Source organism: Talpa occidentalis, unplaced genomic scaffold (genome assembly GCF_014898055.3).
Source record: "Talpa occidentalis isolate TD23 unplaced genomic scaffold, MPIMG_talOcc4v2.1 talOcc4.3, whole genome shotgun sequence".
NCBI classification, from domain to species: domain Eukaryota; kingdom Metazoa; phylum Chordata; class Mammalia; order Eulipotyphla; family Talpidae; genus Talpa; species Talpa occidentalis.
Window position 1 is genome coordinate 49,631,765 of NW_023603184.1, and position 64,424 is coordinate 49,696,188.

The 64,424-nt window shown below is 41.2% G+C and overlaps 1 protein-coding gene across 2 annotated transcripts; it reads left to right on the forward strand.

Moving 5' to 3' along the window:
* Positions 1-752: 752 nt before the first annotated feature.
* Positions 753-47,850, forward strand: CCDC83 (coiled-coil domain containing 83). Of its 2 annotated transcripts, XM_037523078.2 has the most exons (11): positions 753-843; positions 6,906-7,026; positions 11,218-11,302; positions 19,996-20,161; positions 21,259-21,426; positions 28,961-29,052; positions 30,834-30,902; positions 36,634-36,755; positions 42,133-42,212; positions 42,776-42,951; positions 47,240-47,850. In XM_037523078.2, the coding sequence occupies exons 2-11, from the start codon at positions 6,932-6,934 to the stop codon at positions 47,399-47,401; spliced, it is 1,215 nt and encodes a 404-aa protein (XP_037378975.1). In that variant the 5' UTR covers positions 753-843; positions 6,906-6,931; the 3' UTR covers positions 47,402-47,850. The 2 variants fall into 2 exon arrangements, with proteins under 2 accessions (XP_037378975.1, XP_037378977.1); XM_037523080.2 differs by lacking the exons at positions 753-843; positions 6,906-7,026; positions 11,218-11,302 and adding an exon at positions 13,324-13,403.
* The last annotated feature ends 16,574 nt before the right edge of the window (positions 47,851-64,424 follow it).

Genomic DNA, 64,424 nt, shown 5'->3' on the forward strand with positions numbered 1-64,424 from the left:
CTGCTCCCCTCAGCAGTGTATTTCAGTCAGTCTGCCTGTTCTGTTCCCCGCTCTGTCTCTGGTGGATCCTCTCACCCCCTGCATCTCTGGCCTGTACCCCAGCTCTTGTATGCATAAATAAATCAATCTTAAAAAAATAAGAAAATGCATACATTGTGCAAAAATGAAAAATGATGTAAAAAATAATAAAAAAATTTAAAAAAATATTTAAATCATGGAGAACAGCTGCCTGGAGGAGGGGCGGGGCGGGCAGAGGCGCGGGGACCCCCCACGGCGCCCCATCTCACGCACGACGCTCCATCTCCGAGAGACGCCGAGAGGCCCCCGCGGGCCGGCCAGTCCTGCGCGGCGCGCCCCCCCGCAGCCGCCCCCAGGGGCCAGGTGGGTGCGGGAGGCAGCGCCTGGGGACCGGACTCGGGCTGTTTACCCGCGCGGCCGCCAGGCGGCGCCCGTCCCCCTCGCGCCGACGCGCAGGTCGCCTTGGCAACAGAGGACGCCGCCGCACCGCGCGGGGAGCCGCGGGCGGGAGCGCGAGCCGCAGCCGCCCAGGTGTCCGCTCAGGGCCCCCAGGTCGGCAGGCGCCCCCCGCCCCAGCCCGGTCACTGGGACTGAGCGTCCCCGCCCTCGGCTTAGGCTTGGGGGCCCACGTGGCTGGGGCCGCGCTCTCTGGGGGACACCGCGCGGGGGTCGGGAGGGCCTGCGGGGTCTCCTGGGGCGCTCCTCGCCCAGGGGCGGCGCGGGGGGCGCTCTCTGGCCCCGGCCGACCCGCGTCCTGTCCCCGCAGGAGCCTCGGCGCCGGCTGCCCCGCGGAGGGGACGCCCCGGGCAGCTCCTGTCGATTCAGGTCGGTGACGCCGCGCGCCCCACTGGGGAGAGTTAGAAACGTCCCAGATTGTAAACCTCGTCCGCGCGCTGGACCCAACTCTTGCTTTTGAACCTCCCCCCGGATCCCGGCCGGCGGCCACCCCTGGGGGAGCCCCGCGCCCCCTCCCCGGGGTCAGCCGCGGGGCCCTCCCCGGCGGGCCTGCGGGCTCGGGACAGGGCACGGGCGTCTTTCCTTTAGTAATTTGTTAGATCCGAATCGGCTTATTTGTCTCCTCACTTCCCTTTCACCCCGTCACCAAGCCCCTGCTGCCCGCAGGCTGAAGCGTCCTCCGGGCGGAGAGGCCGCCCCGGGGCAGCCGCCGGGGAGCGGGAGGCCGCGGCCAGGACGGCCCAAGGCTGGGGGGTGCCGCGTGCGCCCCCCGGCGCGGCCGTCCTGGCCGCCGCCCCCAAGACTGGACCCAGGAGACTCTGTGTATGCACCACGCGTGGAGACGAAGCCGTTCTGTCCTCCACTGTCAGAGCATTTCCATTGTCCCCACAATCTCTTGCGTAATCCTGTCTCTAAAATGGAAGAACCTCAGGGGTTGGGAACAACGTAGATCTCATAGCTGGAGAAGTTAGTATAATATGCGGCATTTCCAACTGGCAATTCTGGAGCAGCAGAGAGACCAATTTTTAAGAATCTAACATCGGTTGGAACTGCAGTTCAACAATGATCAAAGGATGTGCCGGTCAAGGAAATACCGCTCCTTAGTTATGCAAGTGAAAATGTCACTCATCTAGCTATTCTTAAAACCTTGATTTGAATATATGGTTAACATGTCTCCAGATTGATTGTATTTTGCACTGGGCTATATATGTATAATTTATACAAAAAAAGGACTGATAGCTTTAAAAATTAACCTGTCGGTGACATCACTATTAAAATACTTTGAACTCAGGGTTCTTTTTAAACATATGCCAGAGACAATTTCTAAAACAACTTACAAATTGCTTTCATTTAAGCTTTGTAGTACAAATGTGTGCAAGCCTAAGTCAGCATTTGTGTTTAAAAGTTATTTTAAAATTCAGGGAGTTTTCCAAATTCAGGGTAGAGACACCATTCTAAGCATTAAATAGGGTGACTGGTAAAGAAAGCATACATTAGCTGCAAGTCAGTCATTAAAATCAGACATTATTGAATATCCAGTTTGTGCCCCAGCCGACACTAGCCTTAGTGCCACATCTATTTTTCAGTTCCCAAAGAGGAGGGTTTATTGATAGTTTATTGAAAATGAGTGCCATGGATGTGTTTCAAATGTTTTGTGCAGTGACTTCTGTGTGAGATAAGCACCATTTCAGTTTAGATTGGTTTTGTTTATTTATTTTTTTAAAGATTTATTTATTTATTTATTTATTTATACAAGCACTGGCTACAGTCAGAAGCGCGGGAGGGTGAGAGAATTCACCAGAGCCAGAGCGGGGAGCAGAACAGGCAGAGGACCAAAGCACACTGCTGAGGGGAGCAGCAGGCATCAGGAGAGGTCTGCGCGCCATGTGGGACCCTTGCAGGCCGGCAGGGGATCAAACTGGCACTGCAGAGACCGCAGGCAGCTTCACAGCCTAGCACTCAACCGCTCTGCCTCCCGGGAGGCCCTAGATTGGTTTTTAACCCAGACTTTTGGAAGTAGTGGTTCATTATGATGCTGTTAGACTTCTAACATTCATATAAAGATCTTTTAACTAAATCATGCTTTCAACCCTGCATGAAACGGTACTGAGAAATATTGTCATTACTAATGCTATTAAGAATCTTCCATTTTAATCTGCATTTGTATAAAACATTAGCTAACAAATATCAGGATCACTTTCAAGTGTCCAGCAAGAGTTTAGGGCAGAACTACCATCCTTCCCAGCCACCACAAAACTGTGAAAGGAATCACTAGGAGACTCTGGATTTTCTTGGTCCACAGAGTCAAGGAAAAAGTCATTGGGAACTTCCTAGATCTTGAACCAAGAGGCTAAGATTAACAGGAAGGCATGTACTCTTTGGAGGTTTTGGAGGGTAATTTTGCAATCAAGTAAGGCATCACCTTTGAAGTTGACTTGGTATGTGTCCATTTTTACTAAAGAGACTTTTACACTGAGAAGAATTCGGGGAATATTTTTTGGAAACATATTCTGACAAAAAGTAATTATAGAGTAAACTCTGGAAAAAATGGGGACCTGAGCTTTTCGAACACAGCCTCCTCACCTGCCCTTACTCTATAGTATGAAATAATGCCAAAACTGACTTGGGAGAGGAGAGACACTGTGATGTGAGCCACGTCTCCACAGAGCTCTTCTGTTGCAGTACTGGCACAATGGTGCTAAAGTCTCTTTAAGTTTCTCCTTATTTTTAAAAACTTCTCTGAGACCATGCTTCTTTCTTCCTACTGGTCTGAATAGAGATCTTACCTCTTCTATATTTTATCACTTAAGTACCAGGTAAAGTGCTGTAATGGGCAGGAAGGGACAGTGCAGGTTTTCTCGGATTCCAGCAGACAGATGAAGGAGGAGAGAGTCCTGGAGCCCTCGCTGGATTTTGCAGGCTTTTATTGGGATTTACCAGGCACATGGCAGGCAGGGATGCTGGGGGGTCGGGAGGCTGGCAGGCCTCCCAGTCCCCAGCGAGTCTTCACTCTGTCTGGGCCTCCGTTGTTCTCTGGTTTGCTCTGCTCTCTGCTCTCTTGGTTCTGTTGGCGTCCCCGTGACACCGCCCTTATAAGCCCAGTCTTAACCCAGGTGAATCCCATCTACCTATGCCCACACCCTACTCCAGGTGCCCGCCATCAGGCATGCATTCAGGGTTCCGTCATCTATCCTAATGGCGGGAGGGCAGAAAAGCCTGATGCTTTTTCACTTACCCCGCAAGTGCCCTGCACAGAGCTGGACCTAAATAGATATTTGCTGTTACTGACAAACAGATTAGGTGTCCATTTGTCAGGAATTACTATTCTAAGTGAAACCTCCTGGAAAATAATTGCATAGATGTAGGGTAAAGAAAATGTCAGGCTTTTCTGCCCTCCCGCCATCAGGACAGATGATGGATCCTTGCGGTCCGGAATGCATGCCTGATGGCGGGCACCTGGAATAGGGTGTGGGCATAGGTAGATGGGATTCAGCTGAGCTAAGACTGTGCTTTTTAAGGGCGGTGTCACGGGGGGACGCCAGCAGCAGCAGCAGCAGCAATAGCAGCAGTAGAAGCCGAAGCAGAAGCCGAAAGAGAAGCCGAGAAGCAGCAGAACAAACGCCAGAGAGCTCAGATAGAGTGAAGACTTGCTTCACTCTAGCACCCAGCCAGCACCCCTGCCTGCCATATGCCTGGTGAAACCCAATAAAAGACCTGCAAAATACCACTGAGGACTCTGACTCCTCCTTTACCCGGTCTGCATGGGATCAGAAAACCTGCTCAGTGGCCATTCCTGACCCTACAATAGGCTTTGTGAACACTGTTCTAGGAGTCTCCCTTTACTGAGATAGAAATTCTCTAGGTGGTTGGCAACTATAAATCCTTATAAGTATTTGTGAAAGTCCCCATTGTTTATAGAACATTAACAAATGCAAAAGTATATTTTGACATACTATCATTAGCTCATCAGAAGCATGTAACTGTTAAGCAGGCAATCCAATTGGCTTACTAATTTTCTCGGAAGTGTGTGAAACAATAAATCTAAATATAGTTTATGCATAAATCATGTGTGCTTAATGGAACCACATATTCACTCATATTTTATTAAAATCCTTTGCCATGAGCCACAGTGAAGTAACTAATTATACAGCAGTGAGAGAGTTGAAAGCATAAGAGCCAGGTAACAGGTAATTAAGTGAGATGAGGTCATTTTCCCTCCAGCACCAGATGGGTACCACAGGTGGGAACCATGGCACTTGATCTCTTCCATATGACTCAGAAAATTAGAGGTGAATGTTGACATTTAACTTTCAAATAAAATATTTTGCAATAAAAATCATTGTAAGAATAGTGAGTTATTGTAAAATGAAACATTGGTCAGCATGCTCTCTTTTTGAGCAAAATCAAATTTCAGAATTCTAATTCTGAAATAGAAAATCATAAAAATTTAACTTTTCACTGAAAACAAAGGAAAGCAACATCCCTAGCTGATAAATTTCTGTAAAACATGAAGGTATAATGACACATTTTAGCATGTAGCTTATGGAATTATTTTTAATATTTTCATATCTGTGATGTTCCTTAAGATAGTAAGCTGCCTTAACATTAAATCCTCACCTGTATGCTTGTCAGTTGGAAAGCATTTTAAAATAGTATATTTGTATTCATATTTACTTGAATCTGTTAGAATGATCGCACTTGACTAGAAAATCCCAGAGACAAAGACCTCACTGGAATTCAACGTGTAAGAACCATGTCTATGAGGTAGACATTTCAGAGTTTTTCCACTGTGAGTCTGAATAATCTAGATTACTACTTCAGTAATCCAAATCAATAATGAAAGCTAACAATAGCAAACCCCATGGATTTCTTTCCCCAGATCATCAAACTTGGCAACAAGCAGATATCCTCTGCTTTACAGTTACCTTGACCCTGAAGCTGCAGTCTGGAGTTATTACTAAGCAGGCATAGTATTTATTAAGTTTTGCCTGTGTATTTAGTCACTGTGCTAGGTTCCTTAAATGTAGCTTATGTAATCCTTACCATACCTCTTAGAAGCAATCTTAGAGTAAGATGACAAAGCTTTACAGATGACAAAACTGAAGTTCAGAAAGATTAAGTAGCTGACTGAAGATCACATAGATAATAGGTGGTGGGTATAGGATTAAAATATGCCCACACAATTTATTCACCCACCCATTCATTTATTCACTGCACAAGGATTTATTGTGTGTCTGCTATGCTAAGTGCACAAGGATTACATCATCCTCACTTTCATGGAGTTTCAGTCATTTCAAACAATTAATTACAAAGGTTCTTTCTGTAACACCCCATTACTAAAACACTGAAGGTTATGGCATTTTTTTTTTAGATCACTGAAAATTGAAGGATAAAAATCTGTTAAGGAAAACTATAATCTCACACGCTTTAGTACCCATACCAAATTTGTGAAGTCTGGCTTATTATATACGTCTGTGAAGAGTGGACCAGACATCCCCTTTGAAAAATATTATTTATGATAATTTTTTTAAGATTTATTTATTTATTTATTATATTTATTTATTTATACAACCACTGGGTACAGTCAGAAGCGTGGGAGGGTGAGAGAATTCACCAGAGCCAGAGCGGGGAGCAGAGCAGGCAGAAGGACCGAAGTACACTGCTGAGGGGAGCAGCGGGCGGCAGGAGAGGTCTGCACGCCATGTGGGACCCTCCTCCGGTGGCCGGGGAGCAGCCAGGGATCGAACCGGCGCTGCAGAGGCTGCGGGCAGCTTCACAACCCAGCGCTCAACCGCTGCGCCACCGGGGAGGCCCGATAATTTTTATAATTAGGTGCAAAAATCAATATCTGGTGAATAATTACTGTCAATACCATGTAATTATCATGAGCATTTGCATTTGTAAACCTCTTCAACTTTTATACTTTAATATGTTCTCTTATTTGCTCTTTATATCAACTCTGGTCAATCTAATTCTTTTGGATTCTAGTTTCTTGGTGTTCACAGAAAGTTGTGGGTTGGTTTTATTTTCAATTACAAAGTAAGACATTGAGCCGCTGCTACATGTGGTACACTCTGTCAAACACTGTGAAGAAATAAAATGATGAAAAAGCCCAGTCCTTGCTCTTCTATACAGAAGCTCACAGAGGCCACAGATACAGATGGATAAAATAAGGGAGTGAGTGTCTCAGGAGGTTTGGCAGGAGGGCGCAATACCTGTGCTGAACCTGACACTCCTATTGAAGAATCTCACTGATCCATAATGCCCCAGCATCTTAGTAGATGTTAGTTGATGTTAGTTCTGGAGTCATAGTGCAGACTGGATGGAAAGGCCAATTTTAAATTAAGTCCCAGAAATTCCTTGTCTTGAGTAAACACAATTACAAAAAAATAGAATTTATTTACATTCCTATGTTTTTTTTTTCTACACAGGTATTTCTTGCTAGATAAGCAACATAATGGAAGGCTCAACAAAAGCAAATAAAAAGGATGTTCAAACTGAACCACCAAAAGAAGTCAAAATGCCTATCAGCGAAGCACTTCTAGACTATCAGTAAGTTTAGATTATGTAAATGTGATCACTAAGACCCATATAATTTCATTTTTTTAATGTAGTATTTTTTTCTTTTTCATTTTTTTATTTTAACATTTATCATTTTTTACATTTTTTAGACATTTGCTTCCCCTCACCCCCTCAGATTGAGTCCCCATAGAATCTCCTTCCCAAGGCACCCGTGCACCATCACCCCAGCCCCCTGTGCTCCTCCCTCCCTCCCTCTAATCCCTCTCCCTCCTCCTCCCCTGCAGTATGGCTCTGGTTTATAATTGTCTGTTTTTGCTTTGTTGTGTTTTGTACTGTTATTATTATTATTTTTTTACACTGATGTCTAATTGGGTTCCCCTATATTCCTGTTATAAGTGACACCATCCGGTATTTTTCTTTTTCCTTCTGGCTTATTTCACTGAGCATAATTCCTTCTAGCTCCATCCATGTTGCTGTGAATGGCATGAGTTTATCTTTTTTGATTGCTGAGTAATATTCCATTGTGTATATGTGCCACATCCTCTTGATCCAGTCATCTATTTTTGGGCATTTGGGTTGTTTCCAGGTTTTACCTATTGTAAATAGTGCTGCAGTAAACATAGGTGTACAGGTGCTCTTTTGAATCACTGTTTTTATGTCCTTTGGATAGATCCTTAGGAGTAAAATTGCCGGATTGTATGGTAGCTCCATTTTTAGTAGACTTAGGAACCTCCAGCCAGCTTTCCACAGTGGTTGGACCAGTTTGCACTCCCACCAGCAGTGCAGGAGAGTTCCTTTTTCTCCACTTCCTCGCCAACATTTGTTGTTGCTTGTTTTTTTGATATGTGCCATTTTTACTGGTGTCAGGTGGTATCTCAATGTGGTTTTGATTTGCATTTCTCTGATGATAAGGGATGTTGAACATTTTTTCATATGCCTGTTGGCCATTTGCATTTCCTCTTTGAAGAAATGTTTTTTTAGTTCTGCCCATTTCTTGACTAAGACTCATGTAATTTCAAATGGAAAAATGATCCACTCAAAAGCTGAGGTGTGAACCTGTCCCCCTAGATCATGTTCTGTATTGTAAACCAATGTTAATTCAAGAACAAAAAACAACCCAGCTACTGAGGGAACAGGATTGGAAGTGCCCTTGTGCCATGTGCATATTTTTGAAAGTTTTTTAAACTCTGACTATAACTTTGTCTAAGTAGTAGCTATGTAACAGCAAAAATTAATACGATTTTGGCTCCCTCCAATGCATTCCTGGTCACTTTTCCTATATGTACAATAGTTTTCTGGTTCACCTCTTTAAAATACAACATAGAGTAGAACAGTTAGTATACAAATGTACTTGCAGCCTAAGCCCACTACTGTGGTCTGAGCTTCAGGGGAAAAGCACAGATCTGCTGAGATCAGAGGCCAGCTGCATTCTGAGGCTTCTGGGAAAGCACTGCCAATGGAATCATCCTTGGGCTGACCTTGATGGTAGATTCCTCCTTCACTTCAGGCAGCTGTAGCACCCAGGGAGGTTCATACCTGTGGTACTATACAGCAGCGACCCCCTCAATCCGTGTCCCATGGACTCTACCCTATAAGCTGGGGTCTTGGGGCACCACCTATGCTGGCTCTTGAACCACAGTCATACTGATTGGTGATGAACCTTCAACCAATACACAATAAAAAGCACAACAACCAAGGCCAACACCCTGGACTAACCTGCAGTTCTAACACTATTACAGCAGGTTTGGGATGGAAGGCAGTCTAGCTTAATTCATAGAAATAACCACAGAGCTCTAAACAGAATGAGGAGGCAGAAGAATTCACCCCAATCAATGGATCAAGACCAAATCCTAAAAAAAAAAAAAAAGATAATACAACAGAAATAAACTACCAGAAGAAGAATGGAATACAACAGTCCTACTGATGCTAACTGAAATTAGAACAATGAATGAACAAACTAAGAACTGTAACAAGAGCAAGAAAATTATGAAAAAGTTCCAAACAGAAATCATAGATAATATAAAAGTTGAAATAAAAAAAATGCAATAAAGGGTCTCAACAGTAAACTCAATGAAGTAGAGGACTGAATCAGTAAGTCAGAAAATAGGAGAGTAGAAATGATCCAAAAATATCAGTTAAATTTTTTTTTGTTAAAAATGAAGATGACATGAGAGACATAGCACAGCATCAGGAGGAATATTTGCATTATAGAGGTTTCAGAAAGAAAGGGGCAGAAACCCTATTTGAAGAAATAATAACTGAGGACGTCTCCAAACTGGGGAAGGAGACAGATATCCAGATGCATGCATCTTAAAAAGTTCCAAACAAAAGAAACCCAAACAGACACAAACTAAGATACTTTATAATTAAAATGGCAAAAGTTAAGACATAGAATCCTGAAAGCAGCTACAAAAAACCAAAGTGTCACATATAAGTGAACCCCCCCCCCCGTAAGACTATCAACAAACTATTACAAAAGAAGCTATCATTAAAACAAAATACACCTACCCAAACGGTCATTGTTTCAGAGAGTTGTCTGTACCATTCAGAAAAAAATCCATCTCCTTTTTGTGAGATTCCAAATGGAGTCACATGTTCTTTTTAGAAGACAGTGACTGGAAATATCAGAACATCCATTAAGTGAGACATCCATGGGAAAGGACTTTTGAAAAGTTCTTTTATCATCTATGTAAGATAATTTTCAGTAATAAGCAGATACCATCTGCATTCATTTCTCACCCTAACCGAAAACCTCCCTCATTTCACCTTGGGAGAGATGAACAAAAAGTGACACAACCTGATCTCTAATTTGCCGCCAAGGTTTGTAGTGATGCCATCCAATGACAAATGTTTCTGTTTTCTGGGTCAACCAGAGGTCAGTCTGCTTCCTATTTAACAGAAGTGTACAAAGAGACAGTGCAAGATATAATTGAACATTCCATGCTTTTGTTCTCTTTCCTTCATTAAAACTAAATAAGTAATCCACTAGAACAGTGGGAGAGCTTAAGCCTGGGCTTAAGCCAAAGGCTGTTACATGTGGCGCCCCCTCGAGGGGGTGCAGGTGAGGACCAATAGCCTCAGGTGAAATGTGGACAGAGTAACGGTGGTGGTGGAAACCTGGATAGGAAATATAAGGGACTGAAGAAGCTGCCCCCCAAGACTCAGCGATTCCAGGGTCTGCCATTCCTGCCCCCACCACACTGATCCTCCATAAGGCTGTTGCCTCCCGAGGATGTGGAGAGGCTTCTACAGGCAACCTCAGAGGACAAAAGTGCAGAGGCTTTGTAGGTAGCCCAGTGGCTGAAACTGTTCCCAGCTCTGCTGTTGTTACAGGCTGGAAGGGTCAGACCTGGAACTGGGCGCCTCACTGAGCTGTGTGAGTGTGGCCATTTGTGGGGTCTCTCGGCTGTGCAGCTGCTGTTTCCAAAGTAGCTTGTCTGGTGCTGTGCTGGCTCATCCCGGCAGCTCCTGTTGTGTCTTCCACTATCTTCTGAATTGGATCCTGGCCTACCGTCTGGCTACCATGTGCTCCAGGACCTCAGTAGCGGGAAGACTCCATCTTTAGAGGCTTTTTGTTTAGGACTTTGGGGTGAGCTAACTGACCGCTGTGGCCTCAATGACTCTTTGTTTTCCTTTGTTTGTTAACTAAATCCCATTATTGTTGTTCCCTGAACCTGAGTGGTGTTGCAATTGTGTGCACAGGTGCAGAACTCAGCATTGACCGGTAAACTATTTGGGCGATGTCCTTGGCCTTATTGCCCGGTGTCAGTAAGATTTGTGAGAGCAATGAAATTGAGAAAAATATACTGTCTCAGGAAAGAAACGTTTATTATTTATAGAAGAGATGGTATGCTAAAAAACTTGAACCCATAGGGATGCCTTAGTATTATATCAAGGTGATGTACTCCTTGATATAAACACTCCTTTTAGCTAAATTATTTATAGATAATGAACAAGTGAAAAGAAAAAATCATGGCTGTGAAATACAAATGGGAAATGCTTTTTTTTCAAACTTGAAGTTATCTTTCCAATATATCCTTCAGGTATATATTTAGATGAGACGATCCATTCAGAAACAAAAAAGTTTCCTACTACCCCTAAATGAGTTTGTGTAATATATTTAATACTTTATTTCAGTTTCAATAATTTAAATTTAAAAATGTTGTCTCACTTATTTTTCCTAAAATTTATAATTGTAACATGCCTTATCTTTGTCATCAGCCGTCAGATAAAGGAAAATGCAGTAGAACGCTTCATGGTCCAAATGAGGAAACTTAGGGAAAAGAATCAAAAGTTTCATGAAAGAGTAAGTGTAAAATTTAGAGCCCGTGTCTAGTCATTATACATTTATACACGTGCTTAAAATAATTGTGAATTATGATGAAATAGACTCCAGGAAATTATCTTATTTAGTGCTTAGACTTGATTAATTTGCAATCAATTTAAATTTTTTTGGTACGTGTGAAGCAAGAAGTTGCTATTAGTCCTATTACAACATAGTATGAAGGGAAGTTTGGAATAAATGTTTTTAGTCATAAGGACAAATACCTATGTTCAAAATTGCTGGATCACTATCTTTTGACTCTTATTTAGTAACTCCAAAACATTTGTTCTCTACTTTTAATTCTCGTATGGACCTTTTAAACATTTCAGAGCAAATGTAAATGTTCTTTTTCTCAAATCTCGCCAACTTGTGTTGCTAATTTTTTTAAAATGTGCCATTCTCACTGGTTGAGAGGTTATCAGTAGCATTATTTGCATTTCCCTGATTGCAAACATTTAACATTTTTCATATGTCTGTTGAGACATATGGATATCCCCTCAGAGAATGTTCTTTTTAGGACCCTGAGACTTCCATAGTTAATTCTTTGTTAATTAGAAAAAAATATTAATCAGCCTGTGCAGATTTAGGAGTTCAAATCCTGACTGTACAATTTACTGCAAAATGTCATCTCCCAAAACCGATATTTCAATTTTCTTTTGTAATTGGGCATCTATGTCTTCTCCAGAAGGCTCTTTATTTATGATGTATCCAGCATGTTTATCTTTAAATTCCATTATCAGACAAGCTCTTAGGGAGTAATATAAGTGTAAACATGCATTGATTGCAATCACGTTTGTTTCTTCCATTTCATTCTATGTAACAATGAAAGTTTCAGGTCTTATGCAGGTTTTAATCCAGAAGAGTTGATTTTGTGCATGGGTGCAGGTAGAGGTCAGCTTCATTCTTTTGCAGAGTAGCGACCAGTTTGAACCAGCACCATATATTGAACAAACTTTCTTTGCTCCAATCATTAGGTCTTTGCCCTTTGCCATAGATTGTTGGACCATAAACTGTGGTTTATTTCTGGATTTTCTATTCGCCCCCAGAGGCTGTAGACAGTTCTTGTTGCCAATCCAGTGCAGTTTTGATGATCTATGGCTTTGTAGAAAGTTTGAAGCTGGAGTTTCATGCCTCCATTTCCTTCTCACTGTCTTAGAGTTTGGCTATTCGGTTTCTGGTGATTCCAGCTGAATTTCCAATAATTGTGGCTACTGCTGTGAGAATGCCATTGTGGGGTCTGTTGGCTGTGCAGAATCTGTCTGCTTGTCTGGTAGTGCTGGCCATTTAATCCTGTTGTGTCTTCCAATCCTGAAGGGATGCTCCATTCTTTGTGTCTTCAGGACTATCTTTTGACTCCATCTTTAGAGGCTTTTTGTTTAGGACTTTTGACCTAACTGACCGCTGTGGCCTCAATCTTTTGTTTTTTTGTTTGTTAACTAAAAGGGGTGTATTGTTGTTCCCTGAACCTCAGTTTGTTGTTTGTGTACAGGTGCAGAACTGAGCCTTGCCGTGTTGAATTTGTATCCTGGCCTTATTGACCGGTGTCATTGAGATTGTGAATTAATGAAATTGAGAAAGAATATACTGTCTCAGGAAAGAAACGTATTATTTATAAAAGAGATAGTATGCTAAAAAACTTGAACCCATTTGGATGCCTTATGTATTATATCAAGGTGATGTACTCCTTGATATAAACACTCCTTTTAGCTAAATTATTTATAGATAATGAACAAGTGAAAAGAAAAAATCATGGCTGTGAAATACAAATGGGAAATGCTTTTTTTTCAAACTTGAAGTTATCTTTCCAATATATCCTTCAGGTATATATTTAGATGAGACGATCCATTCAGAAACAAAAAAGTTTCCTACTACCCCTAAATGAGTTTGTGTAATATATTTAATACTTTATTTCAGTTTCAATAATTTAAATTTAAAAATGTTGTCTCACTTATTTTTCCTAAAATTTATAATTGTAACATGCCTTATCTTTGTCATCAGCCGTCAGATAAAGGAAAATGCAGTAGAACGCTTCATGGTCCAAATGAGGAAACTTAGGGAAAAGAATCAAAAGTTTCATGAAAGAGTAAGTGTAAAATTTAGAGCCCGTGTCTAGTCATTATACATTTATACACGTGCTTAAAATAATTGTGAATTATGATGAAATAGACTCCAGGAAATTATCTTATTTAGTGCTTAGACTTGATTAATTTGCAATCAATTTAAATTTTTTTGGTACGTGTGAAGCAAGAAGTTGCTATTATTCCTATTACATTTGTATTAGTATGAAGGGAAGTCAATATAAAGTGTTATTTAGATCATAAGGACACTTAATCCTATGTTCAAAATTTTAAAGCTCTGAAACTACACTTATCTTTTGACTTCTTATTTAGTGTAACTATAAAACATTTGTTCTCTACTTTTAATTCTCGTATTTTTCCTTTTAAATTTTCAGAGTGCAAATGTAAATGTTCTTTGAAAAGTAAAATCTCAGTTCTTAAAACAGCTAATTTAATGTTTAAGATAATGTTTTTATGAAATCAGATTAAAGGGAAATTCAAAGAGGTGTTATACGTCATTATCAGGGATAGATTAACAGAAATAATGTTTGGAAACATTATAACTAGCATTATAACTATCCTTGAGGAAATATCAAGGATATCCCCTATAGAATGTTTGCTTTTTATGGACCCTGAGACTTCCATAGTTAATTCTTTATTAATTAGAAAAAAATATTAATGGAGCCTGTGGTCAGAGATAGGAGTTTAAATCCTGACTGTACAATTTACTGCCGATGTCATTTTAGCCAAAACCGATATTAACCTCAATTTTCTTTCTGTAAAAATGGGCATCTATGTCTTCTCCGTAAGGCTGGTTTATTTATTTATGTAGATCATATGCATGTTGAGATATTCATTAAATATCCATTGGGCCAGACAAGCTCTTAGGGAGTAATATAAGTGTTAACATGCTGACATTGCCACAGCTCGCAAAGTGCAGTCACTCATACTAGGGACAAACATGAAACTCAGGGCCACGGATGAGAGAGGAAAGAGAAGGTTGGCTGAGGTGCATGGATGCAGGTTTCACATCATAAGCTCCAGAGTATGCAGAAGTGAGCTACCAGCATGAACCAGTGCACATCCCCAGGGGTCAGTTTGGGGACTTTATTTGGTTGTAGAAAGGACAAAAATTCAGGTCTGAGGATTCATTTCCGCATACCCCATCCTTTGGAATGAGAAACAGTTTTTATTTCTGTAAGGTTTAGCTCAGGAACAGGATATGCCTAAATCTGCTCTGGGGTCATTGGTGCCCCCAGCAAGCAGACAGAGGCAAACTCTAACCACAGCTGTATGAACTGATTTATTTCCATTTATGCTACCATGCCCCAGTTTAAACATCCATCATCTCTTATCATCCTTCTGCTGTCCAATACATTTTCCATAGTACAATCAGAATTACCCTTTGTAAACCTTTCGGTGCTCAACACCTAGTTGTGGCTTTTTATTACACAGAAAATCATAGTCCTTACTGAAGCCTGCCAGGCCCTTCCTGCAGAATCTCCTCTTGGCTCAACCTTCCACCTTGTCTGCAGTGACACCGGCCACTGCTTACCACTGCTGCTTTTCAATCCTGGGAAGCCCAGGCTCCTTCTGGTTGTTGTACATAAACCATACACAGGTTGTTTCCTCTGACCCAGAATGCTCTTCTCTTGACCGGTCCCTTTTCATGCCCCAATTTATACCGAAATGTGTAAAAATCTATTTCCATTATAAAATTGAAAGCATGAGTAAGGGAAGAGTAAGGTATTCAATAAATATTTCTTGAGTTGATTCATACCAGCACCAGTTAAAGAAAAACTTTCTGAGGCCACAGGTATCTAAATTGTTAAATGAAACATGATACACTAGCAAGACACACTTTCCTCTCCAGTTCTCCTGCTTTTCTGGCCATTTCTTCTTGGTTTTCACTCATTGCCCTTTCCTGAACCCACCCCAAAATCATGATATTTACCAGGGTTCAGGTCTCAGCCCTTCTCTTTGCTCTAAACTCTCGCTGGCTGATCTCATTTAACAGCATTACTCCAAATGCCAGCTGTAGAGTGATAATTCTCATAGCTCCATGTGACAACGTTTCATAATCCTATACACTAAAAAACACGAACTCATGCAAAAACTGGTGAAATCCAAATAGTCTCTCGTTTAGTTGATAACATTGGACCAATGTCAGCTTGATAATGTGCTATGGTTACATTTGATGAAATCATTGGGGAAAGTTCCATGACTTTTGTTTTTGTTCTTGTGAGTCTTAAACAATTAAAAAGGTAAAGACCATGAGATGGACTTATAACAAAACAATATCAATCTCTTTATTACAGCTTATTTACTGAATCATCTTTTTTCTATTTTATAATGCGATAACTATTCGTACCTTAAATAATAATCCCTGTTTATTTTACTTTGTGGGATAAGTGTCTCCTCTAGCGCATTGCAGGATATACCTAAGTAAAGCCTATTTCAGTGTGTCAACCAACATAACTTTCTAGGTATAATGAACTTTGAACATGTTGTCATACACAAATGCCACACCTTCAAATACCACCGCACTGGGGACAGAGCTTCAACATATAAATGTGGAATCGTTTGTAACAGAGTCATTGTGCTTTCTTACATTCTCTCTGCATCTTCACTAGCATATGGTGACGTCACTGTTTTGTTTTAACCATCCTGGTAGGTAGGTAGTTTTGATTTGCATTTCCTTCATGACTAATGATGTGCTTATTTGCCATCTACATATCCTCTTTGGTAAAATTTAACTTTTTGTCTTTTGCCTATATCTTAATTGAATTTTTATTATTATTAATATTGAGTTTTGATGATTTTAGAGAGATTTTTCTAGATGATAATTCTTTGTTGGATGTTATTAGCAAATATTTCCTCTCAGTCTGTAACTTATCTTTTCATCTTCCCAATAATCCTTTCACAAAGCAGAAGCTTTTGATTTCAATAATATTCTGAGTATCAATTTTTCATTTACTGCTTTTGATGTCAAGTTTGAAAACTCTTTGCCAAGCCCTAGATCTCAAAGACTTTATCCTATGTTTTACTCTGAAATGTTTATGATCTCACCTTTTCCATTTAAATAATGGTCTATTTGAGTTAATTTTTATATAAATGATGAGACTCAGCTCAAGGTTCCTTTTTTCTTCCTGTAATGGTAGATAGTTCTGATGTCTTCCTCTTCTTATAAAAATAATAATTCCATCACAGTGGCCCCACCACCAGAAGCTTATGTAAACCTGATGATGTCCTGAAGGCCACACCTCCAAATACCATCACATTACGGAGGAGAGGTCTTCAACATATGAATTTGGAGAGGGAAGAGTGCATCACATTTAATCCATAGCACGGTACTTCATTCCTTTTTATGACTGAATAATATTCTGCCTGCTTGAATCTGACATTGAGCCCCTCTAAAGAAGTTTTCATTTCAATTATTGTACTTTTTAACTCCAGATTTTCCACTTGACTGTTTTTTAAAAAACAATTTTTCTTTACTGATTTTTCGATTTGATGAGATATCATTTTCGTGTTTTTCCTTAAGTTCTTTACACTTTGGTTCCTTTAACTATGAATATATTTAAGATAGCTGATTTAAAATCTTTGTCTAGAAAGCCCAATGTCGTAAGTACCTCATGGGCTGTTTCTATTGGTTATTTTATTCTGTGCACAATAAAACTCCCAATAGGAGGGTGGGGGGAAAAAAACACCCAATAAAAATGTGTATGAGTTATACTTTCTTGTTTCTTTGTATGCCTCACAAATTTTTGTTGAAACTAGACCTTTTGAATATGATGATGTCACAATCCCAGATATTAGCTTCTCTTCTCTCTCCAAGGTGTGTTGTTGTTGCTGCTTATTGTGGTTGTTATTGTTTGGGTAGTGACTTCTCTGAACTAACTCTGCAAAGTCTGTTGTTTATTCTGTGTCATCTCTGAACTCTGCTTGTGTGGTTTCGGGGTCAACTAATGATTGGGCAGTTTAACCAATAAAACTCCCAGCCTTTGTGTGTTGAGGTTTACCTTTGACACTCAGCTAAGCAATTAACAGCTGCCCCTTTACCTTCACTTCTTGCTTCCACAGTAGCACAAAGATGGTTCAAGGTGCGAGCTTAGGGCCTTCGTAGGTCATTCCTAAGTTCACGCACAGCACCAAGGCTGTACCCAGCACTCTAGTTGCCTGCGGACTTTCATATCCCCAGAAACATGTCATAGCTTTCAAGAGCCCCTATGGGCTTCTTATCCCAGCTTTCATTTAAAGTTGTTCTTGGTCAGCATGTTGTTAATATCAACTGTCATTACTGCCTCAGAGAGTTATAATGTTCAACAATTTTCTCTGATTTTTTTTTTTTTAACAATAATCAACCTGGGAAAGCACTGTTCACAAATTATCCGAGCTTTCAAAGACAACTTTGATCAGTGGGATTTTCTAGGCAACCACCAGGTAAATCAATCAATGACCATTAGTTGGGAACTGGATTTTGGAACAGTTTTGTTCCTTCTCCCCACTTCCTAACCCCCAATACCAGGCTGCTAAGCTGCTGGTTTTCACCATAGTTATGGTGCTGTTGAATTTTTAGGGAAAATTAAAGTGCTGCAAAACTCACTGTCCTTCCCAAGATGGAAACATTTATGTTGAGTAAGTATACTGTCTGGAAGTTATTGTAAGCCTTTAGTTTCCAGAATTCTGAAAAGTTAATTGCCAAAATTTTCTGTTTTTTATATTGCTTCTATGAAAGGGGACTTTTCAAGGTCTTGACTCCACTGTCCCTCTATATGCTAAATGATAGTCAGGCTTTTCTGCCCTCCCACCATCAGAATTGATGATGGATCCCTGCAGTCCTGAATGCATGCCTAATGGCGGGCACCTGGAGTAGGATGTGGGCAGACATAGGGGGGTTCACCTGGGCTGAGACGGGGCATATAAGGGTGGCAGCGTGGAATGAAACTACCAGTGGAGGAACAGCAGAACCAGAAGGAGAACCAGCAGAGAAGCAGAGACCACGAGAGAACGCCTGAGAGCCCAGAGAGAGTGAAGTTTCGCCCGGGGCGGGGGCTGGCACCCCTGCCTGCCATGCACCTGGTAAACTCAATAAAAGCCTGAAAAAGCCACCGAGGGCTCCAGGACTCCTCCTTCACCCGTCTGCTAGGATCATCGAGATCCTGCACTGAGCCCTTCCTGCCACTACAGCCTCCTTATGTCATTCCCAGTAAGAGTGATTAGAAAGAATTCCATTTTCAGGCACATCTATTATGAATCTCTTTGTACTTAAAATTCTTCAGAGACAAAATTAATTGTGATACTTTAGAGTGTTGAAAATAGAAGATCAAAATGGTTAAACTGCTAAATTTTGAATATCTTATTTTTAATCTCTATTTCTATTTTTTGAAAGCCTATCCAGCCCTATTTTTTTTTTTTTTGGCCTATATTTTCAGTACTGAGCAATATAGTTAATTTTCCTTGCTGTGTCCTATGTATCACTTCAATATAGCTTATGAAATAACTTAAAAAGCATGAAAATCCTATCTGGAGTTTATTAAAACACTGTTTTGTGAAATAATTTTAAGAAATCAAAATATTCAACCCTCAGATTTAAAGTTTGTTGGGTTAAGTAATAAAGAACTGAATTTTAGTAGGCTGTAGTACTATCAATAAATAACAAATATTGCTGCTCTAGTGAAGCCTGTGAGCCAGAAGACTTGCAACACCTGGAGCTTGTCAAGGATGCAGATTGCAGGCCTCACACCAAACTTACTGAATCAAAATCTGCATTTTAGCAAGACCTCCCAGTGCTTGGGATATACATTAAAACTGGAGAAATTCTGGCCTAGAGAATCAATTTGGGGAAAGAAAATGCTCATGAACTAAAACATCCAAGTTAGTTAAAAGAATAAAAGCCATGAATAGCAACAATAGAATATAAAGATGAAAATTTATAGTAAAGAAAATGATAAACTAGAAAAATAAGACTTTTTTAAAAAAGATTTATTTATTTATACAAGAACCGGGGTACAGAGGTGCGGGCCAGAGGTGCGGGGGGTGAGAGGACTCACCAGAGACAGAGTGGGGAACAGAACAGGCAGACTGACGAAATACACTGCTGAGGGGAGCAGTGGGCGCGACAGGAGAGGTCTGCCCCACCATGTGGGACCCTCACCAACCAGCTGGGATCTAACCGGCGCTGCAGAGGCTGCAGACAGCTTTGCAGCACTGTGCTCAACCACCTGCGCCACCAGGGGAGACCCAAAAAATAAGTCATTTTTAAAAGGCAATGTTGATGTAACGGCAGGAAGAGCATGGAGCAGGTTTTCTATGATCTGAGCAGGCGGGTAAAGGAGAGTCCTGGAGCCCTCAGTGACTTTTCAGGCTTTTATTGACCTTTTACCAGGCACATGGCAGGCAGGGGTGCCCCGAGCGAGTCTTCACTCTTTTCTGGACTCTTGGGTGTTCTCAGGTGCCGCCATCAGGCATGCACGCAGGACCGCAGGCTCCATCATCAATGCCAATGGAGGGAGAGCAGAAGAGCCTGACAATCACTTACCCTACAGTTGAACTTTTTAGATTATCAATGTAAATATTGCATCTGTTGTTGCTAGTTACTATTGATTTTCATGACAGAATAAACGCTTAAAGGATGAGCAGATTTGGCACATACGGAACCTATTAAAGGAACTCAGTGAAGAAGAGAAGTCGGTGGTATTGCCAGCCATAACAAGAGAGGAAGTTGAAGAAGCAATGAAGGAAAAATGGAAATTTGAGAGAGACAAGGAACAAAACTTGAAAGGTGATTTAGGAACCTAGAAAATTGTCCTAATTCATTGTATCAAGTTAATTCTTGATTATATTAGTGGCTTGTATCTATCAGGTTGGGAATTCCATTCACGTAGTTCAGAAGACATCATTGCCACCACAACCACAGACACGTAAGCTCAATGGGCAGGGGAGGGGAATGACAGAGCGGGCAGAGGCACTGCGGGAGCAGGACAGTGACCAAAATCAAAGACCGATGAAACCACCTGACTCCACACCAGACGACACCCTGTTCTGCACCACCGCGAACTCCTGACAGCAGGGACACATGCTTCCTGTTGGGAAATTTACTTGTTTGGTGCCTTCATTGACTTCAGCCTCAGTTCAAATTTATGAGTGAAGTTTGTCCCCCCAATATCTTCAAAGAAGCTACCCACTCCTCTCGCCTCCCGTTAGATGGAGAAAGAAGAATTCCAGTTGGAAAAGGGCAAGTTTGGAGGTCGAGCTTAGCGATGATGGGAGGTGCGGGAGGACATGTTGTTGTGACTGTCACATACTCTTGTGTCACATGGTGGAAGTCCGAGGAGATGAACTTTAGACGACAGACTCAAACAACTTACAAAAATGGTTACGAGAGGTGGAAGAAGGATATAAACTGAAATTACTTTGCCCATAAATGGCCATAAAAAATTACAGTTTACTGATAATCTATGTGATATAATAAATTGTACAAAAATAAGATTGATATCAAGCTATCGCAGGGGTAATTCAAAGTTATTCCTAGAGTTTGTGTTTAATTGTTAGCATCTCAATCACAGTCCAAAACCACACATCTACTACATAGGTAGAAGTTTAATTTTAATTACATTTTGAATCATTAGGGATAAGTTCGAATAGTTTAATTACCATCAATTATAGATCTAAAGTATCTGGTAACAGAATTTTAATATTAATTTTGGTAACAGAATTTTAATATTAATTAATTTAATATTAATTTAATATTAAAATTAAATTAATTTAATATTAATTTTGGTAACAGAATTTTAATATTAATTTTATCAGTTTCATAAAATCAAATTGCAAGTTGCAATGACAACAGAGTGACATGGGGCCTTGATTTTCTTTCAATAGATATGCGCACGCAGATAATTAATAGTGAAAAGCTATTTCTTGAGAAACTTGGTGAGAAGGAATATTGGGAAGCGTACAAGAATGTAGGGAGTGAACAGCATGCCAAAATCATTACCGCCTTACAAAATGACATCAGCACAGTTAAAGAGAACGCGGAGAAAATGTCAGGTCAGTTGCAACAAGACTAGTGCATGTTCAATAAGAAATCACGCTCCACATTATTTGGTGGAAAAAAGATTGGGTGTTTCCTGACCCGCTGGCAAAGGGGGAGGAAGTAGAGAAACTATCCCGGGACAGCCTATAAGACTGAGAAGGGAAAATAAAGGAGTGGGTGATGCGGGAATGGAGAAGTCCTGCAACCATCTGACCTCAGGGAAGAAGCTTAGTTCTCTGGGGGGGTGTCTGTGCTCCCACCCTGGGTCTGGAGAATTCCGCTAGGGTAAGGGGTCCTGGGAGTGGGTTTATCAGAAGGGGAGCTCACCTGAGGCGAGCTCAGGCAACTTTCCCAGGCTAGATGTCCAGAATCACTGTGGAGACGTGCCCAAGGAAAGGCTAAGCCATGGTCAGAAAAACGCTGGCGAGCAAAGGTGAGCTGGTTGTGGAGAGGGTGTGCATGCGGATGGCGTCAGGTGCGACGGAGCTCACTAGATCCAGGAACCCTGAGACCACCAGTCTGTCGCTGAGGCGAGCACAGTGGCTTAAAAAACACCGGAGAAATAACTCATGCAGTGCTGCAACCCCAAAACAAATAGCCTGATTGAAAAATGGGGAGAGGTTGTTGTAAAGGCAGGAAGACAACAGTGCAGGTTTTCTGATCCCATGCAGCCGGGGTGAAGGAGGGATCAGAGTCCTTAGTGGCTTTTTGCAGGTCTTTTTATTTAGATTACCAGGTACGCAGCAGGCAGGGGCGCTGGGGGTGCCGGGAGGCTGGCAGGCCTCCCAGCCCCCAGCAAGTCTTCACTCTATCTGGGCTCTCCGGCCTTCTCTCTCTCGGCTTCTGCTGCTTCTTTCTTGGCTTCTCTTTTGGCTTCTGCTGGCGTCCCCGTGATGCCTCCCTTAAAAGCCCAGTCTCAGCCCAGGTGAATCCCATCTACCTATGCCCACACCCTACTCCAGGTGCCCGCCATCAGGCATGCATTCAGGACCGCAAGGATCCATCATCTATCCTGATGGCGGGAGGGCAGACAAGCCTGACGTTTTTCCTTACCCTACGGTTGTGAAATAGACATATCTCCAAAGAAGGCACACAGACGCCAATAGGCTCGTGGGAAACTGAGGCATCGTCCCTCAGTTCACTCAGTGTTCTATAACACAATACCAGAGATTTAGTGGCTTATAAAGAACAAGAATTTATTTCTCATACTTCTGGAGGCTGGGACTCTTAGGATCAAGCCAGCCGAGATGGTGTCTGGTTAGAGCCCAGTTTCTGGTTCAACGACAGCCACCTTCTCACTGCCCTCCATGGCAGAGGGGGCGAGGGAAAGCTTTGGGCACCCACTCATCCTACCCATGAGGTCTCCCATCTTCTGTCCTAATCACTTCCGGATGCCATTGCTTTGGGGATTGGGTTTTAACATATGCACCTGGCTGGGGGATGTATTGTAAGAGAAGCTGGTACACTGCGCCCTGAAACAAGGCCCAAGCCCAACTGGGATGGGGAGTTAGGGTGTCCCTACAGGGAGACAGGAGCCTGGGGGTAGGGGGAGGAGGAGGAGATTGAGAGCCAGAGGCAAAAGGAAGAGTTACTTGCTAATCAACCTCCGAAGAGAGCACATTCCCTACGTCAGGGACATGCGAGTGGAGTATTATAAGTAGCCATTGAGAGGGTGGTCCTTCGAAGCCTATGAAAACAGCCCCAGAAGGGAGGAATCAGTTTAAATTCCAGCGAGGACCAGAAAGAGGAACATTAGTTCGGGATTGTCTCAGTCAAGCAGAGCCTCTCCTGTCCCCGTCTGTGCTACGCTTGAACCCTGAGGGATGCACAGAAGCCCCAGTCAGAGGAAAGAGCAAGGTCCACGCTAGTAAAAGAATAGCCATTACCTTGATGAAGTTTAAGGTTTTTATTTTGATGGACAGATGAGTAACTGATTTGAAGGACCTTTAATTATCACAAAGGAAGCAAAAGAATCGTAGAATTTTCCATACATTTTATTCAGAGAGAGATACTAGCCTTAGGGTATGAAGGGAAGAGACAAAAGTAAAGTTGCTCGATCCCTTGATCCCTCCCCGACACCCCTGTGTGATCCGTGTGGGCTGTAACACCCGCAGGAAGGAAGGGCAGCACCAAGGGGGAAAACATGAGCTCCCCTGACCCGGGTGGCTCTGCGGATGGCTCCTTCCAGGGTCACCCCTCATGGTCTCTGACTATTCCTTTCCTGGGGCCCTGGCTTTGTTCTGTGCCTGTTTCCTTTCTCACTTTCCACAGAAAGTCCTGTGATTCCCCCTGACTCTGAGGAAGGATGGTCTGATCACCTGCCTCAGCAAAGATGAAGCAACGCTTCTGTCCATGCTTCCCCGGGGGTCATTGGTTGGCTCCAGCGGCAAACTTTCGTTGGCCAGCTCTCCAATTCTTCCTTTTGCCACCGCCTCCCCTGCGCCTTTGAGGCTGGGGCAGGAAGGACCTAGTGCTGCTTCCCTGAGCTTTAGCTCGAAGGAGGGTCATTGATGTGCGCAGGACAAGACTCAGTGCAAGGAAAGGGAAACTTAGATGAGGTCCAGGAATAAAGTGTGTGGTTATTCACTCAAAGTCACTAGACATTACAGCCCCAGAGCATCCTTACTTTTGTCCTTCCCCAGGGGTCCCCGAATTGCTTGTGCATTGATAGCAACTTAAAGGACTTGGGTTCAAGTTCATTTACAAAAAGAGGACATTGCTTTTTTGAGTAATGGCACGATCCTTTAAAATAGAAGTAACTGTGCCCTGTTTAAAGGTAACAGAGGCCCAGGGAAGTTATGTGTCTTAACCAAACTCACAAACTTAGTTAAAAGTAGTAGAAACGGGACTCAAGAAAAATTTACTCATCTGTGAAATGAGAGTCCCCAGTGACCCCCAAGACAACATTTCTAGCTCCTGCAGTCTTTCTTTTATTTTTCATTGAGATAAAATTTCATTATAGCGTAGAATTTCAGGTGTGCATCATTGAGAATCAACAAGTATAGATACTATATCAAGTCCCCAGTAAGAGCCCAATCCTCTTGTTTGCTATACCATTATCACTTCTGCCCTGATTTACCCACTCTCCTTCCCCTTCCTTCTGGTAACCACTAATTTGTCTTACAGCTTCAATCTTTATTTAGTTTTATTTACTTCATCCATTTGTTTTCTCTATATATGAGTGAAGTCCTATGGCATTTGTCTTTCTCCATCCGACCTATTTCACTAAGCATAATATCCCCCATGTGTTGGTGCAAATGGCAGGATTTAAACTTTATAGCTGAGCAGTATTCCACTGTGTATATATGCTACATCTTCTTTACTCAATCACCAGTCAATGGGCACTGAGGTTGTTTTCAGTTCTTGGCTATTGTAAATAATGCTGCAATAAACATAGGCAGCACCTGCTTGTCTGTCACATACCTCATCTAACTCTCCCATGTCCCTTTGAAATAGAGGGAACCGTGCCCTGCTTAAAGATAACAGAGGCTCAGAGAAGTTCATTGTCTTAACCAAACTCACACTTAGTTAAAAGTAGTCGAAATGGGACTCAAGAAGCAGTAAACGGTATGTGTCGAAGGGAGGCGTCTGACCCAGCCCTGTGACCAGGGAGGAAGGTGGCTCACCAGAGCTGAGGGTGTTGTTGGCTGCACCTGTTCTGTGGTCTCCAGAAAGGGCCTGAAAGGAAGACACCACCACAGGAGCGGATCAGCACATAAAGTGGGTGAAAATTGGATCACCAACTCCAAAAAGTTCTGGAGATGCCAGTGAAGGCCAGACACAACAGGGAGGGCAGAACCGTGCAAAGCAAGCAGCAGCCAGCGTGGATTTGCTGTCAGCTTCTGGGACATGCCCCGTGAGAGTGGGGATCCCAGCAGCCAAGGCATCCTCCCTGTTGCAATGTCTCAAGTCTTTATGAAGAGACTTTCACATCCTCGCAGTTTCTTCAGTTATAGTCGCAAATAAATGGTTAATGGTTGTTATCCAAAGCATGATCTGATCACAATAGGTTTTGCACATCTTCCCTTGTGTTGGTTACTCTAGTTTTAAAAGGAAAAAACAGTGCAGAGAATTTTCTGTGGCATTGGAGGCAGAGTTGCCTGATAGACTGGCTGCTCTGGTGCCGGCAGGGCCGTGTAACTACCACCTTTGGGCATGTTTGCTCATCTACTTTTTATGATTTACAGCAAAAAATTAATATTTAATGTTTTCAAGCTCCAGGTTTTATGTTTCTTTCAAATGCTAAAAATATAAAATCCATTATAGCTTTTAGATTGATGGATGTGTTTTCAGAGATAGCAACTTCAAATAAAGGACCCAGTATCAGTCCAATAGATGAGGTCCTGAATTGAAAAAGAAATTACATCAGAAATTAGATTGTAGAGCCTCCCCGGTGGCACAGGTGGGTGAGCGCAGTGCTGTGAAGCTGTGCGCAGCCTCTGCAGTGCTGGTTTGATCCCGGCCGGCAGGCAAGGGTCCCGCATGGCACCAGACCTCTCCTGTCTTGCCAACTGTTCCCCTCAGCAGTGTATTTCGTCAGTCTGCCTGTTCTGTTCCCCGCTCTGGCTCTGGTGAATCCTCTCACCCCCCACACTTATGGCCTGTACCCTGATTCTTGCATAAATAAATAAATCTTAAAAAAAAAAAGAAAAGAAATTAGATTGTAATGATTAAAATATTCAAGTAATTACTTTGAGTGAGAGTAAGAAAAATGCAGATTCTAGAGATGTGCATATGTAGGTTAGAATAATGAAGAACTCCACTTTTCTTTTTCTCCAGATATTAAAATAGACAAGACCCCAAACCTAGTAAATCCCGCCAGACATCTTGGTGCCAACTCTATCAGAGGCAAGAATAGTCCTCTCCCGACCCCCTTTCTTGTCTCTCCACAATGTGGGAGAGTCCTCTATTTACCCACCCCCCTTCCCTCCCCACTAAAGTTCTCACCAAATGCCATCATTTGCTGCTGCTGTCTTGGTGATGAACATCAGATCATTGGCCTGGGAAAGATTTGCCAGTTGCCAAATTTCATTTCATTTTCAATATATTTTTCAATATCCATTCTGTCCCAGGAATTACAGCAAAAATGGAAGAGACATGTTTACACTCCTTTTTCAGCATTTTCATGAAATGGGGGAAGCACTGGTGCCAGAAAGAAGCTCAGAGAAAGGCTGCATTGCTCCCACCTCCCTTCCAGGCCCGTCACCTCCTTGGCTTGGTTTCTGGTCTATTGCAAGACCAGACCTCGGATCTCCTTGCCAGTAGATGGAGCTCCTTGAGAGCTCTGCTTTGAATGACTTGGTCTGGTGTGACAATTTTCCCTTTGAAACAATATCCTACATGTCATGGCAGTTAGCTTCCACAGTACTAGTGAACAATACTATTTTTCAGTTATAGAATAAGTTATATAGGCCTAGGTAGACCACTCCAGAAATCTAGCAGCTGTAATTATCAACATTCATATAGGAAAATACTTTGACTTCCAAGTAATTATCTTTCAGATGTTTTAAATAAAACACAGCTAATGGGGACAGATAGCAGAGATAAGACCTTAAACACAACTACTGATTATTCTCAGTAGTGAACACGGCTCCTTCCTGTCACACACTGCTGACTACCTTACTTTGGTCTTTGCCCAATTGTCCCATCCACAGGGCCTCTCTGGTGGCACAGGCTCTTTAGTGCAGCGTTGTGAAGCTGTCCGCAGCCTCTGCAGCACAGGTTCAATCCCAGCTGGCCAGGGAGATACCCACATGGTGCAGCAGACCTCTCCTGACTCACCCGCTGCTCTCCTCAGCAGTGTATTTCATCAGACTGCTTGTTCTGTTCCCCAGTCTGTCTCTGGTGAATCCTCTCACCCTCTTGTACATCTGGTCTGTACCCAGCTCTTGTATAAATAAAATAAATCTTTAAAAAAAAATCTTCCTCTGATAAAATAGAAAGACTTAGTTTTTCTTCATCACAACCACCACCGCCTAAAATATTATTTGCTATTTAACTTCTGTATGGTTCTGGAGCCTCACCACCCCACCCCCAGAATATACAGCATCTTCCCCTGGCCTTCAGTGGTGTCACGCACACCAAGAGAGCTTGATGACATCTTGTTGGATAAAAGTATGAAAAAACTGGACTCGTTTACCTAGGTTTATTTCTCTCCACTCTCTAAAGCAGCCTCAATATTACTGCTCTTGGCTTTCTTTAAACAGGGCTGTTGGTTATATGATCTCTAAGCATCATTCAAGGACTAAAGTCAGGCATTTGTGGCATAAGACATTCTGGAGAAGATGTCAGACTATGTACGTCCTCATCTTTCTTGCTCTGAGCCCAATTCAAAACCCAGTCTCCTGACTTTTGCAGCCCCTCTGCTCCTCACTCTCCTCTCAGTCTGCCTTTCCTGCTCAACAATATTGGAAATTTAATTCACTGGTGTCCAATGTACAAGATGCTACTCAAGCAGATTTCAAATCTTTATATTTTTGTGTGGAAGCAGAAGGGTAGGTAGCCACACAAATTTTGAAATGTTAGAAATTCTCCCCTTGGAGAAATAAACCCTTGAAAATATCAATTTTCTTGATGAAAACATCACCTTCAACTACTTCACATTAACATGCTACTAAATAATTGGAGCATTTCTTCTGATTGGAGGGTACTAGATTCTTCAGTAAAAATGTACCCTCAAGGGCCTCCCCTGGGGGCGCAGCAGTTGAGTGCTGGGCGGGGAAGCTGCCTGCAGCCTCTGTAGCACCGGTTCAATCCCCGGCCGCTGGCAAGGGTCCCACATGGCACGCAGACCTCTCCTGCCTTGCCCGCTGCTCCCTCAGCAGTGTACTTAGTCAGTCTGCCTGTTCTGCTCACCACTCTGGCTCTGGTGAATTCTCTCACCCTCCCGCGCCTCCAACTGTACCCAATGCTTGTATAAATAAATAAATCTTTAAAAAAAATGTACCCTCAAAATCCAGGAGGGGGAATTGTGTTGAGGTTTCTCCCACAAGGTCGTGTGACCAAATTTCACCTTTTCTTCCCACCATTTTGCATCCTGTGGAGGCCTGCTGGGAACAGGACTTCGAAAATATGGCTGGAAAGCTCTGGACAAGTTTTGCTACCTAAAAGTAGAATCTCTTGATCCAGAGGGTGCAGATAGATCTCCATAAAATTGAAGGGGATTATGCTAAAGATAGAACTAAATTTTATCTAGGCAAGAGATGTGCTTATGTATACAAAACAAAGACTAACACTGTGACTCCTGGTGGCAAATGAATAAAACTAGATTAATCTGGGAACAATAAGGCGTGCCCATGGAAACGGGCATGGTTGCTACCAAATAGTTAAAAGCAACCTTCTTGCAAAAGCCACTGGACACAGAATCTATGTGATTGTTGTACCCCTCAATAAACTTCCTGAAAAGCAAGTAAATAAAAGTGGATTGTTTTCTTGGCGGGGAAAAATGTATAGAAAGGAAAGGTGAGGATCATGGAAGATAAAATTTACTGACATTATTGTTTTACATAGGATCAGCCTTGTAAAGGTTTTTACTTTTTTTTTTTAAAGAACAGTATAAAATCACTCTCCATGATGCTAGAAAGAAAATAATCAAAGAAACTTTGCTGCAACTGGACCAAAAGAAGGAATGGGCCACGCAGGTATATTTCAATTTTCTTTCATTGAATGTCAGTGAATACACGTTCGTTGATAATTTCCTCCCATTTATTCTTGTGATATTCAGATTAAGAACTTAACTTACTAAGTGTATAAACTGAATTTGTTACTTAACTTTTCTACACTTTGGGTTCCTAATCTATAAAATAGAGACAGTAGCAGCATGTACTTTGAAGACCGATGTGAGGATTGAATTAGATGAATTAAATAGTTTATCACCCCACAAGGAACAAGAGCTCAGTACATTATCATTCAGTTATTTTTAAGCATAATAATAATGGTGTAAGGGCAGGACAGGACACAGTGCAGGTTTTCTGATCCCATGCAGACCGGGTAAAGGAGGAGTCAGAGTCCTCAGTAGTTTTGCAGGTTTTTTATTTGGGGTTCACCAGGCATATGGCAGGCAGGGGTGCTGGCTGGGGGGCTGGGAGGCGGGCAGGCCTCCCAGCCCCCAGCAAGTCTTCACTCTATTTGGGCTCTCTGGCGTTGGTTCTGCTGCTTCTCGGCTTTTCTTTCGGCTTCAGCTTCGGCTTCTACTGCTGCTGCTATTGCTGCTACTGCTGCTTCTACTGCTACTGCTGCTGCTGCTGCTCGCGTCCCCCCATGACGCCACCCTTAAAAAGCACAGTCTTAGCTCAGCTGAATCCCATCTACCTATGCCCACACCCTATTCCAGGTGCCCGCCATCAGGCATGCATTCAGGACAAGGATCCATCATCTATCCTGATGGCGGAAGGGCAGAAAAGCCTGACATTTTCTTTACCCTACAAATGGCAACAAACAATACTATTAAATAAAAATTTGGTATGAATTATAGGAAAAAATACAATTTGTCTAAAAAGTACTTTCTTATGTGTCCAAATCATTGCTGGAGTATTAAAAGCTTGGGATATACAGTGTTTGAGATATAATTTACAATTTTATATGTTTTCTAATATCTTTGTTTTGCACAAAATATCTGAACTTTCTTTTTGTTGTCCTTCCCCTGTTCCCAGACTGTCTCCTAAATCCCTTCTGGATTGTCTCTTCTGGAATAGCCCTTCAGAATCAAAAACATCTGATCTTTCCAAAATTCTTAACTGAGTTTCAGTTGCTATTGTTTGTTGCTTCCCCATTGGTTCAATTTCTTTTTTTTTTTCAGTATTCTTTTCTATTGCATGATTTTTTACTGAGTTGTACAAATACAGAGGATTATGGAGAACTGACCACTGATTTATCTCCCCATGCAATTTGTCCACTCTGTGGCTGAAGATGAGTAAATGGTGAAATCCACAATTAAGTGATCTGACCATAGTTAATGATGGTTAAACTATGAAGATCCATATGCTACAAATGTGTGTGTGTGTGTGTGTGTATTTCATTATAAAGTGAAGATTATGTCATGGCCATAAACTTGAAGAAAGTTTGGTCACTGTAGTTTAACCATCTTAACTGTAGAGCTCATTGAATGACTGATTTCACAATAGTAGTCAGATTTAGTCATAATCAAGGCTAAATTGAATTAACAGCCAGCATCCAATTCTCTAAATTGCCTGTATTAAAGGTGTAAATAAGCAAAAAACAAAAACAAAAAAACAAACAAAAAAACACACAAAAAAACAGTATAATAGAATGGTAAAGAATGACCGAGCCAAAAGTTCTTAGGTATGTTTCCAAGTTGCAAAACTTAATTTTCAATGATCGACAAGTCAATTGTGCATCACCACTGCTACAACTGTGATTTGCTGTGTGGCCACTCTTCCTTAACACAGAATTTTTCTTTTAGAAAGCTTTGAGGTTAATTGACAAAGGCAGCTATCGGGAGATCTGGGAGAATGACTGGCTGAAGAAAGAGGTAAGTGAAACTGTTAGAAAAGGATTTCTTCTTTCTCATTTTTTGAACTACAAATGACTTTTGTTTATGAGCTGAAGTCATTGAAAGAGCCGGAACTCTGACCGACTGAGGTCAAATGAAATTCGAGTGGAATCCCTAATCTTATTAAAGCAGTGTAAGTCAGGAATGGACACAGTGCAGGTTTTCTAGGATCCAGCAGACTGGGTAAAGGAGGAGTCAGAGTCCTTAGTGGCTTTTTGCAGGTCTTTTTATTGGGATTTACCCGGTCCACAGCAGGCAGGGCTGCCGGGAGGCTGGCAGGCCTCCCAGCCCCCAGCAAGTCTTCATTCTATTTGGGCTCTCCGGCCTACTCTCACCTTCTGCTTCTCTTGCTTCTCTCTCAGCTTCTCTTTCAGCTTCTGCTGCTCCTGCTATCTCGACTTCTTGGCTTCTGCTGGCGTCCCCATGAAGCCGCCCTTAAAAGCCCTGTCTCAGCCCAGGTGAATCCCATCTACCTATGCCCACACCCTACTCCAGGTGCCACCATCAGGCATGCATTCAGGACCGCAAGGATCCATCATCTGTTCTGATGGCGGGAGGGCAGAAAAGCCTGACATTTTCTTTACCCTACAAGCAGTTACTCAACATATACTACAAATAATTTCAATTGTACTAAGAAATCATGTTTGGCATGACATAGTATATGCAGTGTATTTAAATGTACAAAATGTCTTTATCTCCTAACTTTTATCTGGCCTTCCCTGCTCCCTTGGGTGACAGGAACAAGGCAAAAGGCTCGATTTAACCTTATTCTCTGCTGTTTTAAGTGGCCTCTTTGAGATCCCACGGTCTCCTTTGGATTAACTGTCTTTTTTGTTTACTCTTCCTACCCCTGCTCTCTCCAAGGGGCATATTACTAAAGAAGGTGCAGAGGTTTCCTTCAGATCATTCCTCCTCCACCTTTCTGTTGTGGGGGAAGGACTCTAATCTGCACCTGGCACAGGGGATTTCTGAAATGGACTAATGTGGACATTATTTTGCAGCCAACTCTGGTTAAGTCATTTATCGAACCCCTGGTTATAGTCACTTGTCAATGACAAATACGTCCTGCACATACCGCCTCTAGATCCCACCCCAGCTTGCCCCCCGGCTCTCTTCTCCCCTCCTCTGGAGAGCACGCAGGAATCCATGCATGCAGAGTGCTGCCTCACTCAGCGGTCTGGTCTCCCTGTATCAGCGCTGCAACAACCGCCCTGGCTGCCTGTGGCCATGTGACGACCTCTACGCCCTTGTTACAAGCTTCTGCCCTGTTGTTCTTACATCCTATACACTGGTTCCTCTGCCCTTACGTAGCTCCTTACTCTCAGCTGCCTGGAAAACTCCAGTGCTTCCGTTTAGGATGGACTTTGAGAATCAATTTCCATGGGAGTCATTTTGTAACTCCTCCAAGAAATCTTTAATATTTCTCCAGTGTGCTCCTGTTTTACTGTAACTCTTGCTTAAAAATATGCTGCAATGTCCATTTGTTGTCTTTTCACTGCACTGACTGTATCTTCTCAAATATATGTACTAATGAAATTTAGTAAGTCGTCTATCCTAACTAAGTGGAAATTGAATGAAACATTATCAATGAATATACATAAATGCACTGGAGGAATGAGTTAAATATGTTGGTCAGATCTCAGGTGAAGGAAGCAGTTATGTTAAAACCTTTGTGAATTGTTTGTGTTGTGGTTGAAGAGAGAAGACTGATCCTATCTGTTATGAAAGGTCACTGAAGTAAAATTACAGTAATACAAAAAGGAGCCCATCAAAAGAGAATAGGAGGAGTTAACCAGCGGAATCTGTTTTCAATTATTTTCTGAAGACAGAAAGTTGACGTTGAGGACATGTTGCTAAACGAAGCAGACAAATCATCTTTGGTCTAGATGTCACAGGAGTGCTGGGCAGGCTCTGCAAGGCTCACTGCTTTGAACTTCCCTTTGCCTCCAGACTAGCAGCTACACGACTTCGGCTTAGATGCCATCTAGGAAAGAAAACTCACTGCGTTTGGAAAGAGTCAATGCCACACAGCTTTTGTGAGCAGATTATTTGTATGTGATTCTCAAATGTACATCGTCAGCACTAATTTGGGTATGTCCTCAGCTCTGAAACTGAATTTTTATTTTCATGTGCGTGTCCGAAAGGCGCTTCAAACTCACAAAACCTAAAGCAGCACTCATTAAATTTCTCCTTCAATTTTTGTTTTGTTCCCTACGGTTCCTTTCTCGCCATCTGCGCGCACCTCTGGGGAAAATGTCAGGGTCTGCTTCTCCTTTTCCCTTTTCTTTGAAACCTATTGGACTGGAGTTGGTGAGTGCAGGAGACAAGGGGTTTAAGACTCAATATGCTTTCTATGCTTTTGACAATTATGTCTAAATTGGCTTTGTAGAGTCGTGGTGAATAGGAGCCCTTACTCCTACTAAAAAACCAATCAAGATGAATCCTCATTTTCTAAAAAAAAGGCACTAATTTTAAAAAATTCGAGGTGAGTTTAATAGTTAAAGGAATATTAGGGAAGAACTTAGTTCTTATGCTTTCATTAAATACAAACAGTATGATCATAATGATTATAATTTAACTATTCAAATCAAATCTTATAAGATGCCACAGATATTTAATTTACAGAAAATGAATGCAAAAATATTTATTTTACTGACAGGAAAGGCTGGTAGGTTGCCATGATCCTTCCTACTAAAGTGAAAAATTACATTCTGTTTTGTCTTATTCTCATAATTTAGTGGAAATAAAAAATGTCAAGTTTAATTGAATCAGGAACAAAAAGAGTTCAGTAATAAAGGTCAAGTAATTTTAAGGTAATGCAATACATTTATTTTCTACTTCAATAAATATTCATTTTAGCATTATTAAATTTATTCACAAATTAATTAAAACCCTTTTTGGTTATAAGTATTATCATAAAAATTGAAAATTGCTTCCAAATTGAACAATATATGTCCATTAATTTATTTGAGGAAGGTTTAGAATGAGTAACAAGGAATATTTAATAATGGAACTCCTAAAAACTTTTTTCCACGTAACTATCTCTCAAGAATAACCAAAAAACTTAGATCTCTGAGAAGTATATGAGACCTCCCATTGCATGACTTTAATGATCTAGTTTTATTTAGCATGTGAATTAGGAAAAGGAAGAAAACTGAAATTCCCAAATAGCTTAGATTAGAGTAAAAAAATGGGAAGCCAGAGAAACGAGAGCAAGGGAGGCAGAGTTTCACAATCAGAGTTTCAAGTGTGAAAGGGCACAAGGTCAACTTGGATCTTGCAGGAGAAAATGTCAAAAGCATACACTCGATTCAGGATCCTAGGTCCTTGTCTTGTAACAGTTTTAACTAAATGTTCTGCCCTTATTTCTTAAGCACATTTCTTTAATATTTTGGCAGAAGAGGAAGGAGGGAGGGAAAGTGGTCTTCTACTTCCTTGCTTTCATTTTCTGGAAATCTAAGGTATTTATCTGGCAATAAATAGGAACTAGTTTTCATTCCCTAACATTTTGAAAAGCTGGGAGTGAGGTAACATTAATGAGAACCTTACTGAATACTCCAAAGGGGTATGTCACAGGATGGCCATAGCTTGAAAAATGGAGCTTAACTCCCTCCAAGGGACCTTATTCTCAGCTTCAGATGGAGACCAAAGACGGTGTGTGCATCTCCCAAGCGCACCAAGTCCTTAGGTCAAACATTCCAAATGTGCTGTCAACTCCTTCTGCTTCTTTCTCATCCTTTGACATTTGAAAAATTATAAACTTTCCAGTAAGGCATTCAGGCTTGTAATCAAGCTGATTATTTCTCAACCTCTGAGATCCTAAAGCACCACCCCCTAGTTTTGTAATCAATATTACAGATTTAATGATTTTTTTCTAAATTGTTTAAGGCACATACCTAATATATGCCCTTTTTGTCCTAATTCCAAACCACCAGAAATATTTTAGCCTTTTCTATGACTCATATTGTTTTATATTCTAATTGCTTGTGTTTTGGTCACTGAATTGTAAACTCTTCTGACGGCAGGAGCTATGCTTTAATCCCCTTTGTATTCTCCTACATCTAGCTAGTACAGAACTCTGCCCTAGTAAGAATTCAAGCATTTAATAAATGATTTATATGCTAGAAATATGCATGTGGTAAAATTCTGAATGCTTCAGGATTAAAAAATACAATAATTAAATTACAAAACAGAAATATTAGTATTCACCTTCCAAATGATCCGTTATATCATATTACCTCAAGAAAATACTCTCTACAGTTTATCTTTCTATTATTCTCACCAACCTACCACTTTCTCTTTTTTATTTTTACTTCTAATTCTTCCATAGTCCTAACCTGTCCCCATAAGTACCTCTTGATCCAGGACTTTTTTAGTTCATGCTGCTCTGGGTGGGCAGAGAGGTGAATTGGTCAACATTTCTTCAGTAAATGTCAACTAAGTCTGCCATGTCTATCAGTGACATTCCATCGCCTACAAGACAAAAATCAGATTCATTAGCTGGTTTGACTCTTCCCAAATTGTCTAGTTCCTCTCCTACTTCTCCCCACTCCCTTTTTATATCTACCCACACCAAAATAATTGTGTCTTTGCACATGTGTTTCCTTCCACCTAGAATAGACCCTCTGTTGTCAGCCTGAGGAATCCCTACATGGTCTTCAAGATCCAAATGAGATGTCACCTCTTCTATTAGTACCTCCCCCTTTTTTTTAAAGATTTATTTATTTATGCATACAAGAACTGGGGGACAGGTCAGAGGTGCAGGGGGTGAGAGCTTCACCAGAGACAGAGTGGGGAGCGGAACAGGCAGATTGACCGAAGTACACTGCTGAGGGTAGCAGCAGGTGAGACAGGAGAGGTCTCTGCGCCCTGTGGGTAGCTCCCTGTTTGGGGATCAAACTCATGCTATAGTGGCTGTTGATTGCTTCATAGGTTGCATCTTAACCCCTTGTGCTTAGTACCCCCTTAACCCCTCATAGCTGGCAGACATAGAATGAACTTTTTTTCCTCCCACAGCACCTGGGCAACTTCTATTATGGTTTTAATCACACTTGTTTCTATTTTCATTATATCTTTCTCACTAGACTAAGAGTTCCTTGAAGGTTATTATATCTTGCTGATCCTTTGTTTCCAAAGTGCATGATGGGTTCTGGTACATAGCAGTCATAGAGTGCAATTGGATGAATGGATGAGCAATATTCCATTTGCTTGATATTTCCTGGAACCACTACAGCACTCAGAGAAAATATATTTGTATTACAGGAGCTATTAGAGCCAGTAGGGCTGTACTTCTGTTTTTTTTAATGCCATAACATAGGTTTTTTTCATTATGAAGTTTCATTATGTTGTTTATAATTAACCTTAGGCAGATTCTTATTCTTATACAATATAGATAAAAATATTTATCCTTCTTCTTATTTTCTTGTTTACCTCTAGCTCAAATATAAGCCCAGTGATATTTTTGAAAGGGTAGGAAAGGACAACTCCTCCCATTCTCTTTATAAGTGCCTAACCATGCACATAGGTTATGCAAATAGTCTAGAAAATAGTCCTACTGTTCCTTCTTTGAAAGGGAGGGCAAGCAAGCCCAATAATAAATAATACAGGATAGATCCAACCCTCTGACAAATATAATTTTAGGAGTTGAATTTCTTATAGATTAAGTAGACTAAGTCAATAATTGCTAACAACCACTCTCTTCTGAGAACAGATTGAAATTCACAGGAAGGAAGTTGAAGATATGGAACATGTTATTCATGAACTGGAAGAAGAAAATTTGATGCTTATTGATCAACTATTCAACTGTAGACTTGTGGATCTCAAAATACCCAGGTATAAGTCATTAACATATCTGGAAAATATTTTTAAAACATGTATATATGAAGAAAAGTTTCTTTCACTTTGTTTTTAAATTTATAAACATTTTTAAAATATGAATAAATCTTCTTTGCACAATGAATGTATTCATTATATGCCACAAATATGATAGTGTGCATAAAATGCCTTAAAATGGTAGAGATCCCAAAACTTGGTTTTTGCCTATTCATTATGTTTTTTTAAAGATTTATTTTATTTATGCATGCATGCAAGAACTGGGGTGTAGGCCAGAGGTGTGGGGGGGGGGTGAGAGGATTCACCAGAGACAGAGTGGGGAACAGAACAGGTGGATCCACTGAAATACACAACTGAGGGGAGCAGCAAGCAAGACAGGAGAGGTCTGATGCACCATGTGGGTAGCTCCCTGGCCGGGGACCAAACTCACGCTGCAGTGGCTGGTGATAGCATGATAGCTCTGAGACTTAACCCCTGCGCCACCAGGGAGGCCCCTATAGTAGCAAACACTTAGCATGAATATCACAGCTGCCAACCTTCCAAAGTTTCTAGGCAAGGAGGGGAAATGGACATACAAATAAATGTATAGCAATATAGTGGAAGTTGAATGAGAAGCCAGAGTTAGAACAAAAGAGCACAATTTTGTGGCTGCTTCCTGAAAGTGTTGTGGGCTTCAGGTTACCTTGTGAACTACAGAATTATTTCCCTTGATAGTTAATGAAAGAGTCAAACTATCTTCTAGCACAGAAAATAGCCTGGTATTCCATGTCACAGTTGCTCCTGCACAAAAGAAATCATGCATGCACTGGTTTTGATGTTAAGTTACTGCTTTTTTTTTAACCTGACAAAAGGATTTTAATATTCCAGTTTTGATGGAAAAAACTATGCCCTGAAGTATAAAATTAAAACTCAAAGTGGCAGTCATAATTTGGGCAAGCAGTCAGAAACAAGAAGTCAAAGAAATCATCTAAATAGCACATTTAGGAGCAGAGGGGCAATGAATCACACAAATGCAGGGATATGCCCAAGATGGGAAAGAGATGTCTCGGCATAAGAATTAAAGCAAAGAAGTTAAAAATGGTAGAAGGGTCAGGAAAAAATTTTCATCCATGTAGTTCCTGTTGTTTGTGTACCGTGGAAAGAAAACTATTTGAGACATGATAAGGTTTTTGTTGCTGTTGTTGTTACTGTTTACTTATAAACTTCTTAATGTGTTTTGAAAAGGGTGAATACAGGTTAGGTCGTGTGGTTTTTGTTTGATGCAAAAGTGCAAAGTGATGGGTGTTAGGATACAAGATTGGAGCCACTGGAAGCTAGTGCTATTAATTACTTTATAGCCTGAAAGCTGGTGGGGAGGTTGGGGTGTGTGCTCCACAGTAGAGAAAGGTCACCTACTACCTCTCTCCCAAAATTTATGGGGGCTGCTCTAGAAAAGCAGGTACGGTACAGATGGTGTCGGCAGGCAGACTGAACCAACTGGCTGGTCCCTGAGCTCCTGTAGTCACAGTCTTGCACTGATGCCCTGGCGGACCCCCCCGGGAGGCGGGCGTCTGGCTGCCCCCCAGGGAGCTGGTGCTCTTTTTTTGCCAGTCCTGCACTCTCTGATCAGTTTTCCAGCTTCAGGCTTCTGTTCCGCCTATAATCCTTGCCATCTGCTCTGCCCGCCACCTTCTTTGTGTTCATGTCTAATCTCCACCTGCTGGTGCTGTGGCGTCCTTTTTTTTTTTTAATAATTAATTGTTTTTATTTTTTTTACATCATTGTTCATTTTCAAACAATATTTGTTCCCCCCACAACCTCAGGTGTAGTCCCCATGGAGTGTCCTTCCCCAAGGCACCCGTGCACCATCACCTCAGTCCCCTGTGCCCCTCCCTCCCTCCCTCTCATCCCTCTCCCTCCTCCTCCCCTGCAGGATGTCTCTGATTCACAATTGTCTGTTTTTGCTTTGTTGTGTTTTGTACTGTTATTATTTTTCACACTGATGTCTTGTTGGGTTCCCCTATATTCCTGCTATAAGTGAAACCATCCGCTATTTTTCTTTCTCCTTCTGGTTTATTTCACTGAGCAGAATTCCTTCCTGCTCCATCCCCGTTGCTGCTCTACCTGCCACTCTCTCCTCCTCTTTTCTGAACCCGCCAGACCTTAGAAATGAGCTACCCCCTGCCCTGCCAACTCCACCTCCCGCTTCAGTCAGTTCAATCTGGTGTAATAATCTGGTGTTGATTTGGATGTGAAGTGCCAATTATAATAAAGAGTAATTCTTTAATCCGCCAGATAAAAGCTGGCAAGGATAGAAAGGGAGATGAGAAACTTTGAATGGGGATCTGCATTATGCTGTCTGCTGTCTCTTACGCAACTTAACCCAGCCCTGAGTCTTCCCACAAAAATCTTCAGTAAAATTCACATCATCCATTGCTTTGTGGCTTCGTTTTCACTCGGGAGAAACATGAGTGCTTAGTCCTGCTTCAGGTTGGGGAGAGATGGAATAAAGAAGCTTCCAGGGGAAAAAACGGCATGAGCAATGCTCACAAACCCTGGGTTGAGTGCGGGTGAGGAGGCCCAGAGCCCCGAGGCCACACTGGTCTGGACAAAGCAGGACAGGCTCCTGCTCCACAGGGGGCTCCCAGATCACGCAGCCGCCAGGAGAACCACCCCACACCTGCCCCACGAGAGGCTCCTGAGTGGCTCTGCCTTGCGACCTGCCTCCAGGTGCACCTGGGGGTCTGAGCAGCCGGGTCTGCCATGGTCCTGGAGGCAGGTTCTTGCCCAGAAAGAGGACGAGGCCTGTGGGCCAGCCACCGATGCAGCCACTGATGCAGCCACTGAGGCAGCCACCGAGGCAGCCACAGATGCAGCCACAGATGCAGCCACAGATGCAGCCACCGAAGCAGTCACCGATGCAGCCACTGAGGCAGCCACCGAGGCAGCCACCGATGCATGTCCTGCAGCACTAAATAAATAAATATATTATTTAAAAAAATATATTTAAAAAAGATAAAAATATATTTAAAAAAGATAAACACTGGGTTAGCTACCCTAGTTTATGCTTCCAGGATTCTCTGCACTTTCCCTTTGTGTTTGCCATGCTCCTGATGATTTATTTAATGTCTGCTTCCTGGCTAGGTTGTTACAGCCTTGAGGCAACTACTTAGGACATTATATAAAGATACATACAGATGACTGGATCAAGAAGATGTGGTGCATATACTACAGTGGAATATTATTCAGCAATCAAAAAAGATAAACACATGCCTTTTGCAGCAACATGGATGGAGCTAGAAGGAATTGTGCTCAGTGAAATAAGCCAGAAGGAAAAAGAAAAATATTGGATGGTTTCACTTATAGCAGGAATATAGGGGGACCAAATAAGACATCGGGGAAAAAAAATAATAACAGTACAAAACACAACAAAGCAAAAACAGCCAATTATAAACCAGAGACATCCTGCAGGGGAGGAGGCGGGAGAGGGATGAGAGGGAGGGAGGGAGGAGCACAGGGGACTGAGGTGATGGTGCACGGGTGCATTGGGGAAGGAAACTTTATGGGGACTACACCTGAGGGGGTGGGGGAAGCAAATATTGTTTAGAAATGAACAATGATGTAAAAAAAATTAAAAAGTTAATATAAAAAATACCAAAACAAATAAAATACTAAAACAAAAAAATAAAGATACACATAAAGAAATAGAGAAATGTGTAAACCCTCAATTATCCATTACACTTCTTACCCAGGGAGTGAATTTGAGTGGATTCAGGAGCTTTCCCTAGACCCATTTTCAAGTCAGAGAAATACAGCACATATTGTATATTTTATGGCAACTGCCCTTTTTTACATCTTTGCTGAGAATTCTAGTAAGATGCTAAAAAGTAGCTATTAACTCTTCCTAAGAGACATACAGAAGTTCTGTTTCCCTATTTAGACCAAAAGTAGGATATTCTTGCTCATAGAATTACTACGAGAGGAATGTTCACTAGGTGGGACCTCCAGGACCACAGGGCTAAGGCTGAGTGGATGAACGCCTATAAATCTAACACTACTGGATACAATAACATTTTTTAAACTATTTTCTATATCATTAAATATCAAGTGTTGCTGCCCTATCAGATATAAAAGTGACAATGACTAAGAGAAAAGTCAGATTTATGAAAGTTATGGCATTTTAGTAAGCTATTAATTATTCAAAATAAACCAGGGAAGAAGAGAATTCTAGGAGCCCAGACATGTCTGTCTGCAGATGAGAGCTACCTGTAAAACTAACCTTTACTAAATCAAATCTTTAGAAGCGTTTATAGATTTAAAAATTGTGTGCTGTTAAATTATTTGTTAGAGTCTTAAGCAGCTCAGATTAACACTTTATTCATGTTCTTTAAAACTGGCAGCCTGGGCCTCCCTGGTGGCTTCAGGGTGAAGTCTCAGCACTACCAGCACGAAGGCCTGAGTTTGATCCCCTGCCAGGGAGCTACCCAGAGGGCGCAGCAGACCTCTCCCCTCTCACCCGCTGCCACCCTCAGCGGTGTGTGTCAGTAGAGCCGCCTGTTCTGCTCTCCACTCTGTCTCTGGTGAATCCCCACCCCCAGCTCTGGCCTATACTCCCCAGTTCTTTTACACAAAAATAAATAAAATCTTTTTAAAAATTAAAATAAAATTGGAAGCCTGTAATCAGGGGATTCACTGTGGTTGCTCAGCTGCTGAGCATGAGGGGTGTTTGCACATCTGTACATCTTCAGACAAACCACAAGGAAGTGCCATAGTAAGCTTTCAAGGCAGCAAATTTTCTTTTAGAAATTTAGCAGGCATCTGAAAAACAGAGCACAGAATGAAACCCAGGTGCAGAGCTGCAGTAGCAGGTGCACAGCTCCCTGGGCTTGGCTGGAACACGGCCCTCTCTGCACACCTACATGCCCCCTGAGGGCTCCCCACTCTGCCTCTCCTTCCTCTCATCACATCCCAGCCAGACTGTCAGCCCTCATCTGGATCGCCGCAGGTGACCAAACTGACTACTCTCACTTCTGGGACTCTTAAGTGTGTTGTTCTCACATCTGGGAGTGACTTTCCCTCATCCCAAGCTCTTCCTTGGCAAACCTACCCCCAGTTCCTCAAGACGCAGCTCAGGTTTCTTCTCATGGAAACGTTCTGTTGTCTCCTACAGCTAAGTCAGGTGCTGCTTCTTTCTTCCCCATAGCATGGTAAAACCCCACCTTGGTAAAACCATCACCCCAAAACCCCATTGGACCGTATGCTGCTCAAAAGTAGGAACCATGTCTTGGTTTTGGGTTTTTTTTTTATGTGTCTCTAGCATGTGGCAGAGAAAGAGACATTGTTTAGCAGGTAGGAATATTTGTTGCCTGACAGGCTGCTTTCTTATTTGTTCTTTTAGGAGACTATATCTTACCCAAGCTGCTGGACAGGAAGTGCCACCTCAACAAATGCCATTGCAGTCACCAGGAACATATTTAGGTATTGCTTCATTACTACGGTGATAGTTTTTTGTTTGTTTTTTCAATTTAGCAAACACACACTGAGCATCTGCTCTGGACAGGCACCGCAGACTCATGAGCTACTTAGGGGGTAGATATGCGTCAGCCTCTATGTTTTGTTTTTTTCTTGCAGTGCTTGTCCTGACCTATCTGCTTTCTCTAGTCTGATTTTCAAATCAGAGTCACCATATTTCACAGTGAAGTAAATAGATACCAGTGGAGAGAGACAGAAAGTCTTTGACACCAGTGTGGTTAGGGTTCCAGTTTAGCCAAACGCAATACTAATATACATATAGGTTCCCAGGTGATCACTGTGATTTGTTAACTAACAGAAGGAAATACAGCTTCGAGTTTCTGAAAATGGGACACATTCTCACTTTAATACGTACCTTCTACATTACTAATTCTCCAGCTCATCTCCTCCAGGAGAGTCTCCAAGGGCTTTCAGATTGAAAAATGGCAAGCTAGGCATTGTATTTTTATTTTTATCTGTCTGAAGCATGGACATAATTAATTTCTTTACATTCATCTCACAACCTGTAGATGTAAAAAGTAAAGACACGGTGAGTTCATTGGCGGAGAGCACTATCCCGCACTTTGGTGAGGAGACCATCACAGATGAACCGCATGAGGGGAATGACAAAGGAGAGAGCATGTGCACAGAGTCTGGGATCTCTAGAATGGAAAACCTACTCTATGAGGATGAGCAGGATTTCAAGGTAAGATTCATGTGAACACAACTTTGATTATTAAGAAAATGCTGTGGGCCTCCCTGGTGCCGCAGCAGGTTGAGTGCAGCGCTGTGAAGCTCTCTGTAGCCTCTGCAATGTGGGTTCAGTTCCTGGCCAGCCAGAGAGCTACCCACATGGCATGGCAGACCTCTCCTGTCTCGCCCGCTGCTCCCCTCAGCAGTGTGTTTCAATCAGTCTGTCTGTTCTGTTCCCCACTCTGTCTCTGGTGAATCCTGTCACCCCTACACCTCTGGCCTGTACCCCAGCTCTTATATAAAAATAAATAAATCTTAAAAAAAAAAAAGAAAGAAAATGCTGTTTTACTAATGGAGAAAATTAACCTAAAATAAGGGGATGGAAAATTCCATTTGCAGTTACTAGTAAAATTTGTCCATCATTCATCTCCCTCATTGGATATTATTTCACTCCTAACCTTGCCCAATTTACTATAAATTCATTTATAGATCTCAGTTATTAGTAATTATTTAAGTTATCTAATGCTGCTTAACAATTGACCTCCAACTCAGTGGCTTATAACAATAATTATCTATTTTCTTTCAGGTTTTCTGTTGACTAGGAATTCAGGCGGGCTCCTCTAGAAAGTTCTCTCTTGGGCTCTTGGGCATTTTGTCGCTTTATCCCTTCCTTTTCCCCACCCTAATCTCAGAAGCTAGTAGTTTTTCTAAGTATCTTGCTTTATTGCTTGGTTTGCTATATCAATGTCCAATACTTGTCTTTGTTATTCTGACTCACTTTACTACACATAATTCCCTTAAACTACTTCCATTTTCTGTGAAAGGCAACATCTCATCTTTCCTTATAGCGGAACACTATTCCGTTGTGTGCACAGACCACATCTTTTTGAGCCACCCTCTATCAGTGGGCTCTTGGGTTGTTTGTCCTATCATAAATAATGCTGTAATAAACACTGCAGAACATGAATTTTTTTGAATTGATAATTTCATATTCTTTGGATAGATGCCCAAGAGTGAATTTGCTATGTCATACAATATTTCCATTATTAATTTTTTGTGGGTTTTTTTTTAAGATTTATTTATTTTATACAAGAACTGGGGTACAGGCCAGAGGTGTGAGAGGTTGAGAGGATTCACCAGAGACAGAGCAGGGAACAGAACAGGTAGACTGATGAAATACACTGCTGAGGGGAGCAGCAGGCGGCAGGAGAGGTCTGCTGCACCATGTGGGTTGCTCCCTGGCCGGCCAGGAATTGAACCTGTGTTGCAGAGGCTGCAGGCAGCTTCACAGTGCTGTGCTCAACCTGCTGCACCACTGGGGAGCCCTCCATTATTAGTTTTTTTACAGTAAATCCAGATCACTTTTCAAAATGGCTATATTAATACTCGGGTTTCTCTTCAGATCATCTAAATCTTTTGCCTTTTACCAAGATGGCTTACCAGTTTACAGTCCCACCAACAGTTTAATGTGGGGCCCCTTTCTCCACATCCTTTCTAGCACTTTTTGGTATTCTTTTTAATACATGCCATTCTCATGGGTGCAAGATGGTATCCCTGTGCAGTTTTCACCTGTGTCACCCTTGCTAAAAGCAATGGACATTTTTTCCCATGTGTCTATTGGCTTTCTGGATATCTTCTTTGGTGAGTTGTCTGTTTAGAACTTATGCTCATTTATTAATTGGGCTCTTTATTTTAGAGATAAATTGAATACTTTTTTTGTAAACCTTGGGTGTTAACCCTTTGTCAGTTGTGTAACATATGAATATTTTCTCCCATTCAGTGAGATCTATTTTTAATCTACTTATATTTTCTTTTGCTGTGTAAAAGCTCTTTAATTAGATGTTTATTTTTGCTTTTATTTCCTTTACCATAAGGGGTCAAATCTCCCAAAACATCTTTTGTCAATAATGTCATGAAATGTATCATCAATGTTTAGCTTTATATACTTTATTGTTGCAGGTCTTACATATGTTTTAATCCATTTCAAATTTATTTTTGTGCATGAAGTTCAGAGAGTGATGCAATGTCATTCGTCTGCATATGAAGTTTTCCCAGCACTATTTGTTAAAGAGACTGCTTTCCCCACTGTTTGTTCATGGCACCTTTATCGCAAATTAAGTATTAATATATACATGGACTTATTTCTGGGATTTTGGTCCTGTTTCATTGACTCACATGTCTATTTTTCTTCTAATACCATACTATATTAATTACATTAGCTTGTATGTTGCTTCTATTGATTTTTGTTTAAAGGTTCTTCTGTGGTTAGTGTATGATGGACTAGTTTTGTGATCTGTTGGATGGTTTGATCACAATTCGTTTTGATGGGCCATGTTTTAACTCTGCTTCTCTCTGTATTATATAATACAGAATAATATAATATTATATTTCTCTATATTTGTTATTTTGCTTCTTAATGATTGTGACTTTAGCTCGGCTTGGTGTTACAATGGTGTTAAAATTTTAGTTATTTCTGTTGAGTGCCTTTCCCTTCCTTCTGTCTTGAATGATAGTATTGTAAGATACAACTCAGTCCTACTACTATCAAGTGATAATTTAAAGACTAAAGTTCTAAATGCTATGACATTCTATCTCTGTGAGTATCTTGGAATCCTGATACCTGACATATCGTGATGACCTCAGGATAATGGATAATTATAACTCCAAAAGTTGCAGACAATTTGGTTTAATGAAAGACCTTCTTCTTTCGTATGGAAGTTTTTGTATGGAAGTAGAAATGGCATTGTATGTGATATGTACTGAATTCTACCGTAGTCCCATCCCTCAAATTCATGTGTTGAAGTCTTAATACCTATTGGTACTACATCTGAAGTTTGGATCCTTAGGAGTTAAGTAAGATTAAATGAATTTATAAAGATGTGACCCAAATCCAGTAAGACTCTGCCCCCAGAAGGAGAGCAGGAGCTTTTTCTCTCTCCTTTCCTCTCTTCTCCCTTCTCTCCCTTCCTCCCTTGTGAAGACACAATGAGAAGGCAGCCAGTCATTTGCAAGTCAGGAAGATAGCTCTCTCCAGAATCCAATCATGCTGGCACCCTGACCTTGAACTTCCAGCCTCTAGAACTGTGAGGAATTTATGTTAGGCCACTCAGTCAATGACATTTTGTTAGGTCAGGTTGAGCAGACTAAATACAGTGCATGACTTCAGAATCCTCCTTCAGATGATTCTGAAATAAATGGTAGCCTTCTACCAATTTTCTTTTCTCCGATTTTACATTTATTTGGCTCATTATTTGTATTTTTTTAAAAATACAATTATATGCATTTTTGAAAAGTAAAACAATGCCTTTTGTTCTTGTTCTTTGAGTCTCCTAAATTCTAATGTGTTTATTGAGAACACCACTACATGCCAAGTACTTTCTAAATACTTAGGAATTTAAAGGGGGAGAACAGGAAGAAATGAAGCCCCCTAGTCACCTGCAGGGCAGGCTTTACCCACAAATTGCTTACATGCTTATCAAAGACAGATACGAAAATAATTCATTACTGTCCTAGACGACTGGACCACTGGTATCAACCTTCCTGACTAGTCTGTGAGCTTAATTGCACCCCAGCACTTGGTATAACACCTGACACATACTGGACATTCAGGGCAGGTTTGCTACAGTTTAAAGGAGATAAATAGACAGAATCATGGCTTGGGGAGGCTTCCGAGAAGAAGGCACATGGGGTGGGACCTGAAATGTTTCAACTCAGTTGAAACTGGCTTTGGGTGCAAGATTTCATATAAATTAGACTTGCTTTTCTTTGTTGATACCTTTAGCTATTGGCAGTCTGGAAGAATGTGGAAACATTGTGTGTGTGTGTGTGTGCACGCATGTGTTTGTATGTATCATATATACATGAATTTTGCTTGCTACTAGAATATTTATAGTCAAAGGAATGTCTGCAGATCTTCCCCTTTGTTCTTGGATGATGTAGAAACTCTGTTGTAGTTATATCCTAGCCAGTGATGGACCATGTATATGCAGCCAACACTTATCTTTCACTAACTAAACTTACACTATCTCCCTAGTCTAGCCGCCCTCCCCTCCAGAATGAGCAAACTTTCTAGCCTGCCTTTTGGGAGATCTTTGCTATATGCCAGAGTGGGTATGTAGGTTACTGAGTGATTTTTTATTTATAGTAGCCTCATACTGCAGGTGTTATATGGTATATAGTCAATTCAGAGGGTAATGAAATCTGTCAGATAAATGTTAACTATAAAAAAAAATTTAAAAATCTTTTGAGAGTATTAACCTGCTAAATCAACTCTCCCATTCTCTTATCTCTATTCATTACAGGATTATGTCAACCTCGGCCCCCTGGCAGTGAAGCTCATGAGTGTGGAAGGCAAGAAAATGTCCATTCATTTTCAAGAGGCGGAAAGTCCACTCAAATTCTATGAAGATGTCAGGAGCCCAGAGAATCGTATTACATATAAAATAGTGAAGTCTTTTCTCTAAGACTGAAAGCTGTAAAGCACAACAACTTTAACTTGGAAACTGACAGTTGCCCATTTTATTTGTACTTTCATGTCTTTTTAAGCCAGTTGTTATTTCTAAAGGTCATAATTACATCTAAAATCAAGTTCCAAGTATTTAGCTATTTATTTAAAATGCATGGCATGAGTAACAAAAATGAAAGTACACTTTATTTTTCCATATTCAAGTATTCAGAAGCATAACAGTGAACTCCGATGGTCTCAGAGCTTCCTTACCACGTAAAATATTTCACTGATTCATCTATAACTCCAATATGGTCTAGTTTAATTAGAAATATTTCTAAGAAAATTTCAAAAGTTCGCAAGACTATAGATCTTTCCCTCTGAGGATGTTGAGTCATAGTCTATAATTCAAGTCTTCTCCTCTCTAACCTAACACAATTTATAATGAATACCAAATACTGTTGAAACAAATAAGTGTAATAGTGTTCATTGGTTGGAGGAAAAATATTCCATCAAAAAATTTCCCATCAGCTATATCAAGTTTAAACTACTAAGTCCTCAAATTACTAAAAATGGATTTACCATATGACCCAGCAATTCCACTCCTAGGAATCTACCAAAGGACACAAAAATGTTAATTCAAAAAGATACTTGACTTGCACTCTTATGTTCATTGCAGCACTGTTTACCATAGCTAAATATCCAGAAACAACCCAAATGCCCAAAAATAGATGACTGGATCAAGAAGATGTGGTGTATATACACAATGGAATAGTACTCAGCAATCAAAAAGATAAACTTAGGCCATTCACGACAACATGGACACAGCTGAAAGGGGCTATGTTCCGTGAAATGAGTCAGACGGGAAAAGAAAAACATTGGATGATTTCACTTATAGGAGGAACACAGGGGAACCATACAAGGGATCAGGGAAAAAAAAAAAAACTAGCAGGCAAACTATAAATTGGAAACCTTCATCAGGGAAGGGGGAGAGAAGGGAACCAAAACAGGAGGGAAGAGCATAAGAGTCTATGGTGATGGTTCAAAGGTGTCATTGTCGTGATAACTTTATGGGCACAAAACCTGAGAGGAGAAATCAAACATTGTACAAAAATGGACAATGATGTAAACATAAATAAATAGAAATAAACTACTGAGTCCATTACCACTTCTCTCCAAGGGCACCACAAGCTAAGGCACTGTGAGAGTACTGTCTTTGAAGTTATTATTCCATTTCAAAATTAACTCTACTTACATAGTTTTTTTTTAATAAGAAATGAATTTTTAAATATAGGAACACAGATAGACTGAAAATATTCCTTGCAAACTTAACCATAAGGAAGGTGATATATATACATAAATGATCAAAATAAATGTATTTTAAAGCTAGAAGTATTAAGAGAAATAAAGAGAAAATGAAGAGAAACATAACAATAAACAATCTATCTGGATGATATGCATAAATATGATCAATCCTTAAAAATAAATAAAAGGAAATTTATTACTATGTATTAAGAAATAATTTTCAATCATCTAAGCTTTAACTATAAGAATTGAGAAAAATAGCAAAAGTAAATTTAAAGAAAGTAGAAAAAGGAAATAAAGAGCAGAAATCAAATAAAAAGCTGATAAAGGAGAAAATCAACAAGCAAAACTGTCTCTTTGAAGGGTTAATCAAAATTGATAATACTTAGTAAAGCTAATCAAAAGGGGAAAAGTCCAATGAAAAAAGGAAATATCACTGTAGATTTTAGGCATTATTAAAAATTTTCCCAATAATTTTGAAAATTTAGATGAAATAGAACCATCTCTTTGAAAAATATCTGAAAAATAGGAGGAAATAAAATCCTGAATGGTCCTAGATATGTTAAAATAATCAAACATGTACTTTAAATTTGACCCCACACATAAATTTCAAGCCCAGAAGGCTTGCATCACTGATGTTTTCCAAACATTTCACAAAGGTGTAATACCAAACACACAAACTCAGAGAACAGAGAAAAAAGAAACACATCCAAATCATTCTATTTAATTTAATTCTAATAACTAAATCTTGTAAGAGACCTTAAAAGAAAATTACAGGCCGATATCTCTCATGAATATACATGCAAAAACTCTTTACAAAATATTAGTTTATTTAATGTAATAAAACAGTAAATATCACATAATATATAATATTTTATGAATAAAGAATGCAAGGTTGATTTTGCATTCAAAAATCAGGGTGGAAACATGAACAAAGATCAGTGGATTAGATCAATGCAAATAACCACCAGATATTGTACTCTAAGTTTGAATAATGTGTTCACTGAAGGAAACTGGATAAAGAATACATGTAATCTGCCTGTATTATTTGTGCAACTGCAGGTCAATCTCTCCAAAAAAAAAATCAATGATTTGATAAGACAAAAAGGGAACTCATATGAATGCATAGGAACATATCAATAAATGCAGCATTTGATAAAATTCAATCGTGTGATTAAAATTCATGATGATATGATAAAGTTCTTAGCTAACAATAGTAAACATTTTCCCATTGCGGTCAGGAACAAGACACGCATGCTCGCTATCACACTTCTATTCAACAATATTGAATAGAACTGGAGGCTTTAGGCAGTTCTATAAAGGCAAGAAAAACAAATTACAAGGATAAAGTTTAAAAAAGAAGAAGGAAACTATCATACTTAGAAATGTGAAGATTCTATATTAAGATAAAACAAAGGTAATCTATAAACGTCTTGAGCTTATAAGTGAATTTAATAAGGTCACAGAGCACAAGGTCAATAAAGATACATTATACTTATAACAACAAACTAGCAACAAACAATTGGGAAAAATTTATATTATACCATAATAGCATCAAAACTACAAAATATTAAGTTTAGATGGCAGTAGCTGAGAGAATGCTATGGCAAGACCTCAGTAATAGAGAAAAAGAAAACGGTAGAAGTAGATCATCCTAAGAAGCTGTTCGTAGGAGTCTCAAAATTAAAACCAATGGAAAAAAACTCTTGAAGCAGTATTTGGGAAATATGGCAACATAGTGGAAGTTCTTTTGATGAAGGGTGGGGAAACAAGTCCAGAGGAGTTGTTTTTATATTTTTTGAGAGTTCTGTAATAATAAAGTTTCTGCCAAAGATATGAATGGAAAGACTTTGACTGGAAAAACAATTAAGGCAAAGCAAACCGACAAACCATGTTTTGAAGGTGGTGGTAGAAAGAGATCAGCACCACCTCCTCCAAGAAACACAGGCACCCTAAGAAGGCTTAGATATGCAAGAGTAGAAGCAAGAGGGATCCCTCCCGTGGAGCACACTTGGATGATGGTGGATATTCTCTGAATCTCAACATGAGTTCTTCCAGGCACCTCCTTTCACTGAAAAGAGGTCCATCTTCAAGAAATGGAGGTCTCCTCCTAAAAGATCTGTTCCTTCTGCACCAGGACAAAACAATAGTGGAATGGGAGGATAAGGACCAGCGTCACATGGGAAAGAAAATTATGGAGGTCCTCCATGCAGAAAGCCAATCTCTTCCAGGAGCAAGGACTAAAAGTCACCCAGAGATGATTGTTATGTCACTAAAGAAATTATTCAAGCAGAGATTATCAAGTTTCTGAGACATCAAGATTATGCGCTACCACCTCAAGACTATATACACTGAGATTATGGCCATTTGGTTTTCATGATGACCATTCTTTTTGAAGATATAGTGATCATAACGGCTATAGTGAGGGCTGTGATAGAGTTTATTCTGAACATCCAAATGGAAGCTCTTGCAGAGATTCATATGTTGCACTGACAGCTCATGTGTTGTACTGACAGCACAAAGGCCCCCACTGATTTATGGGTGAAGCAGTCACTGACAGCACAAGGGCCCCCACCAGTTTATGGGTGAAGCAGTCACTGACGATTATGATGTGACACCACATGGATATTACCACATGGATATGGTTGAAGTCAGTAAAGTTACTCAAGTAGTGAAAATGACATGTTGAAGTTGTCATGAGCATGCTGGCAGACAAGAACAAGGGTGTCCACCTTCTATAGTTAGAGTGTACATTACTCCTCATGCTTTACATGGTGGTGCATGTTATAGGGCTTCTAGCAGTGGCTGGGGGGGGAAATGGATCTAAAAAGGGAGACCACTGTGGATTTAAAAAATAACACTCAGTTATTTTTTCTACAAAGAGAAAATTTAAGTGCTATTTTTCCCCATGTTGTCTGAATACTAATAGAATTCTTGGTTTGGGGATCCAGGGCATATATAAACTTTACATGAATTTTAGATAAAATGAAAAGGTAGAATTATTCAAACTAATTTCATAATTGTTAATGTTAATTGAAAAGGGGAAGTTATCTAATTTAAAATGGTTGTATTGTTAAAATTTCAGAGTAAAATTTCACATGGAAGTAAAAATATTGAGGAATGTATATAATGAAATATGAGTAAGATTTCTATTCTGAGACTTCAAAACATTTTTGAGAAAAGTAAAGATATAAATAGATGGAACAAATTGGAAGATTCAAAATTGTTAAGATGTCAGTTCTTTCCAAATCGACCTATAAACTCAATGCAATCCTAATAAAATTCCAACAATTTTTTTAACAAGATATTAACAAGTTATTCCAGATATTGTTATGGAAAGTTATAACCTACTCAAAAGGGCTATGATAGTTAAGACAATCCTGAAGAAAAATCAAAAATTGGAAAACTTAATACAACCAAAATTTCGAGACTTACTGTAACATTTAAGTAATTTAGACAATGTGGTATTATTGGCCCAGGGATAAAGAAAAATATCTAACGGAGAAGAAAAAGAATCCAGAAACAAATACATACATTGAGTCCCTTGATCCTGACAAAGATGTCACTATTATTCAGTGTGTGTGTGTGTGTGTGTGTGTGTGTGTGTAGGAAGAGGGCCTTTTTAATAATAAATCATTCTGAGGCAACTGGATATTTGCATAGAAAAAAGCAAACCTTAACTCCTAAATCTTACCAAAACACACATCAGTTCAAAGTGGATCAGAGACCTAAGTATTGAAGGTAAAACAATAAAGCTCCTGGTAGAAAATAGAGAATATCTTCATTTCCTTGAGGTAAGTGAAATTTTCTAGACATACCATAAAAAAATCATTAATCATAAAAAGACTGATAAATTGGATTTTATTAAAATCTTAACTAAAAGACATCATTAAGAGAGCCAAAAGGGGGCCTCCCCTGGTGGAGCAGGTTGTTGAGCGCAGTGCTGTGAAGCTGTCTGCAGCCTCTGCAGCACCGGTTCGATCCCCGCCGGCCACGAGCAACCCACATGGTGCAGCTGCTGTCTGGGCCGCTGCTCCCCTCAGCAGTGTATTTCAGTCAGTCTGCCTGTTCTGTTCCCCGCTCTGTCTCTGGTGAATCCTTTCACCCTCCTGCACCTCTGGCCTGTACCCTGGTTCTTGTATAAATAAATAAATCTTTAAAAAATAAAGAGATAAAAGTAATTACATACTAGGGGAATATGTTGCTTCTGCATGTGGTTAGCAAAAAAAATCATATCCAAAATATATAGCAAATATCAACAAATTAGTAGGAAAAAAATAAATTTTAAGGAAAAGACAGATAAAAGAGTTGAATAAGAACTTTACAAGAGTATATTCAGATAACTAATAAGAATAAAAATATTAACATTATTCATTAGGGGAAAACAAAACTACAAGATATCATTATGTAGCCATGAGAACAGCTAAATTAAAATGTTGTAAATGGTAAATATTAGCAAGTATATAGAGCAACTTAAACTCTCATATAAATTATTGGTGAAGCATAAATTGATACAAATAATTTGGAATACGTTTGGTAGGATTAGAGCCGAATGTATGTATATTCATATGTCATAATTCAACAGTTCCACTCTGGGCTTAATAGGAAACAGAAATGAGCGCTTACATTCACCAGGAGTCAGGTATGAGAATGTTCCTGGCAGCTTCACTGATAATAGACAAAAAATTGAAACAACCCAAAAGACTATCAGCAGTAGAATATGTATATAAGTTGTGCTATATTCACACGATGATATACTATATAGGAATGAAAAAGAACTACTATCACATGTAGTGATATGGATCAATCATAGAGACATAAAATTGAGTGAAAGAAGGTTGACACAAAAGAGCACACGTGACAGGATTCTGTTTACACAGCTTCAAAGGCAGACAAGCATACTAATCTGTAATGACAGAAGTCAGAAAGGTGGTGCTTTGTGGGGAAGACCAGGAAGACCCCTGAAATTTTCAGGTAATTTTGATCTCAGTGGCAGTTAGCATAGAGGTGTTCACTTTATAAAATTCATGAAGTAAGACACTTAAAATTTATGTGCTTTACTGATATATTTTATATTCCAAAGAGGTTTTCCAAGAATTTTCCCCAAAATACCTGTATTCCAGATCCATTTTATAGAGTGAAAGTGTGTAAAGGCCATGATTATGTCTTGCAGTATGAACAACAGCAAGAATGCTTTGTTAGGACAGCCTTTCAAAGGTCAGCAGGAACAGAAATATCCTTGTAAATGTTAGAAACATTACGGGTTTTTCAGTTTTCTTTTTAAGAGAGACAAACTTTTTATAGATACCATTTATTTTTACTTTTCTAAGATAAGGAAAAAGCAATGTACTAACTTTCCACTCTGACAAATCAAAAATCTTCTAGTCACCAACACAGCTTCTGTGTGACAGCTCACTGACTTCAGTAGGTCAGCAGAAACTGACATTGTTTTTCTCCGCACTTGGAAAATTCACCAAGAGAGTATTAAAACAAGCCAGGCATAACATGGTAGGATTCCAGCATTCATTTCTTAGTTGTGGCAGTTTCTCCTTCACTACATGAATGTGAATCAGAAGAAAATATCAAATGACTAAAAGTCTTGTTTGCTGCCAAGAAGATGTCAGAGTCAAAAAGTCCTTCTTTGGAACAGGAAGGGGAAGAATGCGCTTTCCTTCTGTTAATATCACTTCTTGTGTTTATAATTTGCAGAACAGCAGTATTTTTAAAACAAATCTGCAGTGTTTTCTTAAAGGCCCAAATCCTGTGTAACTGTGTTATAAGACTACACCACAAAGCGATCTCAATAAAGTTGTGCCAGTGTGAAACTTCCTATCAGAGTCACATCTTCCACAAAACATTTATCAAACGAGTCCTTGGGGCCAGGCCTGGCATACAAGGCTCCGGGGAGGAAAAATTAAATTGCCCCTTTTGTGAGACACGGGTGGTCCAGTGTGGGAGTGACGGGTCAGGGAGGCATCTCAGGGCTGGTGAGCCCTGCCTCTGTTTTTTAGCAATAACAGCAAGGAAACGCGGAAAGTGGGAGGAGACAAAGTTGTCTTTACCTTGCAATGTTTTATTCGTAGCATCTTTAGTAACTGGTTCGGAATTAAACTCAAAGTGAGTTTAGAATTTTATGGAGGTTTTGGTTCTCAGAATAACCAAGTATGTGAGTTTTACATATTGCTATTCAAGATTTTTTGATTGGGGGAGGGCTTGGGTGGCAGCAGCTTTAGCCTCAGGATGGGAAATTGCTGATTTTGGCCCTGGAATTAGGTGTGAGAAATTCAGAAGGTGTAAGGAGACAGGGTGTAGGGAGGAAACATTCTGTGGATTTAGGCTGGGTCTTGACTCTTGGGCATTACTTCACCTCTTTCAAGCCTAGTTTCCTCATCCAGGGTCCATGGGCCTAATTCCTACATTGCAGGATTAGTTTTAGGAATAGAAAAAGTACATGGAACCTGCACATGGTGTGTGGGGATCCCAGCCCACCTTGTTCTTGGGATATTGTCTTGGTGCCCAGAGTCCCTGCTTGTCAGCTGTGCAGGGCCACGCAGCGGGGCTCTCACCAGTGGCAAAAGACCTGGTGTGCTGGGAAACCAGGAGCTGCTGAAAACAATAGGCAGGCATTAGACTAGAGGTAATATGCTTAGACTAGCAGGCATAACGGAGCGCCCCAGGCAATAGCCCCTGGTCACTCCACCCTAATCCCATCACCCACACATGCACACCCCCTATTTACTTGACCCCCTTTGTACTCAATGCCAATAAATACCAGACTGCCTTTGGATGGGGGCTGCACAAGGCTTCACATGTAGCCCCTCTAGGCTTCTCATCACTCCACATGGACTTCGAGTCATCTTACCCTCATCCCAGGCCGCTTCCAAGCTGCCACCCCACGAGGCGACAGTGCTAGACGTGAATGTATGGTAGTTGATGTGATGACTGACAAAGAGCAGTAATCTTGTCTGTTCGCCTTTTTTTTTTTTTTAAAGATTTATTTATTTATGCATACAAGAACTGGGGTACAGGCCAGAGGTGTGGGGGGTGAGAGGATTCACCAGAGACAGAGTGGGGAACAGAACAAATTAATCTTTTTTTAATATATTTTATTTTATATATTTTTTTACATCATTTTTCATTTTTGTACAATGTATGCCTTTTCATCTTGGTTATAGTCCCCACACAATTGCCAACCCCCTTATTTTTACCGTAATTCCTCCTACCCGCCCCCCCCATAGTGTGTCTCTGGCTTATAGTTGCTTGTTGATTTTGATTTTTACTTTATTATAATTAGTCTAACAGAACAAGTTAATTTTTTTTTAAAGATTTATTTATTTATACAAGCACTGGGTACAGTCAGAAGTGCGGGAGGGTGAGAGGATTCACCAGAAAGAGAGGGAAACAGAACAGGCAGACTGACGAAATACACTGCCAAGGGGAGCAGCGGGCGGCAGGAGAGGTCTGTGTGCCATGTGGGACCCTCACCAGTGGCCGGGGATAGAACCGGCACTGCAGCTTCGCAACCCAGCGATCAACCGCTGCGCCACCAGGGAGGCCCAGAACAAGTTAATCTTAACTGAAGCACACTGCTGAGGGGAGCAGCGGGTGAGACAGGAGGGTCTGCTGTGCCATGTGGGTAGCTTCCTGGCTGGGATTGAACTCGTGCTGCAGAGGCTGCGGACAGCTTCATAGGTTGCATCCTAACCCCTGTGCCACCAGGGAGGCCCTCGACTGCTCATCTTAACAGTGCACACGCCCTAAGGTGCAGAGGTCTGTGTCTGAGAGCTCTGTTCGGCAGCGCCAACCAGCTTTTCATGGCATCGGGCTCCACACCATCCCCTCCAGGGCAGTCTCCACTTGGTATGATGCGAGATGGGCCTGACGGGCTCTGAGAGGCCATGCCCTGCGTCTATGATGAGCACCAGCATGTGGGGACAAGAAAAATACCTGGGGCCACAATTCTGAGTGTAGGGAGGGAGGCTGTGCAGCTCTGTGGGTCAGAGGTAATATTTTCGTTTCTTTCTAAGTCTTACAGTCAGACACTAGAGCAATTCAGGGAGCGGAAAGGCCAGGAGATTTTTGTAGCGATAAAAGGCTGCTTGTTCAAGTCCATTTCTAACCTTGCTTTTTTCTTTTTTTTTTTTACAAGAACTGAACACAACAGTTCTCTGTATTTTTCTTGGAATAAAACTGACTTTTGCACTAGACACAAGGAAATGTGCCCTCAAGCAATGGAGGCTTTCTAAATATTAGTGTCTTTAACACTATTAACTCCATTCCCATTTGCTATTCCTATGACTTGTGAGAATCCAGTTCCCATAAAGGCTGCTTTTTTTGGACCCTGACTCTTGAATTTGGTTCTGTTTTTAGATCATCCTGTTCTTTTGAACTGAATAAATGCTAAACCCTTCAAAATACCTTTCCATTTCTTCACACAGAAATGCCCTCACATTTCCAGCTCAGGGAATGAGTTTCAAAGGGACTAAACGTTTCAGATATCCTCACAGAGTCTTCATAGAAGGTTTTGTCAGCATTTCCTTCCTCGAGTCCTGCAACTCTCTGACCTCTTGCCTTCTTGGGGTAAGGCCAGTTTTTTGTATAGTCTCAGCTATAAAAATATGCTGGGCCTTGCAACATTTCCCTCCTAAAAGGAATGAAAATGAACTATGTTGGCGTTTCCTCTGTGTGACTAACTGAGGATAGAAAAACATTTCTACCTAAAAGCCCTCAGACTCCACATCAGAGGGATGGCATGTCCCACTCCACCAAGGTCCTGGTGCAAGTGTGCAATTAACTTCCAATGTTTGAAGTTCCTTGACTGTTAACATTTCATTTCTGCATCCGTCATTTTCTCCCAGCTACTTAAAAATGTCTGTGATGTATGTGCTATTTATGTAAAATGTCAGCGTGGCATGCTGTTAGATCTAAAATCTGGTGAGAAGGTACACATTTTCAACATGTCTTGTAGTATTTACTGAGAACTAGCAGTTTGGATTTGTTTACTTTCATTTTTTAAGATTTTGATATTTTTTTGCATTTGATTTCCTTGAAATATTTCAAGCCCTCTAAATTATAAACTGTAATTCTTTTTTAGGCTATGAGGAGGTTAAATTTAACTTTGAAATTAAACTGGATCCTGTCCCTATCAGGCCCTGTGAACCCACCACTTGCCCAGATCCAAGCCTGAGCAGGCCACAGAGTTCCCATCTTCCAACACAGTATTCAGGCGGGTCCCACAACCCCACTGCTCTGTGGGAGGCCCCAGCTACTGTAGCTGTCACCTGGTAAACGACAAGAATAGTGGGAGAGGAAAACCCACACCCACAGATGCCCCGACCACAGCCAAGCAAACCCGAAAGCAAGCAATGGGAAGAAAGAAAAGTATAAAAGGCCGAGCAAGTCCTCAAGGGAACAATTCACCACAGAGAGAAAACAAAACTTCAGAGTCAAGCCGCAGAAATCTGGACGAGCTTCTTTCCCTATCAGACACAGAATTCAAAATCTTCACGACTAAAGAAATTAAAGAATTGGAGCAGTAAAAAGAAAACATAGAAAAACAGTTCAGAAATATGCAAAAAATCAGAAAAGCAAATGAAAAACACAATCAAGGAAAAGAAGATGAAAATTTTAAGTAAGAAAATAATTGAGGGCCTCCCTGATGGCACAAGCGGTTAAGTACTGCACTGTGAAGCAATCTGCAGCCTCGGAGCACGAGTTTGATCCTGGGCTGGCCAGGGAGCAACCCACATGGTGTAGCAGACCTCTCCTGTCTCACCCGCTACTCCCCTCAGCAGTGTATTTCAGTCAGTCTGCCTGTTCTACTCCCCACACTGTCTCTGGTAAGTCCTCTCACCCCCCACCCCCGCATCTCTGGCCTGTACCCCAGCTCTTGTATGCATAAATAAATAAATCTTAAAAAAAAAAAAAGAAAAGAAAAGAATTGAACTGCACAATGTAGGAAGATCAATGGAATAGATGAAAATTTCTAGAGAACACCAAGGAAGTAGAATAACCCAAATGGAATAACAAATCAGTGGGGTCAAAGATGAAAATGAGGAAAAAATGGCCACAGGGTTAATGAGAAAGAGAAAATAAAAAGTGTGAAAACCATCCCATGTACAAGCTCCCCCCAACAATTAAATACCTGGGAATAAACCTAACAAAAGAGGTGAAGGGCCTGTACAAGGAAGAATATACAACATTGTTAAAAGAAACTGAATACACAAAGAAATGGAAAGATATTCACTAATCATGGATAAGAAGAATCAACATTATCAAAATGGCCACTTTATTCAAAGCAATCTACAGATACAGTGCAATACCAATAAAATATCACAACAGCGTTCTTTAAGAAAATAGGACAAATATTATTGAAATTCATATGGAAACAAATGCCCAATGCCTTCATGACTAGAAAGATAAATAATTGAGGTATCACACTTCCATATTTCAAACTACACCATAAAGCCATTATAATTAAAATGGCATGCATGGTACTGGAACAAAAACCAATGGAATTGAATCGAGAGCCCAGAATTAAAACCAACATATATCGACAACTAATCTCTGACAGAGAAGTGAAGTATTGTCACTGGAACAAGGAAGGCCTCTTCAATAAAGGGTGTTGGGAAAATTGGACAACCACATGCAAAAGAACGAAAGTAGACTACTATCTCATGCCACATGAAAATCAACTCAAAATGGATAAAATACTTGGATATTAAGAGCTGATACCACAAAATACATAGAAAAAAAATTGGCAAAACACTCCATGACATAAACTTCAGAAACACCTTTGAGGACTCATCCCCAGCATCAAGGAAAACAAAGGAGAATATAAACAACTGGGGCTACATCAAACTAAAAAGCTTCTATACAGAGAGAGAGAGACAGTAACCAAAATGAAGAGGCACCCTACTAAGTGGGAGGAAGTGCTTGCACTTGCCACACATCTGACAAGGGGCTGATATCCAAGAGCTCATGCAACTCAACAAAAAGAAAAAAAAAAACAACCCAATCAAAAATGTGCAGAAATGGGGCCTCCCTGGTGGTGCAGGGTTTAAAGTCTCAGCACTATCAATCTATCATGGCCAACCACTATGGCATGAGTTCAATCCCCAGCCAGGGAGCTGACCCACATGGCGCAGCAGACCTCTCCTGTCTCACCCGCTGCTCCCCTCAGCAGTGTATTTCAGTAGATCTGCTTGTTCTGCTCCCCACTCTGGCTCTGGTGAATCCTCTTACCCCCCACACCTCTAGCCTGCACCCCAGTTCTTGCATGCATAAATAAAAAACAATCTTTAAAAAAATGGGCAGGAGAGCTGAATAGGCACTTCTCCAAAGAAAACAATAGGATGGCCAACAGGCACAAGAAAAAAACAGTCATCACTAGGGAAATGCAAATCAAAACCACAACAAGATATACCACCACACACCAGTGAGAATGGCAGATATATATATATATATATCTCCCCAAAGTGCTGGTGAGAGAGGAGAAAAGGAATCCTCTCACACTGTTGGTGGGAATGTGGACAGGTCTAGCCCTTATGGAAAGAAGTTTGGAGTTTCCTCAAAAGACTAAAAATGCATCTGTCATATGACCCAGACAACCCGCTCCTAGGCATCTAGCCAAAGAACCCCAAAACGCTAATCTGAAAGGAAACCCGCAGTCCTATGTTTATGGCGGCACTTTTTACAACAGCTGAGATCTGGAAACAACCTAAATGTCCCAGAACAGACGAGTGGACAAAAAAGGTGTGGTCTATACACCGTGGAATATTACTCAGTGATCTGAAAAGATAAACTCATGCCATTTGCAGCAACACGGATGGAGCTGGAAGAGAAATAAAGTGAAATAAATCAGAAAAAGGTAAGTTCCAATGGTTTCACTTATATGTGGAATATAGAGCAATGAAACAACATATCAGATTTTTAAAGCAGCCAGCCATCCGAAATGACAAACTATAAAACTGACCCCTGAAAGCAGGCCATAGATTTGAAGCATTTAGAAGGGGAAGTGGGGGGGGGTGGTGAAGAATGGGGAGAAAACAGCAGGCGCGGGGAGAGCACAGTGTGCTGTGTGGAGGAGAGGGAAGGTGCCTCTCCTGTCCACCATGCGTGCTGGGGCGGTGGGAGATGTAAGGTGATGACACTGAGGAGAGAAATCCTATATTTCAGTAAAAATGGCAAGGATGTAAAATAAGAGTAACTTCCAAAAAATAAATAAAAACAAAGTATATTTAATATTTTGCTGACTCTACACTGAATCTGTATTTTTAGATCTCATTTAAAAATCTAATAATTGCCGTATGTATCAAAAGCAAGGACAAAAAAAGAATTTTAAAAATCGGGTGCTGTATGCTGGCTTTCTCATTATTTAAAGTCTCTGGTTATTCTAGGTTCAAAATAAGTTTATTAGATCTTTGACCGGTTGCAAATCATCTGATTCTTTTAGGTGTACATCAGGAGATTTCTCCACTTATTTATTTAATTTAAACAATTGATATATAGACCTCTAGCATTGTGTCAATCTGCAACGTAAACGTGCTGATTCGATGGACTGATACACGGCGGGGTGACCACCATGGCAGTGTTGGCGCCTCTGCCATATCATGTAATTATTGAGGTCCCGTCTCCAGTCACTTCACCACCATGTGGTTTAACACAACGAAGCCGAGTCTCAGATTCAGCAATGATGCAGACATGTTCGCAAGCAGGCACGAACCTGTCCTTGGCATCGCATGGACTTTCCCACGCTGTTCCTTAGGCTGCCTGACTAGTGGAATGAATGAACATTTCAAAAAATAAACCACCTGGTTCCTGTGCCCCCGTCAGCATCACCAGCACCCTAACCACCTCACCGTTTTCTGTGCTGCAGTCTTAACAAAAAGTTTAAACAGCACAGCACTTGTTAAGTAGGAAAAGAGAAACCACAGGCAAAGGAAACTGGAATGCAAAAGCTAAATTCCAGCTGCCAACTTTTGCAGAGAGCTACCGACTTCTGCAGAGTCTGACTTCAGTCCTTTCCTCCCTTGGAAAGGGTTTTCGATAAAACTTTGCTTTTACTTCTAACCTGTCATTCTCTGTGGATTCTTCCACAACCCATGCCGAGCGCATCTGGACCCCTGCCCACCACATCAGGCTCTCTCATATCTCCACTTATGTGACTCTTAGGGTTTTGAAGACATTGATCATCAAATGTTTCAAGAAATTAACATTTATTTTACTCAAAATTCTGTATCTGCGAAAGTGGCTGTTCGTTTTCCTTCAAATTATCCCCCGCTTTTTATAATAATGTATTCATTTAGTTGTGTTAGTTAATTATATGTGAAGCAGAAGCCCCATAACTGCTGTGACTGTGGGGGAATGAGCAGGATTGAGGGCCAGGGCGGTGCAGCCTGTGGGTGTGGGCCAGCCCCTGGCTCTGGGCCAGCCCCTGTCAGCCGGATTCGGGACCTCTTGGATGAGCATCTGCCCCTGCCGGCTCAGCCGCAGCTTCCCGGAACTCGCCACCTAAGAGACTGCCTGACCTCACCCTAGGTCAGGTCTAGATGTGCAGGCCAGGATTTCACCTTTGTTTTCACCTATTGAGGATCATAAATGGACCAATCAGACTGGAGCTTGACTGGCACCAGACAGCAGGGATTGTAAACAGGCCAATCAGGTTTGAAAGGCAAAATTTCAGAAGTTAGAGATCCAGGCTCATGGGGCCCTTCTGGAAAGGCCATCGCAGGCAGACTTGTTAGGAAGACTTATTCCAACCTCTTGGAAAGAACTTCCAGGCCTTCATGGACCCCTGTATTCCTTCACATCTGATCCCCACTTCAAACTGCAGCCTAACCCCTGCACCTGCCTCCAGCCCTTCCTCCAGCTTCACCTGCTGACTGGCATCATTGGCCTGAGCCCAGTAGTCTATGCCTGGAGTCTCTAAAAGGGCTGTCTGCTGTTGCTTTGATTCAACGGCTCTCAAAGGTTTGTGACACTAGTGCCTACCATGGGCACTGCAGACATGTGGCCAAACACTGTTGACCTGTGTCCAGCAACCTCTGAGAGCTTTCCACTCTTTCTAATCCTCCAGCACTGCATCCTGGTGCTGTTGCCTCTGCCCCTGTTCAGTCCAGTGTCTGACACTGGCCAGTCTAGGCATTGAATAGGTGTTGCTGGCTGCTCTGGTGCCACCTCAGCAACACTGCCTCTGAGCACCTCCTGCTGCTGCCACGAGTTGGCTCTTGGTCCACCACTTACCAGTGTGCCACCGGCTCTAGGCTCTTGTGGAAGGGACGCCATCGAGCATGAGCAGCCTTTGGTTTAGACTACTAGAAAGTGAGGACATTACCCAGGGTAGGATGGTCAGCTATTTGTGGCCTTAGAAACTTTCTTTTTTTCCAAATTACCTCATTTGTTAATAAACCCCATTGTTCTTGCTCCTGAGCCTGTCTCATGTCTTACAATTGCGAGCACACGGGTGAGAACCCACAAACGGTGACCTGTCCAGCCTTGGCACTGTTGTAGCTAGCATTATTGTACATGGTGACCCAAATTAAATATTCTAATTCCCAGCTTTCCGGGCAGCCATTTGACATAGTTCTAACCAAGAAAATGTAAGTAGGAGTGTGCAAATCTCTGGTCAGATCTCCCCTTCCCTATCCCCCTCATTCCTACACCCTGCTGCCCGGGATGTGGTTGTATTGCTCAGCCGCAGAGGATGAGAGCGATTATCTTAAGGACTTGAAAGTGAGCACCTACCCATCTGTGGTCAGAGTAGCACTAAACTTCCATCTTGTTTGAATCATTGTGAGGGTGAATTTTCTGTCATAAGCAGCCTAACCTACTCCAAATACATAATCTAAAGTAAATCTTTTCCTTATGAGAAGTCAATGTTTTTAATAGTAAAATGTCCGTAAGATACATCAGGCTCTCTTACTCATTCTCTTTAAAAGAAAATGAAAGGACTCAAACTACTTGATAAAATATTCTCCTTTATCTGGGGGCATCTAAAATCGCAGACCTGGGCCTCCCCGGTGGCGCAGCGGTTGAGCGCTGGGTTGCGAAGCTGCCCACGGCCTCTGCGGCACCAGTTTGATCCCCGGCTGCTCCCCGGCCACCTGAGGAGGGTCCCACATGGCGCGCAGACCCCTCCTGCCGCCCGCTGCTCCCCTCAGCAGTGTACTTCGGTCCTTCTGCCTGTTCTGCTCCCCGCTCTGGCTCTGGTGAATTCTCTCACCCTCCCACGCTTCTGACTGTACCCAGTGCTTGTATAAATAAATAAATAAATCTTCAAAAAAAAAAAAAAAAAGTACTTTAAAAAAAAATAAAATCGCAGACCTAAGAATATTTAGAGGTGTGGGATTCGCTGTTCTCAAAAACATGTTCTGTCACATCCAACTACAGCGTTACTGCCACTGACGCTCGTGGGCAGGGAGGTGAGGAGGCAGGGGTTCAGTTTTCTGCTTCTGGGGCAGCTCCCCAGCACCCGGTGAATGTCGACTGCAGACAGGGCAGGATGGACAGTGCCTACAACTGATACTTTCAACGACTGTTTTGTTATACTAATAGCAAATCCTTAATAGTGCTTATTCTATGCATTTTACATTCATCGACCTAGTAGATCCTTATTATAATCCTCTTGAGGTTGGAATGACCATTATGCTCATTTTACAGATGAAAAATCGGGCTGAGGGGAATTCAGCAACTTAAGTCCCCCCTTATCTACTCTGCTCGAGCCTTGCCGGTATCCT

Coding starts and splice junctions, on each gene's coding strand:
- CCDC83 (XM_037523078.2), top strand. CDS start 6,932: ATGGAAGGCTCAACAAAAGCAAATAAAAAGGATGTTCAAACTGAACCA. Junction 11,303..19,995: donor ATCAAAAGTTTCATGAAAGA/GTAAGTGTAAAA, acceptor TTTTCATGACAG/AATAAACGCTTAAAGGATGA. Junction 42,952..47,239: donor AGGATGAGCAGGATTTCAAG/GTAAGATTCATG, acceptor TATTCATTACAG/GATTATGTCAACCTCGGCCC.